This window comes from Fundulus heteroclitus, unplaced genomic scaffold (genome assembly GCF_011125445.2).
Source record: "Fundulus heteroclitus isolate FHET01 unplaced genomic scaffold, MU-UCD_Fhet_4.1 scaffold_43, whole genome shotgun sequence".
NCBI classification, from domain to species: Eukaryota; Metazoa; Chordata; class Actinopteri; order Cyprinodontiformes; family Fundulidae; genus Fundulus; species Fundulus heteroclitus.
Window position 1 is genome coordinate 2,432,400 of NW_023396846.1, and position 61,709 is coordinate 2,494,108.

Sequence of the window (61,709 nt, forward strand, 5' to 3'; positions counted from 1 at the left end):
TTAGTTCACTTTGTAGTCCAACTGTTTTAAAATTTTAGTTTCTACTTTTACATGTTTTATTTTGTTTCTACATTTTACTCCAACTTGCTTTTATTCTTTTATTTTCCTATATTTTAATCATGTAAAGCACTTTGCATTGTTTTTGTACTGAAATGTGCTATTCAAATAAATTTGCCTCGTGTATAGATGACACTTTTGATTCCATTTCAGTTCAGTTCACATAGAAATATAAAAAACTTCATAGTAGAATGAAAGTAGCACCTTAGGCCCAGTTTATACAGTTTATCTGCAAAAAATTGTTGATATTGGGGTGAGTTACATTTAAACTCATCATTAGGCCCGAGCAGCTAAGCGCTGCGAAGGCCTATTGTAACTGCAGATTTTATTATTATTATTATTATTAGGCCCGAGCAGCGAAGCGCTGCAAAGGCCTATTGTATCTGTACTGTTTCTTATTAGGCCCGAGCAGCGAAGCGCTGCGAAGGCCTATTGTTTCTGTGTTGTTTCTTATTAGGCCCGAGCAGCGAAGCGCTGCGAAGGCCTATTGTTTCTGTGTTGTTTCTTATTATTAGGCCCGAGCAGCTAAGCGCTGCGAAGGCCTATTGTAACTGCAGATTTTATTATTAGGCCCGAGCAGCGAAGCGCTGCGAAGGCCTATCGTTTCTGTGTTTCTTCTTATTAGGCCCGAGCAGCGAAGCGCTGCGAAGGCCTATTGTATCTGTAGTGTTTAATTATTATTATTAATCTGCCACCCCAAAGAGGGGCCTTTTTGAGGGCTTTATCATATTCAAAAACTCACCAAACTTGTCAGATGCATGAAGACTGTTTAAAAATTTTGTATTTTAAGGTCGTCACAAAAATCAAAAGAAAAATGCCTCAACGGCACCACCTAGCAATTTTCAAAGGACCCTTTGCTATTCACTTACTTCATCGTAGAGACATGAGATTTGGTACAGTGGTAGAGCTCACCAAGACGCTCAGAATTTACAATTAATGTCATAGTGCAAATATCACAGGAAATCGGCCATTTTAGATTGAAGGTCTGATTTTGACCCCATTTTTGACGTTTACAGCATTGGTATTTGATCGAACTCGTCCTAGGGATTTTGAGCAAGCGGCTTGAAACTCGGTCAGTCTGATCATAAGGCATGGCCAATTAAAAGTTATCAAAACGGTGAGTTTTTGAGCATGTTGAAGGGGTGTTAGCAGGGGTCAAAGTTCACCTACTCGCCACAAAAAATAAAACTGTTATATCTCCTACACAGAAACACACAGAGGCACCAAACTTTCTGTGATTGATCATCATCGGGTCTTCTTTAATATCCAATGGTCAAATGATGACATCACTTAGGCCACGCCCCTTGACAACAGGAAGTGTCATGTTTTGCTGTAAACGGTCGCTATGTTACCCCTCTGAGCTAATCAACATGAAACTGTGTCCAGAGACAGAAGACATGTTGTTGTGTTGTGGATTCCAGCCCCAAGTGTATTCGATGGAGCAGGAGAGCGTGGCGGCGTGGTGAAGTCACCTCAAACGCCGCTGCCATACGTTTGGCTCTGAATTCCACAATTTTGGGCCGAGCTGCTTAAAACTCATTTGGATGCATCCTTATCCACCCCCCAACAGGAATCCATAACAAACTTTAGTGAGCAGGACTTAGTTTCTCTATAGCACCACCAAGCAATTTTCAAAGGACCCTTTGCTATTCACTTACTTCATCGTAGAGTAATGAAATTTTGTAAAGTTGTAGATCTCAGCAAGACGCTCAGAATTTTCAATTAATGTCATAGTGCAAGTATCACACGAAGTGAGCGATTTTAGATTGAAATCTGAATTTTGACACCATGTTGACATGTAAAGCATTTGGATTTGATCAAACTTGTCCAGCAGGTGGCAGCAAGAGACCACAAATAAACTCCAAAGGAATTTCTCTTGGTAAGTAAGTGATCTTAACTCTTTGGTTTTCTTTATATATTTCAGTTGAACAGATAAACAAATCCTGCTTGAAAACTGACAAACTTACTCTTGTTCAATACATTTCAGTTTTTATTTATATAGCTCCAAATCATGAAACATGTCATCAGGGGTGGACTGGGACAAAAAAATCGGCCCTGGGATTTTGGATTAGACTGGCCCACCACATTTGTTTTGTGTACTGAATGTGTATATCAACTGTGCAATACCAACTGTGCAATACCTTGAGGCCAGGTTAATGGAAATTAGTGAGAGTTGACACTTAAAATACTTCCAAAATCTTAATTTATTAACACTGTAAAATGTAAACTCCACCACAGCACAGCAACAATTCTTAGATCAGAAAGGGGAGAGAGAGAGGTTTCACGGTCAATCACACATATTATCACGTTACATCATTATAAGAAGTTATTGTAAGTTGCTCATCAGATCTATTCAGTCTTCCAGATACTGTAGGGTAACATTGGACTAATGTGCACTCACTGTGTAAAAAAGGATGCCAATGACAAAATGAACCAGAGAATGCCTCACTTGTCATCATGGAAAGAATGAAAATATATAATAATATAAATTTTGATTTACTCAGTCATTTGTAATAAGTATTTTATTTATCTAATTTCCTAATTTTTGATCATATTTTCTTTAAAATCGCAGACTTTTTGCTATTTTTCATGTAAATCCTTGGTGGCGCTTCATAGCGAAGCCGGTGAGGCCGCAGCGAGCTTGGCCTCCCCTGGGATTGTGCAATCCCATGTTAACTGCGCTGACTTCCATTCTGTGAATGCATCTTCCTGTCTCTAGATCATAAATTCAATTGTTCAAACAGTTATGAACAGATTTTCCACAATTTAATGTATGTGGATTACGAATTGTGTTTTGGTCATCAAACTGTGTGCAGATAACATGTTTTCGTGGTGCTGGCCGATCATAAACAGCAAAGAACTGGTTGTAGGTGAGGTCGGCAGTTCCTTGGCCGCTAGGCAGGGGGCGCTCAAGGGGCACCGCTCGTGATCCCCAAATAGTAGAGTCAAAACAAGTTATTGATGTTTTATTAGCGAGTTTTGCTAAACAAGTAAAGCACTAAAAAGACTCTAAACATACAGCTGGAACAAGACTGATCAGGGAAGGCTTTCTTCCCTGGCAGTGAGCTCCATTGAGACTGAAAGACTTTTAAAACTGAAGAAGATAAAGAGAACTTTTACCGGAAAATTATGATATTTTTGTTCAGAAAGAGCGCCGCAGGGACTTAAATTATAAGTAGAGGTAAGACAGCGATACTTATTCATGTTTTGTTTTTGTGATAAAATGTGTGTAATGTGGGTTATAGTTTTTAGAATGTGTTACAAATGCAGAAATCCATCATAACTCATAAACTGTTACAGTCAAATGACAAATAATTTATTTTAATTTTTTCATCAAATAATCAATATTTTTCCATGTCTCTTGGTGAATTAATTTGGCTCAATCAGTCTCCTTCAGCACTTTGCAATGAGTCTACTCTGTAGAGTGTATATATTTGTAAATCTGACTCTGATGACGTCAGTGCCTCACCAGCTATGAACCCTACTGCACGTCACTGACTACAACCACCACCACCACCACCATATTTTTACATCAGACACCGGAGCAGATGAAGGGCCTGCTGTTGGGAACATGTCAGTCAGTTTGACACATTTCGCAGCATCCGTTTGAAGAACTTGTTTCTTTTTTTTGTGCAGTTTCTCTGCGCCTCCCTTGCGTTTCTTATCCATTACTACTGTAAACACCGCTGCACAAAGTTCCACATGGAGCGTGAAGGTGTTTTTCTACTTTATGATTGGCCTAGCCCTTTAGACTGTCAGGGATGATAACCAATGGGCTGCAGTAGCCTGTGGTAAGGGCCGGATGATCGGAACAGACCCTTGCGCTGCTGATTTTATTTTTCTTCATGCATTATGCAAATATAACGAGACAGATATATAAAATAATAATAATAATAATACATATTATTAATATACATGTCGGGTCTGCCGGCCCAAACAGCACGTCGGCTCACCGGGAAAATGCCCGGTACGCCAGATTACCAGTCCATGCCTGCATGTCATCTAAAGGCAGTTTACAATGTCAAAATCAATCAGATTATACATATTAAGTCAGATTATCCAGATTGGTAAAAGAAATTCCTATATAAGGGAACCAGTTGATTGCATCAAAGTCATAACAAGCAGCATTCACTCCTGAAGAAGCGTAGAGCCACAGGGAGAGTCGTTTGCATTGTACATGGCTTTGCAGCAATCCCTCATACTGATCAAAAATGAAGTGACAGCAGAAGGAAAAACTCCCCATTAACAGGAAGGAAAAACCTCCAGCAGAACCGGGCTCAGTATGAACGGTCATCTGCCTTGACCGACTGGGGGTTACAAAAGAGAGAGAAGAGACACAACAAAACAGACAAAAAAGCACAGAAGCACACATCCATCCATCCATTTTCCGAACCGCTTTATCCCTCATGGGGTCGCGGACAGAAGCACACATTGATCCAGTAATCTGTTTTACATTAGATGGTAATAACAGGTGATCTGTCTTCCCTGGATGATGTCACAGCTAACAGAACGCCAGACCAGGTGTACCTTCTATGAAGAAAAAATTGAAAAAACAAAAGTTAAAAGCTGAAATGACAACAGTCATGCAAAATTGAAGAACAATAGACCCTGATGTCCTCCAGCAGCCTAAGCCTATAGCAGCATAACTATAGAGGTAGCTCAGGGTAACATGAACCACTCTAACTATAAGCTTTGTCTGTACCGGCCCGTCGTGGTGAAGAGAGAGCTGAGCCAAAAGGCCAAGCTCTCGATTTACCAGTCGATCTACGTTCCTACCCTCATCTATGGTCACGAGCTTTGGGTCGTGACCGAAAGAACGAGATCCCGGATACAAGCGGCCAAAATGAGTTTTCTCCATAGTGTGTCTGGGCTCTCCCTTAGAGATAGGGTGAGGAGCTCAGTCATCTGGGGAGGACTCAGAGTAGAGCCGCTGCTCCTTCACATTGAGAGGAGCCAGTTGAGGTGGCTCGGGCATCTGGTTAGGATGCCTCCTGGACACATCCCTGGTGAGGTGTTCTGGGCACGTCCCACCGGCCCAGGGGAAGACCCAGGACACATGCACAAGAGACTCTGCTGGCCTGGGAACGCTTTGGGATTCCCCCGGAGGAAGTGGCCCAAGTGGCTGGGGAGAGGAAGATCTGGGCCTCGCTCTTGAAGCTGCTACCCCTGCGACCTGACCCCGGATAAGCGGAAGACGATGGATGGATGGAAAAAGGAAAGTTTTAGGATTAGTTTTAAAAGTAGACAGGGTGTCTGCGTCATGGACGAAAACTGAGAGTTGGTTCCACTGGAGAGGAGCATGATAGCTAAAGGATCTGCCTACCATTCTGGTTTTACAGACTTTAGGAACCACCAGCAGACCTGCTTTCTGAGAGTGAAGTGGTCTGTTAGAAATTATTAAAGTTTGTACACAACATACACATGTGGAATATTGCTAACGTGTTACTTTAGCAATATTCCAATTGCTAAAGTGTTACTTTTACATTATTACTTTTGGGTGTGTATCCACCAATTTAACTGTCAAACTTTCATAAAAGCTGTCTTAATGCAAGAAACGAAACCCTTAAACACATTAAATAATTAACTTTAAATAACTAAAAAGGTTTTGTTAACTTTTCACATAAAGCTGGATTAACAGCTAGTAAGATACCTTTGATTAAATTTGTATACTAGACCTTTATTGCCCAGATATGGGCAATAATGGCCACCTGACATCACATCCTGTGACGTGGATACGCGAAGAGCCGACGGCAGTTCACGGCGCATTAGCAGGTGTAGGAGCTGTTGTTCACAGCTGCGATCAACAACACTTATTTCGCATTTCCAGAGGACTTCACCATTGAAATTCACGAGAGCTATTGCTGAAGCAACAATGCCCACGTGCATGGCAGTTGGAGGTAACAATACAACAGGTAAAAGTGGAAAAAACATTTATTTTTTCACCTTTCTGATTTATCATCCACCATGGGCTGTTTTGCTGGATTACCAACGTGAAGAGAGAGGATTTGCCATCGTGCTTCTGGCCAGAGAGAAAACACGTCGTCTGTAGCCAACATTTGGAAGAAGAATGTCTTCAAGATGACGAGTGCAAGGATTTTCGGTAGGTTTTTCTTTTTCACAAGGTAGAATTTGCCGGAACATTTGTGTACTGACCAGAGCGGTGGAGGCATACGACACACTTGGAAAGAATGCTCACTGTGGCGAATCCCACTTATTTTATACGACTTTGGTCTTATTTTTTCTAAAGTCGCTTGTAAATTTCATGAGTTGCGGGTTGCAGGTTTTTTTGGGCTTGTTTCTGAAAGTGAAGTGGCTTGTTTTGGGTCTAAACTAAGTGACGCTGAAATATCCCTCCGCCTCATAATGAGCTGCAGCTCTTCCTGACAGGAGCAGAGAGTAAACTCAGAAAGAGCTTAGATCCCTATATAATGTATGTGTGATGAGCAATCGGGGCTTCTTGCCGATCAAGAGCCCATCAGCGCTGATGTGAATGTAACTCTTTCTCTATCTTAAGTAGATAAAATATAACTAAAAACATACTCGTCTGTTTTATGCATCCTACATTCAAGGTAATATTTAAGTGGGGGTCACCTGACTGGGTAAAAAGAGCTGGGTCCACTCAGGGTGTTTCACAGACAAAAGGGTCGGTTTACATTAACAAAACCATAAAAGTGAGAATGGACTTCAGAACCAGAGGGTCTGAGAAACAGATGGGTTCTGACTGCCGGCCCAGATAAAGGCGAGGCCCGCTTCCATCCTGGGGTCCCTCTAGATCAGTGGTCGCCAACCCGTCGATCGCGATCGACTGGTAGATCTTTGAAACATTCCCTGTAGATCCCGATGATAGAATAGACCAGGGATGCATTAGCTGCCACTCGGGGATGCGGGAGCTGAAATCTGTAATGGCGTCTGACGGTGTTTTTTTCCCCACACCATAAAGATGTGGGTGTTCTTCGTATTTGTATTTTGCAACATAAATTTTGAGTCAGACTCAGATTAAGAAGCTGATGTATGAAATAAACAAAGTGAGAACACACACAGGTAGAGCGTCAGAGTTTAGTGGGGGGGGGGACTTCCAAAAGGAATTAGGCCATGCTTTTATTGTTTGTGTTGGACATAAAGCTGTACCTATAGTTGCATTGAGAATTGTGTTAAAATAAGAGTTCTGTTTGGTAAAATGTTGATTTTAATGTGACTTTAATGACGCTTCAGGAGATAAGCATAACACTTGATGAGACATTACTTTACTCTTGTGTTGAGATGAATTGAAGCTGATGTGTTTATGTGAAGCTATGGCTAGTTTCATATGCTACTTACAATGTTTTCTTTGTTGCATTGTGTAATTTGTCCAGTTGGACCAAAACATTTTATGTAATTCAAAAACAGTTGATTTATGAGTTCATTCATTAATAAAAGGCTTCAAGTTTGAAGTAGAATCTGGGCTATTTTTCTTGCAACGCCTCTAAAGGTAGATATTGCTTCCCACCAAAGTGGAGGTCAGGGATCTTGGGCTTAAAAAGGTTGGAGACCACTGCTCTAGATGAACGGGTTCACGGGACACGGGTCGGTCCAGATGTGGAGATGGAACTTTACCATCTATGCTGGTGTTTGTGTGTGACCCGTTTCCTGTTTTCTGGTGTGGCTGGACCTAATGGAACCAGAACCGGTCCCTAAAGCTGCAGGGTTCCAGGTTTGGGTCCAGCTGAACCATCAGAACCAACTTAAACAGCTGCAGGTTCAAATCTGGAAAAGCAGGGAGTTTCTCTAATGCTGCTTTTAGCCAGAACAACAAAGCTGTATTAGGAACAGCGGGTCAGCGGCGCAGTAGAACCAACAGAACAGCACCGACCCAGAATATTCAGGCACCGAGAGACAAACTTCTGAGGAGAGTTTGTGAATAAAACTGTCTCGATATCAGAGGAGAACCGGCAGACTGGTACCATAAAGGCAACAGAAGCCCAGACAACCACTGGACCCGTCCAAGTTCAGCAGAACTTAGAATCCAACTCATCTCCATCGTCTTATTTCTAGTGCAGTAAATCTGAATATCTTAGTTTAGAGGTTAAAATACTGATTCCATCAGCAGATCAGATTATTTAGCTGCTCAGATCAAGGAGAAATAAACTCATTTTACTTTTTGTTCCTTGTTGCAGTGTTTAGGTACCAGGTTACAGGAACAGAATATTATCCTTCATTAGTAAACGGACCTTCTAATAAAACCGACCCACCCCTGAAATAAACGTCTGGCTCCACCAACGTGATTCTGGACCGAGCTTCAGACAGACGGACTCAGATCTGGTTCTGCTCAGTGACCCGGGTCCTGAGGCAGCTAAACAGGCCCAACCATGACCCGTCCTCCACCGTGCTCAGCAGCTGACACCGGCTCTGTTTTTAGGTTTCTACCGTCTCGGTGCTGTAAATGGTCCAAAGCACTTTGGTCCCCAACTCTTCCTTCAGACGCAGATTTAGGAACCAAAGCTGAGCTTCATCTTCTCTTTACTGACGATTTCAGACAATATGTGGACCGTGTTGCTGCAGCAAAGTTAAACTGGGGTTAAGATCAATTACTTTATTCCAGATTGAAACAGCATCCAGGAAACCACACAGACCAGAAACAACCATCAGACAAGAAGACATCTTTAAAGTCCCACCTGGAAGAGATCAACCAATCAGAACAGTGATGACAAAGGGAGTGGCTGGCATTGGGAAAACAGTCTTAACCCAGAAGTTCACTCTGGACTGGGCTGAAGACAATGCCCACCAGAACATCCACTTCATATTTCCATTCACCTTCAGAGAGCTGAATGTGCTGAAAGAGAAAAAGTTCAGCTTGGTGGACCTTGTTCATCACTTCTTTACTGAAACCAAAGAAATCTGCAGCTTTGAACACTTCCAGGTTCTGTTCATCTTTGATGGTCTGGATGAGAGTCGACTTCCTCTGGACTTCCAGAACCAGGAGATCCTGACTGATGCTACAGAGTCCACCTCAGTGGACGTTCTGCTGACAAACCTCATCAGGGGGAAACTGCTTCCCTCTGCTCGCCTCTGGATAACCACACGACCTGCAGCAGCCAATCAGATCCCTCCTGAGTGTGTTGGCATTGTGACAGAGGTCAGAGGGTTCACTGACCCACAGAAGGAGGATTACTTCAGGAAGAGATTCAGAGATGAGGAGCAGGCCAGGAGGATCATCTCCCACATGAAGACATCAAGAAGCCTCCACATCATGTGCCACATCCCAGTCTTCTGCTGGATCACTGCTACGGTTCTGGAGGACGTGTTTGAGACCAGAGAGGGAGGAGAGCTGCCCAGCACCCTGACTGAGATGTACATCCACTTCCTGGTGGTTCAGACCAAAGTGAAGAAGGTCAAGTATGATGGAGGAGCTGAAACAGATCCACACTGGAGTCCAGAGAGCAGGAAGATGATTAAGTCTCTGGGAAAACTGGCTTTTGATCAGCTGCAGAAAGGAAACCTGATCTTCTATGATTCAGACCTGACAGAGTGTGGCATCGATATCAGAGCAGCCTCAGTGTACTCAGGAGTGTTCACACAGATCTTTAAAGAGGAGAGAGGAGGACTGATCCAGGACAAGGTGTTCTGCTTTGTCCATCTGAGTATTCAAGAGTTTCTGGCTGCTCTTCATGTTCATCTGACCTTCATCACCTCTGGTGTCAACCTGATGGAAGAAACACAAACATCTATGTGGTCTTCATTTTTTAAACCTAAATTAAAGTCTCTTCACCAGACAGCTGTTGATCAGGCCTTACAGAGTCCAAATGGACACCTGGACTTGTTCCTCCGGTTCCTCCTGGGACTTTCACTGCAGACCAATCAGAGACTCCTACAAGGTCTGCTGACACAGACAGGAAGTAGATCACAGACCAATCAGGAAACAGTTCAGTACATCAAGAAGAAGATCAGTGAGAATGTGTCTGCAGAGAAAAGCATCAATCTGTTCCACTGTCTGAATGAACTGAATGATTGTTCTCTAGTGGAGGAGATCCAACAGTCTCTGAGTTCAGGAAGTCTTTCCACAGATGAACTGTCTCCTGCTCAGTGGTCAGCTCTGATCTTCATCTTAGTGTCATCAGCAGAAGATCTGGATGTGTTTGACCTGAAGAAATACTCTGCTTCAGAGGAGGTTCTTCTGAGGCTGCTGCCAGTGGTTAAAGCCTCCAACAAAGCTCTGTAAGGACACAGATTGTTGCTGCTTTTATTTCTGATAGTGAGAAATCTGCTAATGAGGTAAATATTGATTCATGTTTCTCAGTTTATTTATAATGAACCAGTTCACAACAGAAGGCAACATAAAGATGTGTGAAATCAGACAGATCCATCAATCTTTCCAAGGAGAACATTGGTGACTGTAAAGAAATCAACAATATTTCTGATAAATTGTTTAATAGCAGATTTTTCTCCCTGTCTCCTCAGACTGAGTGGCTGTAACCTCTCAGAGAGAAGCTGTGAAGCTCTGTCCTCAGTTCTCAGCTCCCAGTCCTCCAGTCTCAGAGAACTGGACCTGAGGAACAACAACCTGCAGGATTTAGGAGTGAAGCTTCTCTCTGCTGGACTGGAGAGTCCAAACTGCAGACTGGAAACTCTCAGGTACAAAGTTCTCCATCCTGTTGTAATCAGATTTCAGTCCATTAATATGAAAAGTTCAGTGCAGTGCAAAATTATGTTGCAAAAATGTAGTAAATGTTCAGTTGTGTACTATTTAAATGGATTATTAAAGATAGGCAACATTGGAGATGCCAGATAATGATGCAAGTGTGATGTAGAGTCCAGTTTATAGTTCAACAGTCTGATGGCAGCAGTGACAAGAATGTAACAATGCTGGAGAAAAAAACAGTTTTTCTAGAGTGTGCGGAATAATGTTCTTCCATGTTTATGGTGCAAAAAGGCATCAATATGAAAAGTTCAGTGCAGTGTAAAATAATATGGTGCGAAGATGAAGTAAACGTTCAGTTGTGTACTATTTAAATGGGTAATAAAAAGTTGCTAGTGCAAATTAATGATGCAAATGTGATGGAGAGTCCAGTTTATTGTTCAACAGTTCAACAGTCAGATGGCAGCAGGGAAAAAAGCTTTTGCAGAACCTGGTGGACCTGCAGCAGATGCTGGTTAACCTCTTCCCAGAGGGCAGCAGGGAGAACAGTCCATGGTGGGGGTGTGAGGGATCTCTGATGATGTTACGGGCTCAGGACACGCAGTGCTGGGATGAAATGTCCTTAATGGAGGGAAGAGGAACCCTGATGATCCTCTCTACTGTCCTCACCACTCTCCTTACGTTCTTCCAGTCGGAGGCGCTGCAGCCTCCACACCACACAGAGAGACAGCTGGTCACAGTGCTCTCTATGTAATGATTTATGAGGAGATGAACACCCAGTATTCAGCCAGACACTGAGTTAATGCTTCACAGAGTTTATTGCAGGGATGATGAAGGTGGGTCAGGCAGGCAGACAGAAAACAAATTGACAGGAACTGGGTGAACTCAAAAACAGGAGAACAGATTAGGGTAAGGTAGTAATGCGGACAGGCAGAATACAAAAATGCTGGAGAGCTCTTACCCGAGGACTGGTGAACGACGAGTGAGAAACGAGACATGGGGATGTGAGACGAGACATTCTGGCAAAGTACAGAGAGCTGAGGCAGGTATAAATAGGCGGGCTCACAGGTGAGCATGGAGAAACTGATTAACCAGAACCAGGTGGAAGTGATCAAGGAGGGAAGAGCCTAAAAAGCTGACAGGACAAGTGGACAGGAACAGAAGCTACACTTGGCTGATAAGAACCAAAACAACCCTGAAGAACAAACCTAAGACAAACATGATGGAGATGTTAGTTCAGTGATAGATTTATTAACTTTTGTCTGACCTTTATTCCCTATGAATACAAACCAGACACGGTATAGGACACACCGTATAGGAGTGATTCTCAAAGGTTTTATTTTGTGACCACTTTGAAGAATTAAATACATTCAGGACGCCAATCCCAACAGAATGTGTTAGAATTAGGGTTGTCAGTTTTAGCACGTTATTAACACGTTAACTTTATTATACCATAACGCAGAGAATTTTATTTTTTGTCACCGTTAATCACGTGTCAAAACACGTACACTGTTCCCTAATGTTTTGTAATTATGTAATTACCCGCTGCGCTCTCTGGACTGTGTTTGTTTTACCCTCGGCGCTTTCCGTAGTTTCAAGGTTGCTAGAGACTGTAGCAAAACAGACCCGCTCACTGTTGCCAAGACTGCTTATTTCATGATACTTTGGGCTTCTTTTTTCTAAAGTCACTTGTAAATTTAATGAGTCGGGGGTTGTGCGTTTTTTGGGCATGTTTCTGAAAGTGAAATCGCTTATTCAGGCTCTAAAATAAGTGACGAAACAGGGGTTATTAAGAGACCTGCTTGCACGAAATATCCCTCCGCCATAGGAGCCGAGGGAGTAAACGCAAAGAGAGCAACTCTGCCCGTATTTTCTGCAGTTTACTGCTGCAATAACGTGTGATAACTGCTGAAAGTAGATTAGGCGGTGCAGAGATTGGTTCTGAAGATAACATTGCAGAAACCCAACCCATAAACCATACTTTAATGCTTATTAATTAGTTGTCTCTGTATTTAACAAACTAAGGCTGAACCACGGTGCCAAACGAAGTACCTGGAGTTACTAAACAGTTGCTAAACAGTCTCTTTCAAGGGTATTAAGCTCCTGCACAGTTACAAGCAAAGTGTAAGACTGGAATGACCTGGAAATTTAAAACCTTTTTCCAGGCTTAAACTGTATGAATATGGATATAAACAGCAAGCAAAAATATTCAAAGAAGTTATTGTTGTTGATGTGATACCTCAGAATTAGATGTGTGAGAGAGAGTGCATTTTTTTTACAAAAAACAAAACTTATGACTTTATTGAAATGTACCTTTTTTATTAATTTTTTTTGTATGTGCATAATACCATGTCTATCTTTGTTGAAAAGGCATAAAAATATATCAGAATGAAAACAGGTATTTATTTACACATTAGTTTATACATTGTGTAAAAATCAGAGCGTCATGACAGGTGATTTAGCCATTATAGGCCAGAGTTTAACATACTATATACCCCAGAAGATGGCATCGAGTCATTTACCCCGTTTACACTACCCCTTTTTAACCGTGCCGAGACCAGTCAGAGCTCAGTTACCGAGATAACTATCGAGTGTAAATGGAACACAAACTGAACTGAACCGAGCTAGACACAACCAGACCGCGCTAAATGCAGACCGGTTCCATGTGTGGGCTCGGCCCGGTTTTTCTCTGGCCCAGTTCTCTAATAACAAAGAGCGCATGAGCAGACCACGTCATCTCCGTGCGATCAGCTGACATTTCAAACATTGATAAAAATACTAGCTTCCCTACTGTGACACGGTTTCCAGTGATGATTCTGCTTAGCAGCGTGATGAACCTCAGCGTCTGTCGTTGTTTCCTGCGTCTGTAAATCCTTATTAGACGTTCGTTTCTCTTATCCACTTCCCAAAAGCCGACTCTGTCAAGTAAATTCACCAAAAGTTGCTGTCTTCGCCTGACTCTCTGCAAACAACAACGTTTCACCAAGCATAACTACCTGAATGTTACGGGCGCCGCCATTTTTATTTGCTTGATTCCCTCCTTCAAACCGAGAGAGCAGTAGTACCACAGATCGCCACTAGGAGGTGAGGAAACCAAGGAACCGAGATAGCGTGATGTGTAAACGGTCGTCAGAACCAAGCTTGGCTTGGTTAACTGATCCAAGCTCGGACCGAGCTCAGCATGGATCGGTTTAACAAGGGTAGTGGAAATGGGGTTTATGGCACTAGGATGTTTTTATTCCAATACTGAAAAGTGGCCAGGTATCAGGTATCGGGGCAAAAAAATGGCATCGGCGCAACATTAATATTAATAATAATAATAATAATAATATGTTTACATAACCGATGTTTATGTAAATGAACATCTGACCAAGGAAAATGCGGAAATAGCCAAACAAGCGAGATTTCTTAAAAAACTGAAGAAAATACAACAAACGTGGACTGTAAACGGCAAGATATTCATCAAGTTAAATGGGGCTCCGGAAGTGGCTAAAGTTGTTCAAGTAAGGAGTATGGAGGAGTTGAGAAAGTTTGAATGAGGAATGTCTTGGGAGCTACCGTAAGGTAACGCAAAGACTACACCTACATAACAAGCATAAAAGAAGATTTGGCGGAGGCCAGTATGTCACACCTTCATAATTTACAGGACATTACGGAGTTAGGCCTACACCAATTTCAATACACAGAGCATACCCAACTAGATATGGAACAGGATATAGATCCCGACAACAACTTCTACACTCACATCAACAGTGACTGTCGTTACTACACCGACAAACAATACAATCAAATAAAGCAGGACGGGAAATTATCAGTACTACACATTAACAGCAGAAGCCTGTATAGAAGCTTTGTAAACATAAAGGACTATGTGTGTCAAGTTGTACATCCCTTTGATGTCATAGCAATAACAGAAACGTGGATAAACAACGAAAGGGGGGCGGATTTTGGGATGGAAGGATATGAGTTTGTGCATCTGAATCGAAACAATAAGACTGGTGGAGGTGTGGGATTTTTTGTGAAAAATGAGTTGAATGCTAAGATTGTTGACAAAATGACGGTATGTGTGGATGACTTACTGGAATGCGTCACAATTGAAATTGGTTTAGAAAAAATGAAGAATGCTGTTATCAGTTTTGTTTACAGAGCACCGGGAGGAAATGTTGAATTATTTACTGAATGGTTTGGGCACTTCTTTAATAAGACACAGACGCTTTTATTCATCTGTGGAGATTTCAATATTAATCTCATGAATACAGGACATAGAAAGACGGAACAGTTTATAAATACAGTCTACAGCATGGGTCTATATCCAACCATTACCAGACCAACAAGATTAACTTGTCACAGTGCCAAGTTGATTGACAACATATTTACAAACTACATGGAAAATAGCATAGAAAGTGGTATATTAATTACAGACATATCTGACCATTTACCAATTTTTACATTATTTAATTGCAATTATAGAAGAAAGAAGCTTGCAATTAATGGGTTTAGATATAAAAGAATTAAAACAGAGGGAGCCATGATGGCTTTAAAACAAGATTTATTACATCAAAACTGGGAGCTTGTGTACATCGAAGAAAATGTAAATGCAGCCTATGAGAAATTTATGGATATGTTTAATATGGCGTACAATAAGCACTGCCCAGTAAAGAAATTTAAAGAAAGCATTAAACAGATAAATAGTACATGGGTGACAGAGGGGTTGAGGAGGGCGTGTATGAAGAAGAACTCATTGTGTAGACATTTTCTTAAAAAAAGGACAGTGGAAGCAGAAGTAAAATACAAGTGGTACAAAAATAAATTAACTAATATATTGAGGTCTTGTAAGAGGGAATACTACAATAAATTGCTGGAAGGAAATAAAAATAATATTAAAGGTATATGGACTATCTTAAGCAGCATTGTGAGAAAGGAGTCAAAGGGAATAAAATTACCGGAATATTTCACTGAAAAGGACAAAATTATAAAGGATATGACTGACGTTGCAAATGGTTTTAATAGGTTCTTTGTCAATGTTGGACCTGAGCTTGCGTCAAAAATATCAGAGACAAATACATCTGTCTGCGAAGACATGGGGGAAAGGAACCCATACACAATCTTTCTGGGTGCAGTGACTGAGACTGATGTTAGAGAAATAATACAAAACTGCAAAAATAAAACCTCTGCTGACTGGATGGAAATAGATATGAAGACTGTTAAGATTGTTATGGAAGAAATTATTAAACCACTAACCTACATTTGTAACCTGTCCTTTCAAACAGGTACATTTCCAGACAAAATGAAAATAGCCAAAGTTATTCCACTGTTCAAAACCGGAAACAGACACCATTTTACAAACTATAGGCCAGTTTCTTTACTCCCTCAATTTTCCAAAATAATTGAAAAACTATTTACCACTAAACTAGATATCTTTATGGAAAAACATAACATATACACTGACAATCAATATGGTTTCAGGTCAAACAGATCAACATCCCAGGCACTACTACAACTCATGGAGGAAATCACAGATTGCTTTGACAATAAAAAAGTGGCAGTTGGGGTTTTTATTGATTTAAAAAAGGCTTTTGATATCATTGACCACAACATATTGCTGACCAAACTAGAAAGGTATGGGATAAGGGGAGTTGGGTTAGATTGGATAAGAAGCTACTTAGGAAATAGACAGCAATTTGTTCAAATAGGGGAACATAAATCAGAGCTCTTGGAAATTACATGTGGAGTACCACAGGGTTCAGTGCTGGGCCCCAAATTATTTATCATTTATATAAATGACATCTGTAAAGTTTCAAGGGCACTGTCATTGATTTTATTTGCAGATGACACAAATGTATTTTGTTCGGGCGAAAGTTTACCGCAGATCTTGGAGCTAATTACAACAGAAATGAATAAATTTAAAATTTGGTTTGATAAAAATAAATTATCTCTTAATTTGGACAAAACAAAGTTTATTATATTTGGAAGAAAGAATTCTGAGATTAATGGAAACATCTTAATTGATAATAAAGAAATCAAAAAAGTGAATGAAATAAAGTTTCTTGGTGTGATTTTAGACCACAAGATCTGCTGGAAACCACATGTAAGCTATGTGAAAAATAAGCTTGCCAAATGCTGTGCTATTCTTAGTAAGGCGAGTTATATATTGAACCCAAAATCTCTAAAAATGCTTTATTTTTCATTGTTCTTGCCATATTTGATTTACTGTGTTGAAGTTTGGGGCAACATCTATAAGAGCACATTACAATCCATATTTACACTACAAAAAAGAGCAATAAGAATAATATGCAAAGTAGGATTTAGAGAGCACACCAATCGATTATTTTTAAAGCTATATACATTAAAATTCACAGATCTGGTAAAATTTAAGACAGGGCAAGTAATGTATAAAGTGAAAAACAAACTCGTGGCTAAAAATATAAATGAATTGTTTCAAGAACGAGATGAAAACTATAACTTTAGAGGAGATGCAGTATTCAGAACGAAGATGGTACGAACAACGATGAAAAGAATGACTATATCAAGTAGTGGAGTGAAGTTATGGAATAGTTTAAAGCCGTGTTTAAAGCAGAGTGTGAACATAAATTTGTTTAAGAGAAGGTACAAAAAATTACTTTTGGATAAATATGTAGACGAGGAAAGATAAAAAACAGGTAGATTAATATGGAAGAGTGAATGTAATTAGTTAAATGAGCAACTTAGGTCACTTGAATCATTAGGGATGGGAAACTTAAAAGTTTATACTTCGTCCCATTCCTTTTTGAACAATTTATTATGGTTTATGTATTCATTGTGTTGTGTTGTATTTACACATCTTATATTGTTTTGTTGTTTGAATAAACTGAACTGAACTAACATGGACAAGGCATTTTACCTACGTAGGGTGAAATGGTTCAATTAAATCATGAAAATATTTTTTTTTTTTTTTTGCATGCAAGTTTTTTTGTCATGTTGTTTTGTGAAGATTCTGTTTTTTGACTAATAATAATAATAATAATAATAATGCATCAAACTTATATCGTTCTTTTTGGACACACAAAGTCACTTTGAAAAACAATTTTTAAAAACACAGAAATATACGAAAATTATTCTACAGAAATGCAAGTTTAAATATGTGGGATTTGTAGTTCTGTAATGAGTCTGAGTTCTTGATGGTTTGGGGCAGCAGCAAAATTCTGGTCCCCAAAAGCCGTTGATCTGATGATTACTCAGAATCCATTTAAAATTGAAATATATTATACTAAATAAACAATATTTCTGATGAATTGTTTAATAGCAGATTTTTCTCCCTGTCTCCCCAGACTGAGTGGCTGTAACCTCTCAGAGAGAAGCTGTGAAGCTCTGTCCTCAGTTCCCAGCTCCCAGTCCTCCAGTCTCAGAGAACTGGACCTGAGTAACAACAACCTGCAGGATTCAGGAGTGAAGCTTCTCTCTGCTGGACTGGAGAGTCCAAACTGCAGACTGGAAACTCTCAGGTACAAAGTTCTCCATCCTGTAGAAACCAGATTTCTGACCATTAACTGTTAAAACATGATGGAGATGTTAGTTCACTGATAGATTTGTTAACTTTTGTCTGCTAAAAAGTTTATGTAAATATAAGTTTATTGACATTATTCATCATTCAAAAAACTGTAATTTTGACACTGTACAATATTTACAGTTTCTGTCCTGAAATATTTACACACATATTTAACAATCTATACAGCAACATATATTATATCTCTAATGTACATAACACTACTGTATATTGTACTGTATATATTTTTGATTATCTGGCATTTTGATATGAGTGCACTGGTTGGAGCTGGCTTTATTCTCGTTGTACATGTATGGGACATGATGTACAATGACAATAATAAACATTCTGATTCTGAAATAATAATCTACAAACAACTATACGTTACCTCAATGCAGAGAAGCTGAAAACAACCACCTGGGTCCCCACCAGTAATGAGACCCACTGGTTACCCAGCCATTTAACACTACCCATTAATTATTTATGTATGTTTAAATAAAATAATTAAGATTTACAATCACAAAGGTAACAGAAAAATGTAACATAATGCATCATCAACTTCTGCTCCCCTTTCCATTTACTAAAATGGACTATTTTGTCTGAGCACATAAAGATCCCAGAATGCAGTGTGCTGATTGAGCAGCAGGAGAGATCAGAACAGAGAAAGATGAAGCAGAGCTATCAAAGCAGAGCTGGAAGCTGAAAAAGTGAGAGATGTTCTACTAAAATGGTCTGAAGCCCTGGATGTTTTCTAAACAGCCCTGGATCTCATGAAGAAAGACATTTAGATGTTTGTTAAAAAGATGGATTAAACCCAAAAATTACATTTGGATTAAGTAAATTAAAAACAATCAGATTAGTTTTTATTGTATTCCATATAGTCACTACCTGCTCCACCATAACCTGACAATGAGTCAAAAGAAAAAGACAGAAAAGATTATTTGTGCACAGGCAACACCACGACTGCTCAACTACTCCCACAACCAGGACCCAGTGTTTATGAAGGTGAAGTTGTTTGTTTGGGCTTGACTTTCTTTGTGAGAGAAATAATTTAATTATCTCTCAGTTTCCCACAATAAAGCGGAATATTAGTGGTAGATAGTTTGTCCTTTCCATGTCCCAGTTTCCTGGTCATCACGTCCGCCAGAGTTGATTCAGCACATCCCAAACACACGCAGGCCAGAGCCCAGAGTGACAGGAAAACTAGTGATGAGACAACAAGAGAATGAGAGGCAGTAAGTGGGGAAAATATGGGAAAAAGTTTATCAAAGAGTAGAAGAGAACGCACTGAAAGACTGGATCTGACCTCAGATGGGAGATTTCTCAAAGACATTCTGCTGATTCTGCAAGTGTGAAATATGTGTTCACCATACGCTGCTAATGCAACTGATCCAAACCACTGCTTTATTCTTTATCTCAGCTTCAATTCTTGACTCCAATTAGATAAAAAAATATTAAAGCGATCTAGACACCAGAACAATGGTTCTACTGGGACAACCAGTTTATCTTTGGTATTTTAGGTCCAGTTTGAATTTCCCCTAAAGTTAGAACCTTCTGCAGAGTTTGTGTCAGTTTGCAGAGTTTCCAACCCAGTGAAGCTCTAGGTAGGATTCATCCGTTTAAATGTGTCAGATGTTACTTTTTATAACCTACAGAACAAAATACAGTTTGATTTATATTTATTGCTTATTAAAACAACATCTTGTGTTGAATCGTGTGTCTGCAGCTTGTCAGGCTGTCTGGTCTCAGAGGAAGGCTGTGCTTCTCTGAAATCAGCTCTGAGCTCCAACCCCTCCCATCTGAAAGAGTTGGACCTGAGCTACAATCATCCAGGAGACTCAGGAGTGAAGCTGCTGTCGGCTGGACTGAAGGATCCACGCTGGAGACTGGAAAATCTCAGGTATGGAGGAATAACGGTATAGAGGAACTTTTTGGCAAAGTTTGAACTGATATTACAGATCATAGATCAAACCTCTTCAATTAAATCCCATCTATCCCTTTCCTACTCCTCTTATCACGTGCAGTTAGAATAATTGCAGTTTATTTAAATAAATCTAATGGTTAATTAGGAATAATTTAATGCAGCGTCCCACAGTGGGAAGATTCAAGATGATGATGCAAATCCTGGCAGGCTCAGCATGATGCTCTCGTAGTGGATATTAATAATTATCAATTAAGTAAGCACACCACTAATTTTTAATCAAGAGAAAAGATGCATCTTTGTCTTTGTATGTTATTTAATTCAAAGGTGAGAAACGTCTGAATGTTTCTGTCCCTTAATGTCTCCTAAATGCTGACAACTCAGGGTCCAGACCAGGAAGCAGAGTCGTAGTTTAACACTTCTCTCTGCAGCTTCTGTACTGTTACCCACCCATTACCCTATTGAGACAGTGTCTTTCCCACGGCCAAAACTGAACAGATCAAAGGCGGATTTAAAAGGAGCAAATCATAAAAATCTAATAAACATCAGAATGACTCAACTTGAACCAAAAAATAAAACAATTAAATGTGGTCTATTGAATATAAGGTCTAAAATTCTAGCTTCATCTAAACCTTCTAACAGTATGTTAGACCCAATCCCAACCAAATTGTTTAAGGAGGTATTCCCTTTGATCAGTGGCACTATCTTAGACATGATTAATCTATCCTTAGTAAATGGATATGTACCACAGGCTTTTAAAGCAGCTGTTATTAAACCTTTACTTAAGAAACCATCTCTTGATCAAGATGAGTTAGTAAATTACAGACCTATATCTAATCTTCTTGTCTTATCTAAAATTCTTGAGAAAGTAGTTGCTAATCAACTTTGTGAACATTTACAAAGTAATGACCTACTTGAGGAGTTTCGGTCAGGCTTCAGAGCTCATCATAGAACTAAAACAGCTCTGGTGAAGGTCACTAATGATAATCTCATGGCCTCAGATAATGGACTTGTGTCTATACTTGTCCTGTTAGATCTCAGTGCTGCATTTGATACAGTTGATCACAATATTCTCCTACAAAGACTTGAGCATACTGTAGGGATTAAGAGGAAAGCATTAGGCTGGTTTAAATCTTATCTGTCGGACAGATTCCAGTTTGTTCATGTTAATAATAAATCTTCCTCAAACTCTGGGGTCACTTGTGGAGTAACACAGGGTTCAGTCCTTGGACCAATTCTATTTACTAAATATATGCTTCCGATTGACAAAATTATCAGACAGCATAGGATTAATTTCCACTGTTATGCTGATGACATTCAGTTGTATTTGTCCATAAATCCTGATGAATCCAATCAGTTACTTCGACTGCAGTTATATCTTGATGACATCAAAAGCTGGATGACTTTAAATTTCCTGCATCTAAATTCTGACAAGACAGAAGTTGTAATCTTTGGACCAGAGTCCTCAAAAAATAAAGTTCTTAATCAATCACTTAATCTGGATGACATTAACTTGGCCTCTGGTAATAAAGTAAAAACTCTTGGTGTTATTTTTGACCAAGACGTCATTTAAATCCCATATTAAACAGGTTTCCAGAGTTTCCTTTTTTCACCTCAGGAATATTGCCAAAAATAGAAACATTCTGTCCAGGGGTGATGCTGAAAAACTAGTCCATGCATTTGTTACTTCAAGGCTGGACTATTGTAATTCTTTACTATCAGGAAGTCCACACAATGCAGTTCAAAGCTTTCAGCTGATCCAAAATGCTGCAGCAAGAGTTCTGATGAAAATCAACAAGCGGGATCATATTTCTCCAATTTTAGCTTCCCTTCATTGGCTTCCTGTTAAATCAAGAATAGAATTTAAAATCCTTCTTCTAACGTATAAAGCCCTTAATAATCAAACTCCATCATATATCAGAGCTCTGATTACCCTGTATGTTCCTAACAGAGCACTTCGCTCTCAGACTGCAGGTCTGCTGGTGGTTCCTAGAGTCTCTAAAAGTAGAATGGGAGGCAGATCCTTTAGCTATCAGGCTCCTCTCCTGTGGAACCAACTCCCAGTTTTGGTCCGTGAGGCAGACACCCCGTCTACTTTTAAGACTAATCTTAAAACTTTCCTTTTTCACAAAGCTTATAGTTAGAGTGGCTCATGTTACCCTGAGCTACCTCTATAGTTATGCTGCTATAGGCTTAGGCTTCTGGAGGACATCAGGGTCTATTTCTCTCTCTCTGCTGAGTTCTCCTACTGCTCTCCAATCTGCATTGCTTGTCGTCATTTCAGCTTTTAACTTTTTGTTCTGTCATTTTTGTCTTCATAGAAGGTACACCTGGTCTGGCGTTCTGTTAGCTGTGACATCATCCAGGGGAGGCACATCATCCACTATTACCATCTAACATAGAAAGTACTCCTGGGTCTATGTGAGCTTCTGTGCTTTCTGTGTCTCTGCTCTGTCTTCTCTAAGCCCCAGTGGGTCGAGGCAGATGAGCGTTCACACTGAGCCTGGTTCTGGTTCTGCTGGAGGTTCTCCTCCCTGTTAAAGGGGAGTTTTCCTCTCCACTGTCGCTTCATGCATGCTCAGTATGAGGGATTGCTGCAAAGCCATCAACAATGCAGACGACTGTCCACTGTGGCTCTACGCTCTTTCAGGAGGAGTGAATGCTGCTTGGAGAGACTTGATGCAACCTGCTGGGTTTCCTTAGAGAGGAAACTTTCTGACCAACCTGGAGGATCTGATGGAGTCTGACTTTGGAAAGTGCCATGAGATGACATGTTTCATGAATTGCCGCTATATAAATAAAATTTGATTGAATTAAATTAACGCAGTCAGGAAACAGAGTCAAGAGAAAAAGAAAACATTAAACTTTTACACATTCTGGGTTAACAAAGAAAGCGGGAGTACAGCCACTGGTACGATCCAGTTCCTATCTAACTCAACTCCTCTCTGCGTCCTTGGATGTGGAAACACAGTAAATCTGTAAGCATGAGAGCTTCTTTATCACGGGAAAGTTATGCAGGTGCATCCAGACCAGATATGTTGGAAAGATTTAAAAATACAAAGATCAATAATCATAATCTGTAAATTAAACTATCTGCAATAGACGAGTGATGTTCTGAAGGCAGGACTGTGGTGCAGTTTCCAGGCTCACCACCAGGGGGCGTTTTGAGTCATGTTAGAAGAGATGTAAAATGGTGTTTCTGGAAGCAGTGAGGATCTTTACAAACTGAGTTTTAGAAGCAGTCTATGTTGTATTTCCTGACAGCGTGTGTCCTTAAGACTGCTGAGTTTTGTTTATTGTCCAATCAGAATAAGTAGGTTTATTGTTCTGGATATTTTCTATGTCACAAGCTTTGGGTCGTGACCGAAAGAACGAGATCCCGGATACAAGCGGCTGAAATGAGTTTTCTCCGTAGTGTGTCTGGGCTCTCCCTTAGAGATAGGGTGAGGAGCTCAGTCATCCGGGGAGGACTCGGAGTAGAGCCGCTGCTCCTCCACGTCGAGAGGAGCCAGTTGAGGTGGCTCGGGCATCTGGTCAGGATGCCTCCTGGACGCCTCCCTGGTGAGGTGTTCCGGGCACGTCCCACCGGGAGGAGGCCCAGGGGAAGACCCAGGACACGCTGGAGGGACTATGTCTCCCGGCTGGCCTGGGAACGCCTTGGGATTCCTCCTGAGGAGCTGGCCCAAGTGGCTGGGGAGAGGGACGTCTGGGCCTCCCTACTGAAGCTGCTACCCCCATGACCCGACCCCGGATAAGCGGAAGAAGACGGACGGACGGACGGATCTTTTCTATCAGCTCATTATAGCTGACAGCAGATATGGCTAACTGAGCTAACTTTTTCCCTTCAGTTGGTGATTCTGATCATGTTTAGTTGCCTTGTTTGCTTGATCTCCACATTATCAGTGATTGAAGCACAAGACTGGAAGAACATAAAACAGTTTTTATTTGTTCTCAGATCTAGTTTGGGCTCCAAATAAAGGCCTGTTAGGTTTACTAGACAGCATGTGGCTGTAATGATTTGTGTGATCTACTAATATGAGGTTGTGATTACATCAGCTTGTAATTTGTGTTTTCATTAGTTTATTATAGTTTGTACAACCACACACATACAGAGACCTAAATCTGCTTATTAAAGAAAGCAGAAAGCATCACTTTGCCTGGTCATTGGATCTGGGGTCATCCAGGCATTTAACCAGAGCCCACCCTGTGATCACCACCATAGTGAGCTGGACATTAATTTTAGAAATCATCATTACAAGTGGAGTAGAGGATCCAGCTTCTGGCAGTGTAAAAATGAACTAAGAAACTTGATGTTAGAACCGACACTGAGGTGGAAATGATGGTGATGGTAAGAGGACTTCCAGCCTGCAGGACTCTGAGCTCCAAAGACAAGTAAGTAAGTAAGTAAGTAAAATTTATTTATATAGCACTTTTCTCAGATAAAAATCACAAAGTGCTTCACAGTAAAATACAAATACAAAAAACAGTATACAGCAATACTAAACAGCATTTTAAAACAAAAAACATACAAACGAAACCATAAAACCCACACGTCTAATTAAAAGCCTGCTTGAATAGCAGCGTCTTTAGTTGCTTTTTAAAAGAAGCAACAGAATTCATGCAGCGTAAAGAGAGAGGCAAAACATTCCACAGCCTCGGAGCCACTGCCTGGAATGAGCGATCCCCTCTAGTTTTAAAATAAGTGCGTGGGACCACTAACAATAATTGGCCCAGTGACCTCAGACTATGGGTCGGAGTATGGAGCTGTATCAGCTCAGAAATGTAGGGAGGAGCTAGACCATGCAGGGCTTTAAAAGTAAGGACAATAATTTTGAACTGGATTCTATACTGGACCGGTAACCAGTGCAAAGCTGCTAATACTGGGGTAATATGATCTCTTTTGTTTATGTGAGTTAAAAGCCTTGCAGCAGAGTTCTGGACAACCTGAAGACGGTTTAGCTCCTTCTTGCTCAAGCATGTAAAAAGACTGTTGCAATAGTCCAACCGTGAGGAGATAAAAGCATGAATAATCATTTCCAACTCACCCTTTGAAACCAATGGTCTTAATTTGGAGATATTTCTTAGTTGGAAATAACAGTTTCTAACTAGTTGTTTGGAATGGTTCTCCAAGGACATTGCTGTATCGAACACAACACCTAAGCTCCTGAGGCTCGGCTGAACAGACGAGCCTAAGTCGGCAATATATTGCTTTATCTGAGGGATTTTACATTCAGGTGCGATAATTAGTGTTTCTGTTTTCTCTGAATTTAGAAGCAAGAAGTTGTCACTTAACCACTGTTTAATACTAGCCAGACAGTTAGTTAAGGAAGACAATTTATGAAATTCAGTGTCCTTAAATGAGCAATAAAGTTGAATATCATCAGCATACAGATGGTAGGATATGTCATTGAATTTACTGATTATCTGACCTAGTGGAAGTATGTATAAAAGGAACAAGATGGGTCCCAAGACAGAACCCTGAGGTACCCCACACGACAACTGCGTTGTTTCCGACATGATTTGGTTTACGTAAACACTAAAACTTCTACCAGAAAGGTAAGATGAAAACCATTTTAAAACTGAACCTGACATCCCAACCGAATCATGGAGTCTATTTATCATTATTGTATGGTCAACAGTGTCAAAAGCTGATGAAAGGTCCAGGAGAACCAGAACTGTATATTTCTTAGAGTCAGCTGACATCAGAACGTCACTCGAGACTTTCAGCAATGCAGTTTCTGTGGAATGTTTTTTACGGAAACCGGACTGATAGTTGTCAAACAGCCCATGGTTCTCTAGGAAAGTAGTGAGTTGTTCAGCTACAACCTTTTCTAAAATTTTTGAAATAAATGGAAGTTTGGATATTGGCCTGAAGCTCTTAGGTTGTAATGGGTCCAAACTGGGCTTTTTCAGTACAGGTTTAACAACAGCATGTTTAAAAAAGGTAGGAACGACACCAGTTAAAAGTGAGGTATTTAGCATATCCACAATACAGGGGCCAATAGAATCAAATACTTGCATAAATAGCACAGTTGGGAGGACATCCATAGGACAGGATGAAGGTTTTAGTTTATGTAGAAGAGAGGTAATGTCCTGTAAAGTCACCGGTTTAAAGTGTGACCAAGAATGAACTGACGACAAATCACATGCAGAGTTCTGAGTAAGTGAAGGAGAGATGTTTGCCCTAACATCTCTGGTCTTACTTACAAAGAAGTGAAGGAATTCATTACAGTCTGATTTTGAGGACACTAATGGTTCGGGGGCAGGAGGAGAGACTATTGCATTTATAGTCTCAAACAAGATTTTAAGGTTTTGCTTCTTAGAGGATATAAGCTGAGAAAAGAAATGAGTTCTCGCATTTCTTAGCATCTCATTTAGGGTAGCTATTTGTTCCCTCAGTTGCAGCCTATGAACCTCAAGTTTAGAGGACTTCCACAAACGTTCAACTTTTCTACAGTTTCTCCTAAAACACTGTACAGTTTCATCAACCCAAGGACATGGTTTTTTACGGGAAACAATGTTTGATTTCACTGGTGCCACTTTATCTAAAATGGTTAGGCAGTGGTTATTAAAAGACTGAATAAGAGCATCTGCATCACTGCATCCCATCAGGGAGCATGCATCAAACAAAGCAGAGAACTTCTCCCCAGCATCATGAGTAATGATGCGCCTCTGTGTCCTAATTCCCAGGGGCGGAGGATCAAGAAGAAAGTTAATGTCAAATAACACACAACAGTGATCGCTCACATGAACATCTTCAACACGAGTATTCACTACATCAAGACCAAGTGAAAAAACAAGATCTAAAGTGTGACCCTTTATGTGTGTGGGTCCAGAAACATGCTGAATAAAATTAAAAGAGTCTGTGATAGACAGGAGATCCGCAGCTGTGTTACTTGTTGTGTCATCAATATGCAAGTTGAAGTCCCCAATAATTAAGACCTTCTCCAGTTTGATGATGGATGATAAAAAGTCTGTAAAGTCAGTGAGGAAGACGCCAGCCGGGCCAGGAGGACGATAAATTAAGACACAGTAAAATGTATAAAAAGCACCAATTTTAAGTAACTGGGACTCAAAAGAGGGAAAACTATCAGAGTTTATAGCTCTGCATATGAACATGTTTCGATGCACAGCAGCAAGCCCTCCACCGCGGCGCGCTAAGCGGGGCGTCCCAGTAACAGAGCAGCCGATGGGACAGAGCTCATTCAAATGGACAAACTCATTTTCCCTTTGCCACGTTTCGGTTAAGAACATAAAATCCAAGTTTTCGCTGGTAAAAAGCTCGTTAAGAATAAATGATTTGTTAGAGATGGAACGAGCGTTGAGTAAGGCAAACCGGAGCGATGACGGGAGGCCAGCATCCACAACCGCTGACGGAACTGACCGTAAACAGGTAGCTCGGTCACGTGATCTCCACCTTGGTCGTGCAGTCAATCGCTGGCTACACAGCACAGCAAACATTGGCGGTGGAAAGTCCGCGCTTCCACCTGAATGCCGCCAGGACAGACGACGCGCTCCTCCAAGAGACAGTGACGCCCCGGTACACCGCAGCTGGGGAGCGTCCCCTCCCGCATCCTGTAAGGAAACCAGCCGCAACCACCGGCTTTGCCGTCCACACTGAGGCCAGAGCGCATCCCTCCAAGAGGATCGTCGTATCTTGACCTGGACGCCAGCTCTACAGCCCCTTTTCTTCAGTCTCTTTTTCCGGTATCCAGTACATCTGGACGTAAACAGAAGCCGGTACTCGGGTGAGGAGGGAGGACACACGAGCGGGGGTGGAAAAGTTTGTTTGTAGCTTTCCCAGCTATCAAAGAGTCCTTCCATAGACTCTCTGATATCCAACAACAGGCGCCGGTCGTATGTCCGAGCAGCAGAGACATAATTGTTAGACGTTAGGGCTGATATGGTAAAAAAATATACTAATAAAAACACTAAAAAGTGAGACAGGTCTAACGCAGCAACGGCCAAGCCAAACACAGGCGCCATCTTGATGTCGCGTGACATCAAGAATAACATTAGAAAGACGTAAAACGCTGCTCAGCGCTAATTAAATGGGTTCCAGTGCTTTAAATTCACTAAAACTAGTATAACATTCATCATTAAAAAGTCTACAAATAATTTTTAACATGCCATTCTGATAAAATGTAAATAAAATAGATCCTTAACTCCTTATACATCGTTATATCTTGAAAGCTACCTGCCTCATTTCCTTCCTACTTGTTGGTTGAATAAAAATATCTTTAAATGCAGATCAGCCTGAGTTATGAATCATTTTGGTCGTAACTTTATTCCGTTTTTTATTTTATTACATTTGTGGAGCTAAATGTGAAGCTGCTGAGATTTGGTTCCCTTCTTTCCCTTTGACTCCAGACTAGATGATCCAGGTACGGAGCTGAAAGCAGCAGCTCAGAGTTCATGTGTGATTATGGAGAAAATGTCATCATTCATGGTGACTTTTCCTCCAAGATGGCAGGAGGTTGTTGTGATGAGAGGTGAAAACGTGTTAAATGTGTTTAAAGAGGCACAGATAGATAAAATGTGTAAAAGATCAAATAAAACTGTAACTAGTTTTCTGAATAAGTGGAAATGTTTCAGTGACAGGAAGGAAGAAACAGGAGGAGGATGTTCAACATTTAGAAAAGATCATCTAACATGCAGAGAAATAAGTAGAGGAACTGATCTAGAATATGTAGTAATAGAGAGAATAATAGATGAGGTTAATTAATTATAGTTAACTATTATAATCCTTGTAAAAAGTTAGATCTGAATCAGTTCATGCAGATTAAAGGTGGAGATAATCAGTAATATGTGGTGACTTTAATGCACATGGAATATTATGGGTAAAAACAGAACACATGGAAATGGAGAAATAGTAGAATAACATTTAGGGGATAATAATTTATCCTGTTGATGATGGAAGATGGACCAGAACAGATGTTCATCTAGGAAATGGATCAGTCCTTGATTTAACACTAGTGTCCAATATTTCAGCTGGTTGTGAAATGGGATTTATTAGACGACTCGTCTGCAGGCAGAGATCATTACCCAGTTTTCTGTAATATTCTCCTCACTAAGAACGGCTGACAGGGAAAATTAAAGGGCCGAGGGTGTTTAATGGTGCTCAATAGGAACTTTGAATAGATTTGTGAAAGAGAAGTTCACCAGTTAGATTCACATGATGAAACCCATTTTAAATTAAATTTTATTGAGTTTTTTTTCATTTTCTAAACAACAAAAAGAGAAAAAGAATAACAACCAGATCATTAACCAGTCTTGGGTCAGAGCTGTGTTGTCTCAAAGTCTCAGATCCTCCATCTAACAATGATCCAATTATTAATTACTACCTTTAGTTTTATTGCATCAGTAACATTACTGAAGGTTCCCAACGCCTACTGAACACATTCATTTAAAGTCTGGTCATGTTGGTTCTTCTCTCCATTTGGTACCTGGCCCAAACTCTCAGCACCACCAGTTGTAGGATGGAGGTTCTGCCTTCAACCAATCAGTTGTTCTGCATTTCAAGGCTGCCGTGAGCAGCAGATTGAAGAGGTAGAACTTTGTTGGTCCCTCTGACCGTCTGAGGAGAGACCCAACAATGCAGAACTGGATTCTGGTGATATGTTGGCTTTAAAAGCTGCTTTGAAGCCTCAGATCCATCCATTCAGAACTCATCCAGCTTGGATCAGGACCATGTAGCCTAGATCAGTGGTTTTCAATAGGTGAGGCGTGCCTCCCCTGGGGGGCGCCAAAGAGTCGCAGGAGAGGCACGAAGAAATATAAGAGAGCGCTGCCGCTCAACTCTCTGAAACCGGTCATCAGCATCTGAACGGGCTGCATGATGAGTTCTGAGAGTATTTTGGAGAGGAGCCTCTGGAAAACCACTTAAAGCACTCAGGGGTTCACGCTGCGTCTTTATGCTGATCCAGCTGCTGATGTTTCCCTCTTTTCAGCTCCATGAACTTCTAGCCTGTTACAGTTTATAACCATCATCACCTTTCACAGCCACAGGTTTCTCATCTCAGTCTCTGCTCTGACCAGACAAATCTCCTCTATTGCTCTCCTCAGGGCGCTCTGGTGCGTAATTACCAAGCTGAAGGCTCAGTTTGAAGTTGTTCTCTGAGCGTTTTGTTTGTGGTCAGAGCGGACGGAATAATGACTTTCTGCTTCGCTTTTAGCCCACTAATAGTCTTTATTGGGAATCCTACAGAAAATATAGCACTTTTTATGCATCACAACCCCAGAGTTGATGAGTAAAGGTGCAGCTTTTCAAGCTCTGCGTCTCTCTGGTTCCTAAGTGACGGTAGAAAAAAATGCTTTTTTTTAGTAACGTCTGGTATCAGCATAATTTATACTAATGATATCAGTTTGAGGTGGTGAGGTGGGCAGATTTTACCCTCATTGGTGCTCTGCACATGAGGAATAAACAATGGGAAAATGCATAAATAAATAGTGTAAAGGGCTCCTTTAGAGGGAAGAGGAGGAATAATGGGTCTGAGCTGAAGCCCCTGATGTTACAAGTTCCTTAAAATGACCCTTAAAAGTCCACACCTAAATTACATTTAACGTAATTATGCTCACCTGAATTAAAGACCAAGGCAGCATTCCATTGAAGCACCGCTGGTTCTGTGTCGTTAAAAACAAAATAGCATGAAACACAGCTACTGACTCTCCTATTGACTTTAATTGGGACATTTTGGTACAAGTGGAAGGACATTAAACGTAGTGATTCACGTTTTGAAGGCTGGCCGCTGATAAAAGCACCTGGGTCTGAGGGAAGGGAGGAGAGAGGAGCAGTAAGAGCGTTGAGGCACAGAAACACAGCGCATGTAGTTAAAATAATGCAGAATTAATAAAAACCAAACTTATAAAGCAGGTGGCCTAGTATTGGAGTCAGAGCCGTGACTGTGGGAGCTGAGTTTTTTCCACAGGAGAGGAGGACTAAACGGAGCAGAGCGTTTCTGTTAGGATTATTATTCATCTGGCACAAGGGACCTTTTTAGTTTATTATTTGCTCTTTGAGTGAAGCGACCACTGAGTTTGGTCTCCATATTCACAAGCATGGAAACAGGCCTGCAACGTAGGGTTAGCTTGGTGTTTGCTGGCTTTAGCTTTAATTAATAAGCATTTAAGCAAATATTATTGAACTGTGATTTTAGATTGACACCCTGAGTGTTTTTATTTTAGTGTTTTATGCAGAGAAGCACTTGTTACTTGTCTTTATTTTTTTAAAGGTCCTAAAGTAGATTTATTTTATTCACCTTTTTTATCTTCCTAAATAAAAGGGAGAACATTAACACTTTATACCAGGGGTGTCCAAACTTTTTTAGTGAGGGCCAAATCCAGAAAACTAAACAAAGGGCCACACTAGAGGTGCCATATTGCCACATGAATACTGTGTGTATTTCTAAGTCAGCTATAATGTGAAGAACATTGCCGTCAGTGGGAGCAGTGATGCTGTCCTTTGATTGAAGGATGGCTGACATGTCAGCAGAAAGTTTGGTGATTGAGACACGAAGGACTTCACAGAGATGCTGTCAGTCATTCTGCTTCTCAGTCTGCTTTTGTTCTGATTTAACAGAGAAAATCTTTGTTCACATCTGGATGTTGAGCCCAACAGGCTCAATATTGTTTCTGCGTGGCGTCTCATCAGAGGAAACTTGGCATTATCCAAACTCTGAAAGAATTCAGGGAGGGAGAGAAGCTGATGTTGACTCTGCAGAGAATCATCACATTGCATTTCAATCAGTTCTAACTGCAGACTCTCTTCCACTTCTTCTGCATCCACCAGGAAGGAGGTGGAGAACAGCTGGATTTGTTTTTCAATGACAGAAAAGTCTTGGAGACGCTGGTTGAATTCTGTCACCAGAGATGAAATCACAGACACATATTTCTCCTTTTTAGCAGAAAGGTCGGCCTTTGGAAAAGCAGACGTGATTTCAGACAGAGCAGGGAAGTGTGCAGCATTAAAGCCTCGTAGTTGTGTCTCAAAGAGGCGGAGCTTTACCCAGAAGGCTTTCAGGTGTGCATACAGGTGTGGCACCAGCTGTTCTTTGTCTTGTAGCTTCTTGTTCAGTGTATTCAGACGATGCGTAAGATCAACTAAAGATGCCAGGTCTGCCAGCCACAGAGGGTCACTTAGTTCATGAAGAGGTCGGCCCTTCTCTGTTAAAACCTGCTCCATTTCTGATCTCAGCCAATCAGAGCGCTGCAGCACAGAGCACGTGGATTTCCCACAGCGACACTAAATCCACTGCAGGTTGTAATGTTTCATCATCATCATCATCATCATCATCATCATCATCAGAGCCCAGGTGTCTGTCTGCTCTCAGCTCTTCTTTCTTTCTCTGGATTTTTACAACAAGTGGACGTGTCCAAATGTTGGACTGGTCCTTTCTCAGTGGAGGACAATGTGTGTCTGAGAGACATGTAATGTCCATGTTTGCTGCTGAAAGAGACTGATGGTCTGACCCCCCTCCTCCTTTCAGGTTGGAGCCTGCTGGAGTCCGATGGTTGACACCAGGTCTGAGGAAGTGTAAGTGTGTTTTTCATTTGATTCATGACAACAAAGCAGCTCACATTCAACCATCTTCAAACTGTCCATCACTCATTCAGGAGTCATCATCAAAGTGTCAATAAATGATCAATAACTGCAGCTGGATTGTCTTTGTTCTCTCCATCAGATTCCTGTCAACTCACAATCGACACAAACACAGTGAACAGAAAACTCAAACTGTCTGAAGACAACAGGAAGGTGACATGGATGGAGGAGCTTCAGTCATATCCTGATCATCCAGACAGATTTGATCTTCCTCAGCTGCTGTGTAGAACTGGTCTGACTGGTCGCTGTTACTGGGAGGTCGAGTGGAGAGGAGGAGTTTTTATATCAGTGAGTTACAGAAGAATCAGGAGGAAAGGAGACAGTGATGACTCTCGGTTTGGATGGAATGATCATTCCTGGAGTCTGAGATGCTCTGATCGTCATGGTTACTCTGTCTGGCACAATAACAGAGAAACATCTATCTCCTCCTCCTCCGTCTCCCACAGAGTAGCAGTGTATGTGGACTGTCCTGCTGGTATTCTGTCCTTCTACAGAGTCTCCTCTGACTCACTGATCCACCTCCACACCTTCAACACCACATTCACTGAACCTCTGCTTCCTGGATTTAGGTTCTGGTCTAGTCCTGGTTCCTCAGTGTTTCTGTGCTGATTGAGTCTAAAGAGTCTCCTCCTGTCAGAGAAAGCCTCTCCCTGTTGAACAGATAGTTCAGTCTGTTCATGTCTGTCTCTTTCACTCAGAAACACGTTTTCACATTCATGGATTCAATCTGTTTCTTTGTGAAACTCTTCTAAATGATTCCTTGGAAACTTCTTCCTCTTCCAGTCCTTTAAAGATGGAAGCTGGGATTATTCCACATGTTGTTTTTCTGCCTGTTTCCAGTCAAAGCTTCACTCTGAATATCAGCATGTTGACTTTCACTCTTGGTTTTTTACTTTCATTCATCAGTCAGATTTCATTGAAATGTTGGCCAGTTTTTCTCAATCTCTGGACATTATCTGTTTCTGTCGGCTCCTATTTTTCTAAACACTTTTTAAATTCACATGTTAAATCTTCCTTTTGTATATTTGCTGCAGTTCTACTTCATGTGTTTTAAAGAGTAATAAACAATTTTTTTTCTTCTGTGTTCGATTCATTTGCTGCTTATTCTCTTCTGTTCCTCTGATCAATTTTCAATATTTCATTAAAACTCGTTTCAATAAAACAGATTTTTTTCTACCAACACTGACTTTCAAAAAGTCCTAGTTTACAGTAAAACATTTCCACCTTCTTTCTGAAATGTTTTTAAATGACAGATTTTGTTCTTTAGTTGAATAAATTAGCAGCAGAAACTCAAAGCAATGATGAAATGATATTTCTGCTCCATCTTTCCAAACCTTGAAAACACGTTGAGAATGACAGTCTGGGACTAAAATCAGCTTCTTTACTTCCAAACTGCTGACTTGGACAGACTGAAGACCAGTTTTTACTTTTCTAGCTAAACTCCTGCGGCACCAAACCAGAAGCTGAACCAACACCAACAACAGAACCACATGGAACATTTCCACATCACAACTTCTTCCTATTCTGGACTTTTAGTTTTACACAGGTTGGCTGTGTCAGGTAATTCATGTCTCCGAGAAAAAGGTGCATTTAGAGCAGGGTTAAAGTTCTCCGTCGCTGCAATGGATCTCTGCCCATTTTTTTTCTTTATCTAACCCTTTCAGAATGTGAAACAATGTTCCCTAACCCTAAAACAACTAATTATTCCAGCTGCTCTTTTCTGAAGCAAAGAAGACAGAGCTGCAGTCAGAGCGGCTGTCAGTCAACATGCAGCAGCGTCCATCTAATGAGCCGCTGCTCACCAGGACACTCAGATAAAATCACAAGGATTTAGATTGTTATGGAAAATATATAATCATTTTTATGTTAATAGCTCCACTAAGACTCCAGGTGCAGACCAGTACGGGAGTTATTTATGGGGGGTTTGGAGAATACTACACGGTTTTCAGAACTGTCTCATCATTCTCAATGTTATATTAGTTAACTCCTAGAAACTGGCCACGTCAATACTTACAACTAAAAGCTAAAGTGTCAGAAAGCATATGTCTGCTGGAGATTGAATGTCTGCAGGGTTGTTAATCCAACACCTTTGGAAGTCCTGAGGTGTTGTTAAAAGGACATGTTTGTGGTTGGACGATGAGACAACAGCTTAGGACCGCGCAGAAGACGCTTCGGGGGTAATAGGCTACATGAAGGTGATGGTAAAAGTTTGTAAGTGTTGTCTCCCTTTTTGGAATTCCAAAATGAAATAAATGTAGAAGTGTTTGGTCTCTGATAATTGTTTCTTCCTTCGTGACCAAATTCCTGGACCGAGGAGACGGCCCGTGGTGAAGCCACAGGAAACGGACCCAGAATCACAAGAAGATGCTTACAGATTATTAAGGAAACTGGATAATTTTTTTTTTAAATAAACTGCAGCTTAAACTTGAACAGGATCTAATTGGGTGAGGCCAGAGAAAGACGATTCTCGGAGAGCTTTTCTAAAGTTATTTTTTATTTTTACACGGAGTGGAGCGCCATGTGAAGCAACATTATAGAAGCAAGTCGTAGTAGAAACATGTTAAAAAGCCTCCTGTGGGTCTATGGATTCCTTTTACTACAACCCAAAAACATCTGCCAGACAGAAATGTACAGCAGCCAAGATTACCTTCAGCAATGTTTAAATTTATGCAAAACTTTAATAACATTTTTCTGATTAAAAAAGTGTTCATCTTTAAAAGCAAATTACATTTTTTCTGATAAAGAGTCGTGGGGGGGGGGGGGGCAAAGCAGAGACTCATTATTGTAATGTGAGATCTGTGTTAAATTTAAATGTCTTACGTCATCATAGTGTTGGTTATGTGTCCTGCATTGTCCAGGTTGGGGTTGGCCTTGTATGATCATAGGATTAATTTATCCTGAATCTGAATAAAGGTGTGAAGTAGATGAAGTAGTGATGAAAGCTGCTGTCTTTGGTACTAGTCATAGTTTATGGAGGTTTTCTGAGGGACAAGGAGGGAAGGGAGCTGAAATTATAAAGTGAAGCGGTGAGAGGACTGAACCATTTAGTTAAAAGTGTGAAGGAAGAACTTGATCTAAAACATCCGTCCAGCAGGGTGAAGACGTGGATGTGGAAAGTGATGGAGAGGATGACGCCAAGGCCATTTCTGGCCTTGCTGAATTGGCCCGGGGGCCAGAAATGGCCCCTGGGCCACCCTTTGGACCCCCCTGCTCTAAATGCTGAAGCAGATCCAGTTTGGCTGAATTCATCCACCTGCAGCTCGGACCCATCAGAACCTGACGGGTTCTGGGGAGAAGTCCATTTAGTGCTGATAACCGCTGACAGGAAACTGTAGTCAGATTAAAGCTGCTGATGAGGCTTTTTCTGAGGAATTACCTGCAGTCTGAATGAAAATCATGACAATAATGGTTTATCAGGAGAAAAACCGGGTTCTGACTTCTGGACCATTAGACGGTCCGGACCAACGGTTCTCCTGAAGGAACCTCAGTCCAGAACGTTTTAGGAGGAAAACATTCATGACGTCTGCAGTAAATCATTTAAAACCTTCAGTCACCGTCCTGACTGCCACCATCTGCTGCAGGTCCAGGTCCGAATCGTCTGGGCCTCCATCCCCGGTGTGTATCTGGACCGAACCGGGCCGGTCCTGCTCGCTGCTAAACGCTGCATTCAGACCCTTTTTATGCATCTCAGCGTTTCCTGTAGCAGCGAGCCGCCAGCAGCGGATTCTCAACCCTCTGATGAACTAAAGCAGCTCCTACGGGCCTGTTGGAGCGGATCAGAACATTTGGTACCAGCGGATCAGAACATTTGGTACCAGCTGACACGGCATCAATAACCCAATCACACATCGTCTCCTGAAGCCTCATTAGGAGCCTCGCTGGTGTTTGATCAATAAAGCATTTAGCTGTGATGGCTCCATCAGACAAACACACCGTGTTCTGACCCGGTCTGACCCGGTCCAGATCGCACCCTCTGGGTCCGGTTCCCTGCAGAGCTGAGCAGTCTGGATGGATGGAGGAGTCTCTGTTTCATGCAGGGAACCGGTGGAGAGGCAGGAACTCTGACATGTTGCTGATGTTCTGCAGGCCCGTCTGACCCGGCTTGTTGAAACATGTCAGGAATAACCGGATCATAATGCCACCATGGAGCACCTCTCAGTACCGGCTGCATGTTTTTCTCCGACCAGAACCAGAACTGTTTGGTTCCTCCTCAGGCTGAGAGGCCACCGAGGCCGTCCTGGTACCAGAGCCGCTCCAAACGCACCCAGAGGTTCAGATAAACCCGGCCTGACCCTGACGGTCTGGCAGGAAATGAAACCATAACAGTGAGAATGGACTTCAGAACCAGAAGTTCTGAGGAAGAGATGGGTTCTGACTGCCGGCCCAGATAAAGGCGAGGCCCGCTTCCATCTCAGGGTCGCTCCAGATGAACGGGTTCACGGGACACGGGTCGGTCCAGATGTGGAGATGGAGCTTTACCATCTATGCTGGTGTTTGTGTGTGACCCGTTTCCTGTTTTCTAGTGTGACTGGACCTCATGGAACCAGAACCGGTCCCTAAAGCTGCAGGGTTCCAGGTTTGGGTCCAGGTGAACCATCAGAACCAACTTAAACAGCAGCAGGTTCAAATCTGGAAAAGCAGAGAGTTTCTCTAATGCTGCTTTTAGCCAGAACAACAAAGCTGTAATAGGAACAGTGGGTCAGCGCCGCAGTGGAACCAACAGAACAGCACCGACCCAGAATATTCAGGCACCGAGAGACAAACTTCTGATTAGAGTTTGTGACTGAAACTGTCTCGATATCAGAGGAGAACCAGCAGACTGGTACCAGAAAGGCAACAGAAGCCCAGACAACCACTGGTCCCGTCCAAGTTCAGCAGAACTTAGAATCCAACTCATCTCCATCGTCTTATTTCTACTGCAGTAAATCTGAATATCTTAGTTTAGGGGTTAAAATTCTGATTCCATCTGCAGATCAGATTATTTAGCTGCTCAGATCAAGGAGAAATAAACTCATTTTACTTTTTGTTCCTTTCTGCAGTGTTTAGGTACCAGGTTACAGGAAAAGAATATTTTCCTTCATTACTAAACGGACCTTCTAATAAAACCGACCCACCCCTGAAATAAACTGGCTCCACCAACGTGATTCTGGACCGAGCTTCAGACAGACGGACTCAGATCTGGTTCTGCTCAGTGACCCGGGTCCTGAGGCAGCTAAACAGGCCCAACCATGACCCGTCCTCCACCGTGCTCAGCAGCTGACACCGGCTCTGTTTTTAGCTTTCTACCGTCTCGGTGCTGTAAACGGTCCAAAGAACTTTGGTCCCCAACTCTTCCTTCAGACGCAGATTTAGGAACCAAAGCTGAGCTTCATCTTCTCTTTACTGACGATTTCAGACAACCTGTGAACCGTGTTGCTGCAGCAAAGTTAAACTGGGATTAAGATCAATTAGTTTATTCCATTTGTGGGAATTAGACGCTTCTGTAACTCAGCATCCTGTAACGGCCTTTAAAACCCAGAGAGACGACATGAAACCTGAACTAAAAACTTTAAACGTCTGAAAGCGGACCCGGCTGGACGAGTGAGACCCTGCTGACCCGTCTGGGTGGTTCATGGACCTCAGCGTTTAGTCTGGAGGAGGTTAGTAATGGATGCAGATGGTGAAGAGGAAGGCAGAGCAGCTCAGACGGCACAAAGGGCCCAGATGTGAGGGAAGTGATGCTAAAACTGCATCATGGCCGCCTCTCCATCATTCACACCACACATCAGCGCTTCCTGCTTCACCGCCGTTCTCAAAGACTTCCTGAGCTCCCACATGGATGAGGCCCACTTTCACCGCCACCCTTCCTCTCCCTCATCTTCCTCACATTTGTTCTTCCTCATCCTGTGGTTCCGCTCGTCTCTCCTGCATTCATCCTCTGTTCCTGATCACGACGCCTCAGGACGACGGCCTGCGCTCTGCTGCAGAGATCCTCCAGCAGGTGGACGTCCAGCAGCGCCTCGTCCTGTTAGTCATCAGGATCGCTAACATGGTTCTGGATCTGGAGGACCGTTTGGGACCCATCAGGTCAGACTGTGGGAGAAAAGCTGCTGAGGGACTCTGAAGGTGGTTTTCTGGACCGGTGGACAAAGCTGGACCGGCTCTGTAATTCACTGACCATTGATCCAAAGAAGTTATTGAGGTACTGGTTGGTGAAAGAAACTAGGTGTGGACAGCGTTCTAAAGATAAATTTAAGAACCTCATTAGCTCCACCCACAGGTGGTGATGGGTAAAGTTCACTGTTGAAACTATTCCATGGTGATTCGTCTGCATGGTTGACATTGAAAGAAATACGCATCTATTAGCAAGACATTAGAGAAAGACTTAAGGATGGATTTGAATTTTTTAAATATCTGTTGATGACAATATTTAAGATATGTTTAATTTCACTATATATATATATGTTGTCCATGGGTATTTTTGTCTTTTAAGTCAAAAATGACAATTGTGTCATTCTAACTGGTATTTTTTACAGGTGAATTCTGACAAATACAGGAGCATTGTGACATTTGTCAATGTCAACCAGAGTTACTAGAAGCTTCTGGTTAGTGAGCAAAAGTTCTACCTAAGAAACACATTGTGTCATTTCACAATGCTGTGATGTCAGGCACTAAATAGCTTCTTTCTATCAGTCCATAAATCAGGAGACAGAAACAGTTTGTCTGGTGGATCAAATCCGGCAGAAAAAGATGAAACTCAACTGGCTGCAGATAGATTTACGTAAGTATTTAATAGAAAGAGGACTAAAGTAGATTAAGTCAATATGTTTACAGAGCTTCACTGACAGCCAATCACAACTGCTCTCTGACGGTCTCATCAGGTCAGGGAAGTCTGAGGCCAAAGGTCAAGGTTCAAGGTCAGGTCCAAAATCTCTTTCCATCCATCGGGTCCAGCAGGAAAAGCCCAGCCTAGGAACTAGAGACGGGCTTTTATCGGACCGCTTCCTTTAGACAATAAATTATTTTGACAGTCAAACTTGATTTTAAACTAAAACGATCGTTCTTCCCGTTTTCTCCAACCGAGCAGCAACAGAATCAAACATCAAAGCTGCATTTGGAGCTTTAATCCATCGCCAGAGAAAATGGGATGGAGTTTAAATATGATTTGATCTCATTATTATTGTTATTATTATTATTATTATAACTAAGTAAATGCGATATCAGAGGCTGGGACCTGGACATGCAGACCCAACCACCAGCTGCTTGGTTTCCTGCAGAAATCTGCAGCAGCAGCTGATGAAGAGGAGGAGGGACGAAGCTGCGGTTCTGACGTCAGAATGAAGGTAAACGTGGCGCCGCCTCCAGCAGGAAACCCAGCAGGTGGATTCATGTCAGGAGAAATGTGGAGCAGCTAAAACCACTGACCTGGTGAAGCCTCTTATTAATGACGACTTCTTCACCTTGTCAGCCGTCTCCTCCATGCTGTCCTCCATCAGACTGGAGTCTTGGTCTTCACCCTGCTGGACGGATGTTTTAGATATCAGGGATGACTGAGACGTCAGCAGCTACACGGCTAAAGGCGACTCCTTCCCACCTGAAGGTCTTCCAGACTGGCTTCCCAGCCGGTCAGGGAGCTGCTGCTGCTCTGCAGCGTCTTCCTGCTGCAGGAAGCAGGAGGAACGACGGGGAGGAGCCTGGAGATCACAACCTCCACCTGAAACAAAGCCAACAAACTACCTTTCACATTTCTCTCTGTTCTATCCACCTTATTTTTGAACAAGGAAGTAACTCTGGGTCCAACTTCTGTTTTATTTGTGCTCTACTTCCGTTTCAGCGCTTCCCTCGGCCAAATAACATCAGCTTGACTGAAAAGATAAACTGTTGCAGCAATATTTCCAATAACTGCAGAGCGATGGAAGTGGCAGGTCAGCGCCGCAGCCTTAAACTATTCATGACTGAGAGGATGACATGAAGAAGTGGCCTCTTAGAACTTACCAGGACATTTTAAACCATCTTGGGTCGTCACTTGGTGCGGACGGCTCTGCTATGTGAATGTACCAAGGCGAGCCTCCACAGTGGAAAAGTTAGCACGGTGTTAATGAACAGCAACATGGATGACCTGGTATTCATGGAGGCTGATGTCCGTTCAAGCCAAAGCAAGTCCAGCGTTCACTCTGCTGGATCCTGACTACATCAAGCGGCTCTACCGAGACCTCAGAGCGCTCTGGTGCTGCGGCTCCAGGGGAAGTTCTTCAGTCATGCAGCGGTGATCTTAGGGAAGGTAGGCTGATGAATCGTCTGAGTCAAAAACATAACGGCTGTTTCCCCGTTGTGATTAGATTGCTGCTCAGTTCATTTTACAAAGACAGCAGTGCTAAATGTTTGGGAGAGAACTGATGTTCTAATTGGATATCAGAACTTAAGGCTCAACAACTTGAGGACGTTGAGGGTCTCGTCGTACATGGAGGCACACTGGCTGACGTTGACCACCATGCAGGCCTTGCTGCTGCTGCAGAAGAAGCCCTGCAGGTAGTGGGTCAGCTTGCTCTCCCTTAATGGGACGTGCTGCAGGAGCCTGGAGGCAGCAGACAGCGGGTCACTCAGGACGCTCCAGGACCAGAACTGGTTCCCAGAACCATGAAGGTCCTACCTGGTGTGCTGGTTGTGCTGCAGAGCCTTGATGCATTTGCCCAGAATGAGCAGCGAGGCGTTGATGTTTCCAGCCTCCTTCAGGTCCTCTCCTTTGTTCTGGGTCCTGGAGCTGCGCTCAGAGCCTGCCAGGTCGCACAGACACAACCTGCGGGACGTTAACACCGTTAGCACAGCAGACGCTCAGAGACGCTGAGGTGGCGCCGGCTACTCACGCGCTGACGGCGTGGACTGGTGGCGGCTCGCCGTCCTCCACTCTCAGGATGCGGATGGAGAAGATGCTGTGGCTGCAGCAGAAGCTCAGACTTGGAGCCCAGCAGGACCAGAACCTGCAGCCCCATAAATACAGATAATCCCCATAAACACATTTAATAATGTAGCTTTTATTAAAACTACATTTGTTCCATTAAGAAATGTGATTTTTAGCACTAAACTACACACAGTAACATTTAATTTTTTAATGTAGTGACATTTATTGATGACTTTCTCAGTACTTGATAGATTTAGAACATAACATAAAAGAATGTGGCATTTGACATTTTAAAAGTTTTAAGCCCCCCTGAACATGAGAAAATCCTCATTATTCGATGCTGTAGCGCACATATTCCCTAGTTACTGGAGGAAAATAGGGAGTACCAATATGGCGGCTGGTGGCTTCACAGCGACTCGTTCTAACAGCGGCTATTAGCACTCCAGTGTATAATAGAGATCAGTGATCAAAACCGACTCATACAAAAAAACAACCTGCATAGAGCAGCAGCTTTTACATTAATCTCTTTCTCTTTTTATACATTTACCCAAATCAACTGTACAGTATTTATCCTCTTTTTAATCTTAAATCAATGAACGTGAACCATTCAAATTGACAAAGTATCACATAGAGCTATAAAATTAATTTTTAAACAGCCCACACACACAAAATGGTGTATATGAATTATTTTAAATCACATTTCAATCATGTTTGTTAGTCATTCATTAAATTACTGTCTCTCAATAACTCAAAAGCACACTGCTGCTTGTTTTAGCTCATAAAACCAGCTCGCTTAACTATATAGCATTAGTTGGCATATAGTAATAGTACAAATCACATGCAGCAATAACTCAATTAACACAGATAATTTACACAAAACACAATTTTTTACATCCTAAATTCACTCATATACCTTAATCTGTCTCCAGCTGGTTTTAAACATCGTCTCCAAGCATAACAATATAACAAAGATACTTTCTCCATGAAATCAGTGAGCAATCAGCCAGAATCAGCAGTAGTTAGCATGCTATGCTAAGCGCTAATCATCATTACTCACCGCAGTTTTCACTCGACAAAACACAACAACACGGTGATGTCCCGCAACCAGAAACCCTCCTGGCAGGTGCAGATAATCTCCTAGGATCAATAACTCAAGATATAACACAGTTTTAATCAGTATTTACTTAGTAACTAGTTATATTGACGCCTCCTGTTCTAACTCTCTCTAAACTGCAGTAACGGCATCAGCGCAAAGAGAAAAAAGACAAAAGAAGAAGCGCGGAGAGCTTGTAGTTGTGAATACGCTCCCTGCTGGCAGAAATATGGAACTACAACAGAAACAAACTATTGAATTTTACAAATAATACAAAATTAATATTCTGCCTTTTTTAGATCACAAGGGAAGTGAGGAAAGCTTTTCCAAATATTCCAGCCATCAGCTTTTCTACATCAAAAAGAACATGGAAAAGAAAAGAGTTGCTCTGGGTGAACAAATACTGACGGCATCAGGTAGGACCAGGCAGGGATTTTAGGGCTAAATATTGCCATGTAGAGCAAATATGTAGAATATGCAACTAGAGTATATTGCAAAGTGGTAAACCTTGTTTCAGTGTCTAAGCTCCGTTTAGGGAGATGCTACAAAATCTGCTGGCCACGCCCACATTAAGACATTTATGTCATGTGGAATATGAAACGCATGGAAGTGATAAAAGCCGACTATTTGATGACATTTATAGTTACATAGAGACAAAGAAAAAGAAACTTCATGTCCTGTTAAATCCCCAAAGAATGTTTTTTAGCCTGTGGAACAAGCAGTGATCAGGTAATGCTCCACAATAACCACACTAAAATGTTTTCACTTCAATTAGATTTTATTTCTATAGCGCCAGTTCACAACACGTCATCTCAAGGCTCTTTACAAAGTCACATTCAATCAGATCCTAAAAAGTAGCTCTCAGTGTTTCCAGTCCAGAGTGCATGTAGGAGGGAAACATTTGGTACTAAAACGCCTCTCACTGCATGGCAGAAATTGTGGCATTAAGCACATCTGTGGTCAGAAGCTTTGGGCATTACGCCATCCAGTTGAGTCCCAACAGAAACAGTTTATGAAATATGGAACCTGGCAACTTCTCCCCTTCATGATACGCCTTCACTCAAGGCTTTGGATGCAAGCATAGAGACATATGCAGCAGCTTCTGATTATTATTTGATTATTATTCTGCTTCCACACAAACATGAGTGTCAGCCGCATCTTGGCTGAAGGAAGAATGATGAGGGCGGACTGCAACAAGTTTGGAGTTAACACGGTGAAATCTAGCCAGAGTTGAACTAAACTGGAGCATTAGAAGACAAAAGGGCAGCTAGAGAGAGCGACGGCAACGACATAAAGCAACTGGAATCATTCTAGAGCTCCGTATACGCATGAGGTGTTCACTGTCAACATCTGGTTGAAATCACTAAAGTAGTTGAAAAGATGGCCCAGACAAAAAAGAATTTAAAAGGTGCACCAGGAGGTAAAAAGCTATTTATTCAAGGATTCACAGCACACCTTCATAAATATGAAACCATTTACTATTTTACATAAACTGCATTTATTCCACATTTCAAACACACATCACTGTCACATTTAACTCTTCCAAAGAATGTCAAGAATCTTCTTCAAAATGAGCAGAGCTTAAAATGTTGGTCTATATGTAGTAATAAAGATTCTCTGCATGTGTAACAAAGGCAGGTTTTTAGGTTGGCCCTGAAGTGTTAAGCTTTACTGTAAATGTCCCAGCAATAGGTTGGATGATGTGGGCAGAGAAAAACAGCGTAGCTGCATCCCTGTTGCCTTGCTGGCCACATCTAGCTTCAGCAGATCATTTGGTTTTCACAAACTCTGTCACACTTCATTGGGATTGTCTGCAAACTGCATTGCTTCATTATAAATATGATCTGGATGTTGACAGATAACAATGATCCTGTAGTTTAACACATAGCAGCAACAGAAAAGGATGGAAGCTTGTTTTCTATGAAGATGTGGTAGTGTGACCTCTGAACATGGAGCTGATCTTAGTGGATGGAACACATGGAACCATAAAGGTGATGTTACCTATTTTCTGCCATTGTAGACTTTGATTCATGGAACAACTGCTCCTTGTGTTCTATGGTAAAAGCAGCCAGAGCCTCCAGTTACAAACTGGCTGAGTAAATGTATTGTTTGGTGCTGATTTTCTGCCGTTTAGTAACTGAATCCTCAGCATGTGGAGCATTTCATGGTGTCATAATGGACGTGTGATCATGCTATATTCAGCTAATCCTCAGCAGGATCTGCAACATGAAAACAGTAGACGGCTTTCAGATTGTCTGCAGGTAACTAAATGCCAGCTTAGTCAGCTACTAAGTCAGATGAAGGCCTGATTGCTCACTCGCATTAGCATTTGTAATTATTTAGTCATTTGTATACCTGTACCTCAGTAACAATGCTTATTCAGAACGTTGTGAATCTGTGAACTGACTTAGTTTTAGAGCATAAAGTAAAAATACAGGTCTAACAGTCATTGAGGGAAAGCAGATCATCAAGGCTTTTAAAATGAAAAAATAATAATATTACCTTTAATTGGATGTTATTGGATGTACTGTTTTAGTGGAATATGTGAAATGAAGCGATTTGTGTTCACATGTTTTATGTGCCATTGTTATAGATATATCAGTATTTAGAATACACTGTAAAAAGATAATGATGATAATGATGATGTGGTGAGGGAAAATCCCCAGGGATTACTTCAGGAGAGTTTCCTATGAACATATTACTGAGATAACTTCATCAAAGAAGCAGCTGTGACTTTTAAAAGTCATTTCTCTGTGTTCCAAAGGTAGTAAAGTGATTGGCTGTAGAAGTCAGTGTTTGGATGAAGAACATTTACCTCCACATAATTCTAGAAAACAATACATGTGAAATTCTTTGAGTTCATTTCATTAAGCTTCCCAGTAGCTGAGCTGATGTGGCGGCCATCTTACCTGGGGCTGACTCCCACATTTGAATCATTTATTGATTTGATAAAAACTCATTTTCTGGAACATAGCTTGACCCGTTCTGTAGTTGTTCAATAACCAAATGTGACGATAAAAAGATAGCATGAAGCCAGCAAAAGCCACCTCCTTGTCCCCTAATGTGTATATTGTGTAAGTTGTTGTGCAGATCCAGGGACACGTGTGGCAGATGGTTCCATGAGCCGTGCCTAGGCTGACAAGAAGATGTCCTGAAAGCTCTGAGGGAATCCAGCTGGAACCGTCTATTGTGTTGTTGGAACCAAAGTTCTGTGGCAGCAAACTATGGAAATGTTCTTCATCATTTCAACATTTTATACTTACCTGTTTCTAGTTCAGCTTTTTCTGGACCTTGTTTTATTTTCTGTGTAATTAGTATGTACATAGTGTGGCAATGTAAACCTCAGCAGTTTTGATCAATAGAATTGTAAAGTCACATGTTGATGAGCTTTAAATGTGAAATTCCACATCATATCTTAATGAAATGTGTTGAGTAACATCTGGAGGTGTTCTCCTGTCAAGCTGAATCCAAATTGTCCACTGAACACGTACTAAAGGTTTACTAGCAACATTGACAGCAAGCTAACATGTGAACTGTGGAGCTGGAATGTTCCAGATGCTGGAAAAGTGCAGAAATCAACGTTCCAGAGCCGTTGTTCAGGAACCAGAAGCTGCTCTCACATCAGTTTTAGTCCAGATGTTTGTGTTGCACTAAAAGCTGAAAAGATGAAAGCCATGAGTTGCTTTTAAAAGCAGAAGCTTCATGTTTCTACTGTGCTGTGTGTGATGTGTTGCCAACAATCAATGAGCTTCATGGAAGGAAAGAACGTCTGAGTCGCTGCTTTGATTTTCTTTTGCAGCTTTTCTCTGACTTCTAACTTCAGCTTTAAGCAACAGTTCTGGTTGCTGCTGAAGCTCAGAAATCTGATCCACACTTGGAGCTTTTTACTAAAAGCCATTTTCCATCAATACACACAGAACTGTTAGAGGCTTTTTCTTTGTGCTTAGAAATCAAATGGAGTTGATTCAGATCAAGTCCTGCTGGGTGTGCTCCATTGAGCCCACCATTGAACTGCATGATGTCTGATTAATAATCAGACATCATGCAGTTTATCTTTTCACCACCAGAGGGAGACAAATCTCCAGCAATGAAGAGTCCAGTTGGTTCCCAGTTAAAGCAGGTTGTGGTTCCATCAGAGCTGAACAGAACCTGGATCAGCAGAACAACAATGAAGCCATTTAAACAGCAGCAGAGTGTTTGTGTTCACACTGGGAGTCATGAGAAGGCTTCATGTCTTCAGACGTCAGCAGGTGAACTTCCCTCTGACTCCCACTCAGCCAGACCAGTCTGAGCAGTTCCTGCAGCAGGAAGCAACCAGCAGCTCTGTTCTCTGGGCTCATTTCTCCTCAGGACGCCATCAGGAAACATTTTCAGCACAACTTCTCTCCTTTCTCATCAAGACTTTATCAACCTGCCTCTGATATCACTGCAGACGCTCTGCTGACTGTTTTAGTCTGAAAGGAAAACTACAAACCAGGTGAGCTGTGACGTCATCAGTTATGCAACGTTCCTCTCAGTTACTTTCAGTTTGATCTCACCTGTCCAGGTGAGGCACCCAGTCTGGTTCTACGGTGGTTCTGTTTGGTCTCAGTCTGTTGTTCAGATCTTGTTCTTCAGCACTTTGGACCGTCTGAACAAACTGTAAGTTTGTTTTGTTTCCTACCAGAACTTTGTCTTGAGGAACTTTCCTCTTTGTTTCTGCTCTCTGATGTCTGGAGAACATGTTCACTTCTGATTTCAGCACAAAGTTTCATCTCTGCTGTCTGAAGACTAATCTACAGGATTATTAGATTATTGATGAACTGGAACCAAACATGAAGAACGAAAGTTACGACTGTAACTACGGTTCTATGAATCCCGGATGACCGCCAGAGGCGGTGCTTAAAGCACTGAATGATCACTCTTGCGCATGCACAGGTCGAGAATTTTATACCAACATGGTCACGTGTGACCCCCGGTGACACCGGTAAGCCCATATAATCACGTGACAACGACAGCTCAGTCCCTTAATCTTCTCGCGAACACCACGATGATTCCGAGGGACCGAGCGCTCTGGCGGTCATCCGGGATTCATAGAACCGTAGTTACAGTCGTAACTTTCGTTCTATTTCATCCCTACTGACCGCCAGAGGCGGTGCTTAAAGCACTGGATGACGATTACCAACAGAGTCCTGAGGAATCACACAGAAATAAACAACCCTGAAAGCACGCCCACCACACTGGGATGAAGATGCGTGCTGGGATAGGATCCCCACCAAAGGGTGAAAGTCGGCCAAGTTAACCCTGTAAAACCTTGCAAAGGTATTCGGGGATTACCAAGAGGCTGCTGGACATATAGCCTCCAGAGTGACCCCCGCCATAGTGGCCATGCCACACTAATGCTTCTGGTGGAATGGCACCGTACACCAGCAGGGGGTTGGCGGACCTGTAAAACGTACGCTTGTTCCACCACGTGCACAATCCGACGTGCAAGACAATGTTTAGAAGGAGCCTGCCCTTCGCAGGGCCCTGCGTAGCAAACAACAGATTATCAGACTGCCGCGGAGAAGCTGTGAGTCTGACATATGCCTTCAGTGCCCGAACAGGGCAGAAAGGCTAGGCCCATCTGTATAATGGCAAGCAAGCTGGAGGGACACAGTGTGGCCCGCCAATGAGGCCACAGTAGGAAGAAACCCAACATCAGGCCAGAGAATAACATCAGCTGGATTCCCATGGCAACAGGGCTTGTGAACAGACAACACATGTAGCTTCCTGACCCGCTTCGCCGAAGCCAAGGCAAGGAGAAAGTCTTTTGACAGACACTCAAGGCTTGCATCTGCCAACTGTTCAAACGGAGGAGATTGCAGGGCAGCGAGGACGAGAGAGAGAGAGAGGTCTCACACAGGCACAACAGGGCATGTGGGAGGGTGCAAACATCGGGCACCTCTCAGACACACAAGGCATCCTTGTTACGGCCTATCGTTTCTCCACTCGCCACCGAATGCCAGCAACATAAACTTCCAGAGTGGATGGAGACCAACCTTGAGAAAGCAGCGCTTGAAGGAAGGTTAAAATAAGAGAAACAGGACAGTGTACAGGGTCCTCATGTCTTGCATGACACCAGCTGCTAAACTTTCCACATATGGGTATAAACCAGTCGTGTGGAAGGGGCCCAGGCATTAGTCATCATATGTCCGATGTTTCCGTCATACTCTGAAGTAAACGCCGGCCCGGTAGCGGCCAGGCCCAGAGTTGGAGGTGACTGGGATTGGGATGCAGGATCTGACCCCCCAGCTGTGACAGAAGGTCCGTCCTGTGGGGAAGAGGCATTGGAGAGCTGCAACAGAGCCTGTGCAGCAAAGGAAACCCGATTCTCCCTGGCCACCAGGTGGCCACTAGAAGGACCCAATGCCCCTCCTGAAGGACCCTCGGGGGTGTTGGGCTCATCATGGGAAGCGGCGGAAAAGTGCAGAACAGCACTCTCGGCCAGTCATGTGCCAGTGCGTCTTGACCCAGGGGACTGGCCTTGTCTGCCAGGGAGAACTAAAGTGGGCAATGTGTTGTCTCTTCGAACGAAGTAGATCTACAGCTGCTTTTCCGTACTACTCCGAAATGACCCCCACTACCTCCAGGTGGAGTCTCCACTCCCCCGGTGGCGGGCGTCCCAGAGACAGAATATCGGCCGAAACATCTGCACCCCTGGAATGTAGGCAGCTCTCAGGCTGGCGAGAACAGGGGCTTCCCAGGTCAAGCGCCTCTGGGTCAGCCACAGCAATGTTAACAAGCGTGTCCCCAATTGATGGTTGATATGAAAAACCACTTAAGTATTGTCTGACTGCACCAAGACATGCTGTCCACACAGGTCTGGGAGGAGGTGCTGCAACGCCCGCTGCACAGACTCTGACTCCAAGGCGTGGATGTGCTGCAGTTTTCCTCCGCTGAGACCGTGACCCCGGGCGATCTGTCGCTGCCACGCCCCATACCGTGGCGAACGCGCCAGTAGAGACAACCTCTTGTCGAGACGGCAGCGAACCAAGTGGAACCCTTTGTCATTAATACTGCATTTTGCCACTGAGCCAGTGATGCGAGGCAGTGAGAGGACACCCACAGTGTCGTGCGATGGCACCGCGTACGAGAAGGGTCCAGCCTCAGGCTGTGAACCGCATCCGCAGTGGTCGCAGAGACAACCGTCCCAGGGGTATAACTGTAGTGGCAGGAGCCAGCTTGCCCAACAGATGAAGATAAGCAATAAAGGGGGTGCACGGCCGGACAGAAAGTCGGGCAGCATATGCAGAATGCCCTCGACACGCTGAGGCGATGGGCGAACGGTCACAGTGAGGGAGTCCATAGTGATTCCAAGAACGTGACATCTTGAGATGGAACTAAGTTACTCTCCTGCCAGATCACACGTAGACCCAATAGGTCTACATGGACGAGTAATGTGCTCGTGTCTGCAGTGGCTTGGGCCTCTGTGGGCGAACAGATGAGCCAATTGTCCAAGTAGGGCAGGATCTTTAACCCCTTGGCCTGCAGAGGACACAGTGTTGTAGCAATGCACCAAGCAACATACGTAGGGACAGAGAGACCGAATGGGAGAACCCTGGATGAAAGGCTTGCCCTGAAATGCAAAGCAGCGAAAACAGCCAATGACATGGTGCGATTGGGACATGAAGTATGCGTGCCTCATGTCAACCAGGGTGAACCAGTTGCCTGGAGAAGATTGTCTGAAGCACATCCCCTCCCAACATGTGGAAGGGGATGGTCTCGAAAGAACATTCAGACCTCTCAGGTCCAAATTTGGGTCGAGTCCGCAGCCGTTTTTTGGGACCAATAAAAATACTTAAGTATAAAGCTCCCTGGGTCCCGCAGGGGGTCAACAGGCAACATACCACCCTTGGCCAGCAAGGCATCCATCTCGTGGCTCAGAGTCTGAGCCTTCACCTGGTCGCGAATTCCCGTCATCCTGACTCGACCAGGAAAAGGAGGGCGGTGGCGGAACTGTAGCACGTAACCCTGGGCAAGTGTAGACACCACCCATGGATCAGAAACGAGAGCGGTCCAGCAGCCAAGCTAGTCCTGGGTAAAGTGTCCCACCGCCAGCTCGGTGATGCACTGGCCATAAGCAGGCCGTGGTTGCCCCACAGAAGGTGTAGTTGGGGCAGGATAAATGTGTTAAAGTGAACCAGAGGCACCCCCAGCAGGACGCCAATCGCCTACGATGTAGGCCAGCCAGCTGCTGCCTTGTACGCAAAGCCTGGGTTGACCGCTGCAAGCGCAGCAGAGCCACATAACTCCCCAGAATCACTGGAAGACTCATCAGGGTCTCTCTACAGGCTTCGGTTAGAGGAGACTGACCCAATCAACTTGGCGGCATGCTACAACAACGGTAGACAGGACACGGCCAACTTACCTTGACAAGAGAGAAAAAGCATGTAAAGGTGTGTCAATCGCGGAGCCTCCAGAGAGGCTGAGAGACCAGTAATAAATGCGACAATGAGTTACCAAGTTGCCCCAAGAGACCCCGAGTCATAGACTCTACAGAGTAGATCGGCAGTCACACGGCACTGAGGACTACAGGCATTAGCTCTCAAAGCCTGCTCCGGCACCACACTGAGGGATGCTCTGGCATGTTCGAAGGAAGGCATATGGCCCAAGCCAAACTTGAGCATGTCTTGCATGGCCGCCAGGGCCCTGCCATCAGAGGTCAGCAACAAAAAAAGGCCTGGGTGTCTGCCCAACAGGCATGAACCACCTTCACATATTCAGCAATGGGGAAACAAAGGACGACCTAGTAGTAGGACGTCGAAAGAAGCACCAGAAGCCGCAGATTGGTTCTGTTGAGCATCCAGCTACAACCGGGCAAGAGCAGTTCTCAAAGCGCCCACTATCAAACCGCCCTCTTCCGACAGAGCCGGAAGAGATACGTAAACTGGCTGCAGACAGATGCGAGCCAGAGTCAACTGATGTTGAAAAACAGTACCAGATGCCAGGAATATAGCATTGCATCTCCAGTCTAGGCTTCTCTATGGCGATCTGGTCCCAGACAAGAGGGACACAGATCATACCCACCCTTCGACTGGAGAGGGGCCAAACACGTTCTGCAGTAGGGCTCGTCCAGCATCTTATGCTCATAGGACTAGGTCAGGTCGAGCTGAAATCGCCACCCCTGACACTTAAGCCGACGAACGAACAGGCCAGGAAACCCGGTTGAGCAGAAAACGCCACCTTGGGTTCCTCAGCAGCGTAAAAGGCTGCAAGGAGCACTACGATCACCGTAGCTACAGAAGTACCAACCACCAAGGTTGCAACATTTATTGAGGCAAGCCGAACACGCTGCCCAATGAATGATAAAGCAAGCTCGAAAACGGCTGCTTTGTAATAAAACATAGGCAAGCCGAACACGCTGCCCAGTGAATGATAAAGCAAGCTCGAACACGGCTGCTTTGTAATAAAACATAGGCAAGCCGAACACGCTGCCCAGTAAATGATAAAGCAAGCTCGAACACGGCTGCTTTGTAATAAAACATAGGCAAGCCGGACACGGCTGCACAATTAATGATAAAGCAAGCCCGAAAACGGCTGCTTAGTAATAATAATATAGGCAAACCGAACACGGCTGCACAGTAAATGAAAAGCAAGCCCGAAAACGGCTGCTACGTAATAAAATATAGGCAAGCCGGACACGGCTGCACAGTAAATGATAAAGCAAGCCCGAACACGGCTGCTTAGTAATAATAATATAGGTAGCCGAACACGGCTGCACCATGAATGATAAAGCAAGCCCGAAAACGGCTGCTTAGTAATAATAATATAGGCAAACCGAACACGGCTGCACAGTAAACGATAAAGCAAGCCCGAAAACGGCTGCTTAGTAATAATAATATCGGTAGCCTAACACGGCTGCACAGTAAATGAAAAGCAAGCCCGAACACGGCTGCTACGTAATAAAATATAGGCTGCAATAATCCAATATAGGCAGCTGATGCGCCGGCAATTAATTATAAGCAGTCGAACGCGGCTGCTATTTAACATTATAGGCAGCCGAACGCGGCTGCAACCTACCATTACAAGCTGGTCGAAATCGGCTAACGTCTTACCACCTGCAACGGGGAAATCGGCGCGGGGAGCGAACGCGTCCCCGCTCCCGCCGATCAAAGGGAAACAACTTACCAAAGGAACAGCAAAGTTGTAACAAGGGGAGCTTGCGCAGCCTCTGGAGGGCGAGATAATTCTCGCAGCCCCGACCGTAGTCTCGAGGCTACCAGCGACAAGCAATCAGTGACTTACCACCTGTACAACCTGCATGCGAGAAGATGATAAGGGACTGAGCTGTCGTTGTCACGTGATTATATGGGCTTACCGGTGTCACCGGGGGTCACACGTGACCATGTTGGTATAAAATTCTCGACCTGTGCATGCGCAAGAGTGATCATTCAGTGCTTTAAGCACCGCCTCTGGCGGTCAGTAGGGATGAAATAGAACAGCTGATGTTTCTTTGTTTTCTTCACTCAACAAACTGCTTCATGTTTTTATTTCCTGGAATCAAACTTTGGTCTCCCGTTAAAGTCAGACACAACAGCTTCCTGCTGCTTCCCGTGAGTCCTTTCAAAATAAAATGACGTCAATGTTAAAATGTGTTTGATTCAGTCAGATTATTAAATAGCTCATCTTTGATGCAGCAGATAATCCACTTGTAGAGTTTGATGGTTGTGAAATAAAATAGTTGCTGATGTTCAGTCAGTTAAAGTCTCTGATGGTGCCAGAGATCAATTAGAATAGATGGTTTTATAAATGAATGTGAAACACAGGGAGGAGAACTGTCTGATGTCCAATGGAAGGTTGTTTCATAATTCTAGATCTGCTGCAGCTAAAGCTCGGTCACCCTGAGCTTAAGCTTCATCTTTGGCTGACTCAGGATCAGCTGATCAGTGACCTGAGGGAACAGAGGATGTGCAGGATGTACAGTTCAGACAGCTAATGTGTGGCAAGGCCATTTAGAGCTTTAGAAGCAGATAAAAGCATTTTAAAATGAATGCTAAAATGTTCAGGCAGCCAGTACAGAGAGACTAAAATAACAGAAATGTGGTCAAAGCTTCATGTTTCATAGAGTCTATCTGACCACTGATCTAGATCCTCACAGTTCTGGACTAAAAATGATGTTTTCTGTCTGCATGAAGCTGTAGCATATTGTGACTGATGCGCTCATTGATATTATGGACACACCGACTCAGTGAGTGCAGTGAGCCAGGCTCAGCAGCAACATGGAGATTACAAGTCACATGTAGTCAGCATGGATGTTAGGAGATGCTGGAGAACTCTAGAATCTGACCTGTTGGCATCAGATGGAGGAGAAATAATAGTGGGCTGAAAATGGATCCCTGAGGAACCCCACGTTTAATTTTTGTTGGTCCAGATTTATATTTATTTATCAGATGACACAAAGTTATCCATGTCTGCCAAATATGGTGTGAACCAGTTTAGCCCAGAACCAGATAATCCAGCCAGTGTTCTAGTTGGATCATCAACATGTTGTGATGAACTGTGTTCAGCAGAACTGAGATCCAGTAGAACCAACAGAGAAGTTCTGGAGCCATTCCAGTCAAGATGAGCATCATTGTAAACGTTTAGCAGTGCAGTCTCTGTGCTGTGGTCTGAAGCCTGACTAGAAATCACTGAAGAGATTCATTTAATCAGAAAGTCATACATTTGTTCATCAGAACCATTTTCAATGATCTTTTCCAGAACCAGTGGATTAGTTCTGATCCTGTAGGGACTTATTATCCATGGATCTAGAGTTGGTTTCTCTAACAGAGGTTTGATCTCTGCAGTTTTCAGCCTTTATAAAACAAACTAACTGGAGGGAAGTATTTACTATCTGTAATATTTCAGGGGCATCACAGCTAAAAACTGCTTTTAGAAACTCAGAGGGAACAAATCCAGGCAGCAAGTTGTGGATTTTCTCTTCTGCTGTGTTTCTGTCAAGAAGACATAATTCAGTTTGTTAAAGTCATTTAGATGCTGTAATGATTGTGGAGGCTCAGGAGACATCAGCAGGTTCTCAGAGGTGGAGATAGATGGTGCTGGTCTCCATCAGGAGGGATGATTGGTGAGCTGTTGGTCAGCCTGTCAACAATAGCAAACAAAGTTCTGCTATTATTAGTGTTTTTATTGCTGAGATCAGAGAAATAGAACTGCCTCGCTGGTTTTAACTCCACAAACTCACATCATGATGGTAAGATCTGTTTCACTTCAATCATTTCTCTGACTGATCAACACTCTGTAGACATGAAGTTTTCTGCATCACTGATGAGGAACCTTCAGGACATCTTAGAACAAGAACAAAGCAGAAACATGGAACTTATTCATGATTATGTGTTTATGAATCATAACACAGATTAAAATAATTCAGGTTAACATTATTCCAGCACAGTGACTACATGTGGGGATAATAGCTCATCACATGTGGGTGAGAAAAATGTCCAACAGTGAAGCAAAGAATGTGGTTTAATAATGAGGAACACATTCAGACTGATGTTCTAGGCTGAGCAGAAGAACGTCAGAGTTTCTCATGGAGATCCTGCAGGGAGCAGCTTGTCTTCTCAGTCTGTTCCTCAGAGTCAGACTGGTCCCTCTTTCTGGAGAAAAGAACCAGAGTTTCTCTGAATTCACTGTTAGCAGACAGTTAAACTGAGTTTTTACATCACCTGCTTTCTAGGTAGCACCAGGTTCTTCAGCAGAACAGCAGAGATGAGTCTGAGAACCAGAAGGCAGTCAGATCTGAACTCCTCCCACTAACCTACCTGTCCCACCTCCATCACAGCTGAAGCTCCGCCTCCTTCCAGGTAGCAGCTCACCTGTGTCTCAGTGGTTCACATCTTGTTCTTCAGCACTTTGGAGCGTCTGAACAAACTGTAAGTTTGCTTTGTTTCCTACCAGAACTTTGTCTTGAGGAACTTTCCTCTTTGTTTCTGCTCTCTGATGTCTGGAGAACATGTTCACTTCTGATTTCAGCACAAAGTTTCATCTCTGCTGTTTGTAGACTAATATATGAGAGATGGAGTTTAATTTGTCTTAATCTGAATTATCTAAGTACTAAAATCAATAATAATGTTCTTTTTTTTTTCAAAAAGAACAGAAATATTTTATTTCCTTGTTCTAAACCGTCGTCTGTGGTTCTGTAACTCCTTTTAGTTTTTCCAGTCAAACTGGAATCACTGCATTCCTTCAACATCATCCTTTAGTTTCTGTTTGTTCTCTAACATTTTCTGTATCCAGATCTTACATTTGATTTAGTTTCAGTCTGATTTCTACTGTGATAAAAGGAGAAAAAATAGTTTGGTCTTCTTTATTAAACTCCTCCCAGCAGCTGACATCTAACATATCTTAGAAAGTCCCTGTCCTTTGCCCATTTCAGACAGAAGTAAAAATTGGAGTTGCTTGAAAAATACAATTAAAATCCATCTGCTTTTTATGTCTATTAAAAAGCTCATATAGGTCTTAGCTGAAAAATAAGAAATAAGTAGAAAAATTTGCATTTCCTGCGAAAATGCACTGTGAATGCAGATAGCTGAATGATTAAGCAAAAGATGCAGAAGATCTTTGAAGAAGAGAAAAAATAGCTGAAAAGCATTGAAGAAGTTGAAAAAATTGAAGAAGTTGAAAAAGTTGAAGAATTTGAAAGAGTTGAAGAATTTGAACATGAAAGAACAATAGCTGAATTATTAGAAGAAGAAAAAACTGAGGGAAAGGCACCAAACTTTTCCTAACTCATTCTAAACACTGAATCGTTTAACAAAGCATAAGTAGAATTTCAAACTTGAATATACTGTTGCCATATGTGGGCCTGCATTTCTAGGGAGTATAAGGGGTTTCGCCCCCCATTGAAAAAGCATTGGATGTTTGACACCTCCTAACTTGGAGATGCTTTACGTGACGAGGCCCAAACTTATTGTGGAGCATTCTGTATAAAGGAGGTACAGACTCTGTAAAGCAGAAGTTTGTCCGAGCTTCCTAGAGCTACTTCCAATTAGCAACATGCTAACCATTAGCCGCTAACATGGTTGTGCTCAGGATCACCGGGTGATTGTAGTCTGTCAGTTTGGTCCAAATCCTGTACTGGGAAGTGCCTCAAATAGGGGTGCCAATACTTAATGTCGCCAAACGTGACCAAAGTTTATGGGTCAGATTGGCCTCCTTTAGCAACTCAGCCTCACCACATCTGGGCCCAGAACTCAACATTTGACCAAAATGGTCAGTAGCGCCATTTCCCACAGGTGGGTGGTGCTGTATTGGCCAATTGGGTCGTGTCTGGGCATCATGCCAGGTCCTGTTGGAAGCAAAGACCCAATAGGAAAGCATGTAAAATCCAAAATGGGACAGAAAAATGACACATAGCTGAAAGTCACGTGAAAATTTTAAAATGTCAAGAGGAAGTGACTGTGCGAATTTCAGATTCCTACATTAATCACAGCAACTGCGGTGAGCGTCGAAAGTTGCCATTCTATCTCAATTGATCCTCTCCCTCTGGCCCTCAGAGTTCCGTCATCATGGAAACTCACTGACACACCTGCAGCGGGCGAGTCTACCGAAGTGCAGAGACTTTGCTCACAATAAGTCCCATTGGATTATAATGGAGAACTTTGCCCCGAACAACGCTTCATATCTCCTGATCCCTAAATGGTAGAGACGTAATTTTTTCTGCGTTTAGTTTGTAACGGATAGGGGAAGAAGAAAAGCTATCGTTTTTTGCTGGAAAAAGTTTAATAAAGGCGTAAAAAATTATGATCTAAAGGTGGTTTTTAAGGAATTTGCAAAATCCTCTAAAAACAGTCCCGAACAAATCGCTCTAGCTGAAAAAGTATAAGAGATATCAAATTAATTCTTTCACTGTGAGTATCAGCAGGCTTTTGAGGACTATGTTGCTCATTTTTATGTTTGTACAAAAATCGGTGTAGGCACAGCGACGATGTAAAAAAGTGGATCATGTGGAACAATGCAGCTCTAAAGCATTTTCAGGATTTTGCACATTCGCTACTCCCAAACAAATTGTTCCTGCGGAAAAACCGTAACAGTTATCCAAGAAATTCCTTTTTTGTGAGTGCCAGAAGGGTTGAGACATTCATGTGTGAAAGTCTCATGCCTGTACATCAAACGGTTTAGGAGTAGCGACGATGTGAAAACGTGTGATGTTTTGGATTTTCAGACGTCATTTTTCAAAACCGCTCCATAGGAAATGAATGGGGGAGGTTTCGGGTTTGTGTCGCTCTGAGGTGATTTGCGAAAAATCTATAAATGCTACAGCAATGAGGGTTACATTTCCTGATTCCAGACAACAATTCCTACGTTTTGATGTATAATTTATGTGGATAGGTTGAAAATTGAGCGAGTGAGAAGAAGTTGTTCGGAGATGAAGAATTTGTTGAATTTCTAGAGTGCACACTCTATAAATGCCTCCTTGACGACCATAGCAACGCATGTTATTTGCTGAATTTCTTGAAAAGCCAAAATTATTTTAAGGAGGTACTATATGAAAATGGTAAAAGATATGAAAAAGCTGAAATAGACCATAATAGCTGAAAGATATCTCTACATTTTAAAAGTTGAATGGCGTTTCTAGCTGAAAGTAGGCTGAAGCAGTAAGCTGTCAAAAAGCAGCTGAAATGAGCGGAATTTTAGTGAATTACATTCATTTCCTATGGGAGAAAAAAAGCTGAAAATTTGCAGAAAAAGCTGAATATTTTAAAAAGTTGAAGAGTTAAAAGTACAAAAAGACATAGCCATCCATTCCAGAAGAAGCTGAATAGTTTAAAAGTTGAATGGTTGAAATCGGAGAAAAATTGTAGGAGGAGAAGCGAATCAAACTTTAAACAGTAAAAACGCATTAGGAAGAATAAACACTAAGAAGAAGAATAAAGAACTAGAAAAATTTGCATTTCCTGCGAAAATGCACTGTGAATGCAGATAGCTGAATGATTAAGCAAAAGATGCAGAAGATCTTTGAAGAAGAGAAAAAATAGCTGAAAAGCATTGAAGAAGTTGAAAAAGTTGAAGAAGTTGAAAAAGTAGAAGAATTTGAAAGAGTTGAAGAATTTGAACATGAAAGAACAATAGCTGAATGATTAGAAGAAGAAAAAACCGAGGGAAAGGCACCAAACATTTCCTAACTCATTCTAAACACTGAATCGTTTAACAAAGCATAAGTAGAATTTCAAACTTGAATATACTGTTGCCATATGTGGGCCTGCATTTCTAGGGAGTATAAGGGGTTTAGCCCCCATTGAAAAGCATTGGATGTTTAACACCTCCTAACTTGGAGATGCTTTACGTGACGAGGCCCAAACTTATTGTGGAGCATTCTGTATAAAGGAGGTACAGACTCTGTAAAGCAGAAGTTTGTCCGAGCTTCCTAGAGCTACTTCCAATTAGCAACATGCTAACCATTAGCCGCTAACATGGTTGTGCTCAGGATCACCGGGTGATTGTACTCTGTCAGTTTGGTCCAAATCCTGTACTGGGAAGTGCCTCAAATAGGGGTGCCAATACTTAATGTCGCCAAACGTCACCAAAGTTTATGGGTCAGATTGGCCTCCTTTAGCAACTCAGCCTCACCACATCTGGGCCCAGAACTCAATATTTTACCAAAATGGTCAGTAGCGCCATTTCCCACAGGTGGGTGGTGCTGTATTGGCCAATTGGGTCGTGTCTGGGCATCATGCCAGGTCCTGTTGGAAGCAAAGGCCCAATAGGAAAGCATGTGAAATCCAAAATGGGACAGAAAAATGACACATAGCTGAAAGTCACGTGAAAATTTTAAAATGTCAAGAGGAAGTGACTGTGCGAATTTCAGATTCCTACATTAATCACAGGAACTGCGGTGAGCGTCGAAAGTTGCCATTCTATCTCAATTGATCCTCTCCCTCTGGCCCTCAGAGTTCCGTCGTCATGGAAACTCACTCACACACCTGCAGCGGCCAGTCTACCGAAGTGCAGAGACTTTGCTCACAATAAGTCCCATTGGATTATAATGGAGAACTTTGCCCCGAACAACGCTTCATATCTCCTGATCCCTAAATGGTAGAGACGTAATTTTTTCTGCGTTTAGTTCGTAACGGATAGGGGAAGAAGAAAAGCTATCGTTTTTTGCTGGAAAAAATTTAATAAAGGCGTAAAAAATTATGATCTAAAGGGGTTTTTTAAGGAATTTGCAAAATCCTCTAAAAACAGTCCCGAACAAATCGCTCTAGCTGAAAAAGTATAAGAGATATCAAAACAATTATTTCACTGTGAGTATCAGCAGGCTTTTGAAGACTATGTTGCTCATTTTTATGTTTGTACAAAAATCGGTGTAGGCACAGCGACGATGTAAAAAAGTGGATCATTTGGGGTGATAGAGGTCCAAAGCGTCTTCAGGATTTTGCAAATTCGCTACTCCCGAACAAATTGTTCCTGCGGAAAAACCGTGACAGTTATCCACAAAATTCCTTGTTTGTGAGTGCCAGAAGGGTTGGGACATTCATATGTGAAAGTCTCATGCCTGTACATCAAACGGTTTAGGAGTAGCGACGATGTGAAAACGTGTGATGTTTTGGATTTTCAGACGTCATTTTTCAAAACCGCTCCATAGGAAATGAATGGGGGCTGTTTCGGGTTTGTGTCGCTCTGAGGTGATTTGAGAAAAATCTATAAATGCTACACCAATGAGGGTTACATTTCCTGAATCCAGACAAAAATTCCTACGTTTTGATGTATAATTTATGTGGATAGGTTGAAAATTGAGCGAGTGAGAAGAAGTTGTTCGGAGAAGAAGAATTTGTTGAATTTCTAGAGTGCGCACTCTATAACTGCCTCCTTGACGACCATAGCAACGCATGTTATTTGCTGAATTTCTTGAAAAGCCTAAATTATTTTAAGGAGGTACTATATGAAAATGGTAAAAGATATGAAAAAGCTGAAATAGACCATAATAGCTGAAAGATATCACTACATTTTAAAAGTTGAATGGCGTTTCTAGCTGAAAGTAGGCTGAAGCAGTAAGCTGTCAAAAAGCAGCTGAAATGAGCGGAATTTTAGTGAATTACATTCATTTCCTATGGGAGAAAAAAAAAGCTGAAAATTTGCAGAAAAAGCTGAATATTTTAAAAAGTTGAAGAGTTAAAAGTACAAAAAGACATAGCCATCCATTCCAGAAGAAGCTGAATAGTTTAAAAGTTGAATGGTTGAAATCGGAGAAAAATTGTAGGAGGAGAAGCGAAGCAAAGTTTAAACAGTAAAAAGGCGGAAGAGGATCTCAATAACTGTGAATGCAGTAGGCATTCACAGTAACTAGAAAATTTCTGAAGAAATTTAGCAAGGCGCCTGCCACTTGGTGCATACCGTACCGTCAGAAATAGCAACAGGAAGCAACACTGCAAATTTCAGCTTCCTACGGCCTTCACAGCCCCCGCAGCGGCCGTCGAAAGGTGCCATGTTAAGTCAATGGACCTCCTAGGAGCCTCTTGCTAGCAGCGTTGTCATGGAGACTCACTGAAAGCTGCAGCCCTCCCTTTGTCTGTAAAGGCAGAAGAACCCTGGCTAAGCAGAAGTTGATAGGACCTTCCTAAAGCTACTTCTGGTTAGTAACATGCTAATGGTTAGCCGCTAGCATTGCTGTGTTCAGTATCACCGGGTGATGTTACTCTGTTAGTTTGGTTGAAATCCTGTACTGAGAAGTGCCTAAAAAGGGAGAAAATCCTAAAATTCACCAAATCTGTCAAGCAGAAGTTTGTACAGGCTTCCTAGAGCTACTTCCGGTTAGCAACATGCTAACCGTTAGCCGCTAACATGGTTGTGTTTGGTATCACTGGGTGAGTGTACTCTGTCAGTTTGGTCCAAATCCTGTACTGGGATGAGCCTCAAATAGGGAGAAAAAACGTTGTTTCTCAAAATGGCGGGTGGTACAAAAAAATACTTCATGGGATCAGCACACATGTTTTAATATACACACTGTGGGGATTATAATACAAAACTCTTAGTCTCCCACACCGGGAATCGATCCCACGACCACTTGCATG

The 61,709-nt window shown here is 42.4% G+C and overlaps 1 protein-coding gene and 1 long non-coding RNA gene across 4 annotated transcripts; one reads left to right on the forward strand and one right to left on the reverse strand.

Moving 5' to 3' along the window:
* Nucleotides 1-9,247: 9,247 nt before the first annotated feature.
* LOC118560409 (NLR family CARD domain-containing protein 3-like) lies at nucleotides 9,248-33,359 on the forward strand (the record flags this gene model as incomplete). Its single annotated transcript, XM_036131392.1, has 5 exons — nucleotides 9,248-10,210; nucleotides 17,993-18,150; nucleotides 19,918-20,091; nucleotides 32,598-32,644; nucleotides 32,793-33,359. Coding segments are annotated over 5 exons (1,869 nt in total), but the record flags the coding sequence as incomplete, so codon positions are not given.
* Nucleotides 33,360-39,900: 6,541 nt separating this feature from the next.
* LOC118560447 lies at nucleotides 39,901-42,700 on the reverse strand. Of its 3 annotated transcripts, none has more exons than XR_004929319.1 (6): nucleotides 42,646-42,700; nucleotides 41,554-41,667; nucleotides 41,340-41,463; nucleotides 40,685-41,264; nucleotides 40,284-40,403; nucleotides 39,901-40,206 (listed from the first exon to the last, which is right to left on the reverse strand). It is a non-coding gene; the product is annotated as an uncharacterized LOC118560447 (long non-coding RNA). The 3 variants fall into 3 exon arrangements; XR_004929320.1 differs by having other exon boundaries at nucleotides 39,901-40,209; nucleotides 41,340-41,486; XR_004929318.1 differs by having other exon boundaries at nucleotides 39,905-40,206; nucleotides 41,340-41,486.
* Between the last annotated feature and the right edge of the window lie 19,009 nt (nucleotides 42,701-61,709).